Here is a 72,089-nt window from a genome sequence, read left to right on the forward strand (position 1 = left end):
AGTTATACCTTGCATTCTCTCTGACCACAAGGGAATAAAATTAGAACTCAACACCAAAAGCCACCAAAGAAAGTCCGGTATCACATGGAGGCTGAACAACACACTGCTGAATCATGAGTGGGTCATGGAAGAGATTAGAAAGGAAATTCAAATGTTCATGCTATTAAACAAAAATGAACACACAAATTACCAGCTCCTCTGGGACACAGCAAAGGCAGTACTCAGAGGCAAGTTTATAGCTCTGAGCTCCTACATCAACAAATTGGAGAGATCTGAAACTAGCAATTTAATGACACATCTAAACCTCCTTGAAAAAGAGCAGCAAGATAAACCCCAATCCAGTAGACGGAAAGAAATAATCAAAATTAAATCAGAATTAAATGAATTAGAATCCAAAAAAACTATAGAAAGAATCAACAAAACAAAGAGTTGGTTCTTCGAAAAACTTAACAAAATTGACAGACCCTTAGCAAATCTTATCAGAAAAAGAAGAGAACACACCCAAATTAATAAACTCAGAGATGAGAATGGAAACATCACCACGGAAACAACCAAGATTCAGAACATTATAAGGGAATACTTCTCAAAACTGTATGCTAATAAGTTTGAGAACTTGACAGAAATGGACCTCTTCCTAGCAAATATTGACATGCCAAAACTAAACCAAGATGAGTTAAACTATCTTAACAGGCCCATATCAAGCATTGAATTAGAAACAGCAATAAGAGACCTCCCAGCTAAGAAAAGTCCAGGACCAGATGGTTTTACAGCGGAATTTTACAAGGCCTTCAAAGCAGAGCTCACACCAATTCTCCTCCAACTCTTCAATGAAATTGAAAGAGAAAGCTCACTACCGAACACATTCTATGAAGCCATCATAACCCTCATCCCAAAACCAGGCAGGGACTCATCAAAGAAACAGAACTATAGACCCATTTCTTTGATGAACATTGATGCAAAACTTCTCAACAAAATTTTGGCCAACCGACTTCAACAATTCATCCAAAAAATCATACACCACGATCAAACAGGATTCATTTCAGGGATGCAAAGCTGGTTCAATATACGCAAATCAATTAATATTATTCATCACATCAACAGGAGCAAGAATAAGAACCACATGGTTATCTCATTAGATGCAGAAAAAGCATTTGACAAGATCCAACACCCCTTTATGATGAAGGTTTTGGAAAAATTAGGAATCCATGGAACATTCCTCAGTACAATAAAGGCTGTATATGACAAACCTACAGCCAGCATTATACTCAATGGTGAAAAACTAAAGCCATTTCCTCTTAACTCAGGAACAAGACAAGGATGCCCACTCTCTCCACTTCTCTTCAATCTAGTGTTAGAATGCCTAGCTACAGCAATAAGACAAGATGCAGACATAAAGGGGATCCAAATAGGGAAAGAAGAAATAAAACTCTCCCTCTTTGCAGATGACATGATCTTGTATTTATAGAATCCCATAGACTCCACTCCCAAATTACTTAAGCTGATTCAAAACTTTGGCAAAGTAGCAGGTTATAAAATTAACCCCCAAAAATCCATGGCTTTTCTGTATGCCAACAATGAGAAAAGTGTGGCTGAAATTAGGAAAGCAACTCCATTTGTAATAGCCCCACAAAAAATAAAATACCTAGGAATTAACTTAACTAAAGAAGTGAAGGACCTCTATGATGAAAACTTTAAAATCTTGGAAAAGGAAATCAACACAGAACTTAAAAAATGGCAAAACCTCCCATGCTCCTGGATTGGAAAGATTAACATCGTGAAAATGGCAATACTTCCCAAGGCTATCTACAAATTCAACGCAATACCTATCAAAATTCCACCCTCATTCTTCAAGGAAATAGAAGAGGCAATCCAAAAATTCATATGGAACAATAAAAGACCCCGAATAGCAAAAACGCTCCTCAACGGAAAGAACACTGCGGGAGGAATATCAATACCAAATTTCAAACTCTACTATAAAGCCATAGTAATCAAAACAGCTTGGTATTGGCATAAGAACAGACCTCAGGACCAATGGAATAGAATTGAAAACCCAGAAATGAACCTACAGACCTATAGCCATCTAATCTTCGATAAGGGAGCTAAAACAATAGAATGGAAGACAGACAGCCTCTTCAGTAAATGGTGCTGGCAAAACTGGTTAACTACATGTAGAAAACTAAAGCTAGATCCTTATATATCACCCTGCACCAGAATCAACTCCAAATGGATCAAAGACCTTGAACTCAAAGCAGACACTCTGAAAACATTACAGGATGGAATAGGAGAAACCCTGGGTCTCCTCGGCTCAGGCCGAAATTTTCTGAATAGAGACCCGGAAACACAACAAATCAAAGAAAGGTTGGACAAATGGGATTGTATAAGGTTGCAGAGCTTCTGCAGGGCAAATGACATAGCTAGCAAGATCAATAGAAGCCCACGGATTGGGAGAAGATCTTTACTAGCCATACAACGGACAAGGGTCTCATATCTAAAATATACTTGGAACTCAAAAAATTAAACCACCCAACAACAAATCTTCAAAGAAACAACTGCCCAATAATAAGTGGGCGAAAGACCTAAAGAGAATCTTCTCTGAAGAAGAAAGAAGGATGGCCAATAGACACATGAAGAAATGTTCAACATCCCTAGCCATAAAAGAAATGCAAAGCAAAACAACATTGATATATCACCTCACTCCAGTTAGAACAGCAAAAATCAAGAACTCTAACAACAACAGATGCTGGAGGGGATGTGGACAGAAAGGAACCTTACTTCATTGTTTTTGGGAATGTAAACTTGTTCAACCACTTTGGAAAGCAGTATGGAGGTTCCTCAAAAGACTCCATATAGAGCTCACCAATGACCCAGCAATCCCACTTTTGGGCATTTACCCAAATGACGACAAACAAGGCCACACTAAAGCTACCAGCACAACTATGTTTATTGCAGCATTATTTACCATAGCTAAGATATGGAACCAACCCAGATGCCCCTCAGTAGATGAATGGATCAAGAAGATGTGGTATATATACACAATGGAATTCTATGCCTCCATCAGAAAGAATGACATTGCCCCATTTGTTAGGAAATGGAAAGGCTTGGAAAAAATTATATTAAGTGAAGTAAGCCAGGCCCAAAGAAACATAGGTCCCATGGTTTCCCTTATTTGCAATATCTAGTATAGGTATGAGTCAAGCGGAAAAAGTCAGAGAATGTGATGTTAGGAAAACGAACCCTCAAATATGTATTTTAATGTTTTTGTTTCATTCATGCATGTGTTTCTAACGCATTTATAATATTATTTCTTTGTTGCTTTGTATGTCCCTCCCCCACAGTGTAACCCCCGCTTTCACTATATTTGATGTCAGTATAACATGTGGAGGAGACGGGGACAAACAAGTCGTTTAAGGATTCAGGTGGACCTGTTGCAACAATGAGAAGTACAAAATGTCATGTCAAAACCAGCTTTACAATGTCGGTGGGGGGGAGGGAGGGGGGGTATGATTGGGTGGGGGGGAGGGGGGAGGCTGGGAAGGGAGGTGAAGGGTAAACAAAGGAGGAGGCTGCAATGCTTGGTAAGAAATGTATGCATTTTCCTGCCCATGTAATTGTAACCCCTCTGTACAGTATGTTTTCAAATAAAATAAAAGAAAAAAAAAAAAAAAAAGAAAAGTCCATGAGACTTTATCTCCAATAAACCACCAGAAAACAGGAAGTATGGCAATGGAACAAGTGATAGAGCTCTAGCCTTGAGCTGAAGAGCTGAGGGACAGTGCCCAGGCCCAGAGTTCAAAGACCATGACCACCGCAACCACCACTAACAACAACAAAAAGAATACTGACTCAAAAAACAATAGTATTAAGCGGTCCTAAAGATAGGCTCAAGTCTAACATTTTAGTATTATTTTAGATACCAGCAGCCTTCTATTCCAATGAGCTAAGAGCCCTCAGAATGATGGCCGAATTTCTTAGTTCATTTACACAATCACTATAAGTATGTATTTTCTCATTTATCCTTATTTCACCACAGAATATGTATTTATCCTTTATGTCATACTTGAATACAAAATTCGTTGGAAGATATTTATTAATTGGTGTATATTAATTGTATGAAGAAATTTTTATTTATTTATTATTATTTTTTAATTTTTATTTATTTATTATCTTGAAAATACTGTACAGAGGGGTTACAATTAAATGGCAAGATAATGAGTACATTTCTTATTAAGTATTGTAGCCTCCTCCTTTGTCTGATTGAAATATTTTACACTTTCACATTTCTGTCTTTCTCCATTCTCATTGCCCTTTAATTTTCAACTGTTTACTGTGAATTTCTTTGTGCTATCTTCACACATCATCAAAATGTATTAACGTGATGTTCACCCACCGTAATTTAAAATTATACAATGCTGAATATAAAGCAAACATCTAAATAAATGTAGACATATCACTTTTGTGGAATGGAGGATAAAATTGAGCAAAGATATAAATTCTCTCCTCCCCGTTTTTTTGGTCATTCATGGGGCTTGAAATCTGGTCCTGGGCACGGTCCCTCTGCTCTTCAGTTCAAAGTGAATGCTCTACTCATTGAGCAACTGCACCACTTCTGGGTTTCTGGTGGTTAATAGGGCATAGGAATCTTACGGACATTCCTGTTCCAGCTGGCTTTGAACCGCAGTCCTCAGATCTCAGCCTCCTATGCAGCTAGTATTAAAAGCATGAGACAACAGCACTCAGGTTCACAGGTTTATTTATGTTTATGAGAATTTCTAAAAAGCCCTGAATAGCACTCTTTGAGTCTTTGAGAAAGAAAAATAATCTGGAATATATTTCTCTGTCCAATAGTAAAGCTGTTAGTGTAAAGTTTTTATATTTGTAGAGGAAAGACTACACAACTCAATGGGTTGGTAGGGCACCAGATTAGATCCAATAAATATTATCAAGGAATATTTAATAAGAGGTAAAACAAAACATTTGTGGAATGACATTCTCTTTAATAAGTGATAATAGATTAGACAGTATTTGGGAGAATTAAAAAGTGAACATTGATTTAAATAACAATTTATTCAAATATTACTTTCAAGCAGGATTAAAACGTGGCATACAAAAAAAAAAGAGTGATGTAAATGTAAAGCAAAGGAAGATGTCTTGACAATTTTGGAGGTGAAGCATTCTTAAATTTGGCAATAAAATTATAGGAAAGGAAAACGATATAGTTGATCTCAATAAAAGAGTAAAACAATTTAGTCTGTGAAAGCTCATATACAAGTAGTGAATAGAAGTTGGTCGCAGGTGGCTCATGTATTTCATCCTAGCTACTTGGGAGGCTATGATTTGAGTATTGCTATTTGAAGGCACCCCACAAAATAAAGTCCCTGAGAATCTTATTTCTGATTAATCAGTAAAAAAAGGCAGAAGTGAGGCATGACTGAAATGGTAAATTGTAAACAAATTGCAACAAATCTCAGGCTCCCTGAGTTCAAGCCCCAGGACCATAGATAAGTGTACAAAAGTAATAGTAGTAATACTAATATGATGATGATGATGATGATAATGATGATGATGATGATGATGAAGAAGAAGAAGAAGAAGAAGAAGGGTATACATAGTCAAGGATAAAATATTTGCAAATCATATTCCTGAATAATGCCTCAAATCTAGATTCTACATAGAACTCCCAATGTTAAAAAGAACATCAATTAGAACCCAGCAAAATACATCTTGTGAAAAATAAGCACAAGAAAAGCGTCATTGCTTACCAAATAAATGCACATAAAAACTAAAATTACATCATACAACATGTATCAGAATTGCTTCACATAATACAATAATGACCATACTAAATGCTATTAAGAAACAGAGAAACTGGATGCTGGCAGGAATGCCAAATGGGAAAGCCACTCCTGAAAACATTTTGACAGGTTCCTAGAACATGAAATAGGCAGCCACCCACAGTATAGCCCAGGAATTGTGCTGTTCAGGCTTTGTGTTATAGAAATAAAATGTAACATTCACACAAAGGCCAAAACACAGAGGATTATACCAGCATTATTTCCTCTACTCAAAGAAATGGAAATCAATTCAGGCTTTCTTCAGTTGAATGGCAAAGGAATTGTGCTACATTCTCTAATGACAGAACCAAAAGGCAATTAGAGTGAGCACAATACAATATTAAGCCATACAATAACTGGGAATAATCTACCATAGATTTGAGGCAATCCAAAAAGCTTATTTATTGCATGATGTAGAAGTTGGAGAAAAAAAAATGTTGTTTTCCAGGACGAAACAGGTTTGGGATGGGACAAAGAGAAGTAGTGGGTTTAATATAAAGGGAAGCATGAGACAGACTTATTTGTGGTGAAGAAACATATCTTTAAATATTTTATATTCACATAGAATTGATAAAATTATATTGGACTTAATATATGCACAAAATAAAGTAACTGAAGTCTGCATAAGGTATTTGTTAAATATTAATGTCCTATTTGTGATGTATACTAGAAATATTTAAATAATTTGGAAAAAGTATTCAAGGCATTTATCTGTGATCTTCCAGCATCATAAAGAGCCATACTAAACTCAGTAGAATTTAATGATATCTAGAAAACAGAAGTAAATATTTAATGTTTACACTGAAAACTAGTCTGGGTCCAAGGTTGAGATGATATATACCTTGCTAATTAGAAGGCAGAGATTTAGAAGACTGATATCAGGGCAGGTTCTGACAAAAAACGCAAGAAACTACAAAAAAAAAAAAAAGAAAGCTAGATATAATATAATTTTCCTGTTATCTCCACATTTGTGGAAGACATAGGTCAGAGATGATTGCTCAAGTGAGGCTTGGCCTGAAAAATAATCTAAATTTGTTAGAACCTTAGCAAATTGAAGCACCAGTAGTGACAAAGGAAAAAAGAAAAGAAGAAAACAGAAAAGGAAATGAAAGTAAAGTAAAGGAAACTATTTCCTCTCATTCTTGTTGTTTTATGTAATTGGGTACAAGAAATGAAACTATTTGGTTTACTGTTTGAGGATTCAGGCCTCTCTAATATGAAAGCATTTATTTCAAATAATTATTGTATTACTAATATTTATTAACTTATAATTAGGCCTTCTTGGAGATTGAACCCATGGCTTTGTATATAAATAGACTAGTTCTACAACTGAGCTGTACCCCAGCTCTCTTGTATAGTTTTGGAAGTTGTTTATGAATTCTTCAATAGTTAGCTATTCTACTTTTCAGCTTACGTTTTCTCTCCCATCTTTTCCCCTATGTATTTTAGTTTATATGTTGAAAACTTCCCACAAATTTATCTTCTAAACTTAGGATTTCACTTTTGAGTTCAGAGAAGTTGTTTATTTTATGACATCTTTTAAAATTGTAAACATATGTGTATTTCATATGTATGATTGATTCTTAGAGTTCCTTGCAATAAGCAACATTTATATGGACATATGCACAATCCATTGAGCCATTGTGATTCTCTCCTAAGAATAGCTTCCCTTGTTCTTGCCATGTGAATGTTTAGAGTGCTGTTAATCATATCCAAGTGCAATTATTTGTCTCTTATTATCTATTGGATTAACTTGTAGATTTATGGACATATGTAGTTATTAGAAATGAGGAAAACCATGCAGCATATATTTAATTGGATCAAGCTTATTTCACTTAATATCATTTTTTTGCAGTCTTTCCATTTCTTCAGGAATGTGAAATGCCATTCTTTCCAATGGAAGCACAGAATTCCATCAATAAACAGAATTGAAGACCCAGAAATGAATCCACTCCTATAGGCACATAATGTTTGATAAGAAAGCCAGAAACAGGTCCACGAAGTACAAGTTGTCATGTCGAAAACGAACTTTACAACTTTGTGGGGGTAGGATTGGGTGGAGGGACGGGGGGAGGCTGGGAAAGGATGTGAAGGGTAAACAAAGGAGGAGGCTGCAATGCTTGATAAGAAATGTACTCATTATCTTGTCCATGTAATTGTACCCCCTCTGTACAGTATGTTCACAATAAAAAGAAAAAAAGAAGAAAGAAAGAAAGCCAGAAACACAGGATGGAAGACAAACAGCCTTTTCAAAAAATTGTGCTGGTAGAATTGGCTGTACACAGAAAACTTAAGTTAGATCCTTATATATCCCCCTGCACCAGAATCAATTCCAAATGGATCGAAAACCTCAATGTAAGTCCAGATACCTTGAGAATGTTATAGGAAGACTTAGGAGACACATGAGGTCCGCTTGGCACAGGTCAAAACTTACAAAGTAAGTCTGGATAAATGAGATTACATCAAACCAAATCAATCATTTGTCAGACTCAAAAGCCATGAAAAAATGACAGTGTAGCACAGAATTATTAGGGAGCAAACATACAGATGAGAGCCTCAGCCAATGCTTAACCCTTTCTTCCTTTTCTTTCTTTTATTTTTTTAATTGTGGAAATGCCATACAGAGGAGTTACAACTACATGGGAAAAATAACGAGTACATTTCTTATCAAGCATTGTTGCATCCTCTTTGTTTCTCCTTCCCCTCCATTCCTATACTCCCTTCACTTCCCCTCACTCCATCCCCTCCACCAAAGTTGTAAAGTTTGTTTTTTGACATAACAACTTGTACATTATCCCTTTTCTAACTAGGTTATTTATACTGGGTTTACATGAATGTAAGGGTTTTCTGATGGGGATTAGTCAGAAAACAACTAATGCTAAGACAGACATAGTATTTGAAATAAGTTGTACCTGGGGAAATGTAAGGATTAAGGTAGGAGGGTCTAGTTCAAAGCCTTGGCTTGGTACCAGTTAAGTAAGGTATATCTGCACCAGGGAAGGGGGATAAAACAGGAATGGTTAAAAACAAAAACACTGGTCTGAAGCCTCAAAATAAGGACCCCAGTCTGTGTCAACCCAACTGTCTCTACCATGAGGTTTTATTTAAAGTAACAAGCACCATTTAAGATTTTTGCAGAGTGGGATGGTGCATAGTCACAGGCAATATCTCCTAAGTCAGGTAATCCAATCTACTCTTTCATGTTACCCAATAGCCAGGTTTCAATACAAATGAATACATTGAGATTGTACAAATGAGACTGATTTTTCCTCCATTGAATCAAAATTCTGTCAAATGATTTCTATTTTCAAGATGTTTACACATTTCTCATGATCTTTTCTATTATTTTGTCTTCATTATTGAGGTTCATAATACTTTTTGTTGTATTGTGTGTATATGTCATTTTTAGGGTTTTATCTCGATGTTTAATGGTCTCCCTTGTATTTTTTGCTCATGGCTGATGACACTATCATTGAGCCACATTCTCACTTTCTGCTTCTTCACATTTATGTCTGTTTAGACTGACATTGAACTAAATTATTCAGGTTTATCCTCCTAGTTCAAGGATTGTACACATGAATAGCTAACACAAACTTTGCTTTACCATTATTTTTTATTTTGTGGTAGAGGAAAGTGGAAGTATATTTGTGTTTAGTGTGCAATTTTCAAATACAAGTTTGAATCAACTTGATATAATGTAACTATTAACAATTTTAACAGTTAAGTCAATGAATATTACATATTCATACAGAAATATAATTGAAAACAAAAGGCATAATGGTTTTCTTAAAACAAGTAATGGAACAATGAATTTCTTTCTCTTTACAAACCATGTTTAATATAACTTTAATTATCAGACTTCTTTGACTAAGAGTAAATATATTAATTTTATACCACAAGATACAAAGTGATTATAGTTAAGAAATAGATATTTCATCACAGTCAGAAGATAAGTTTTCGAGCATTCTCACTAAAAAGAAATGTTGCATGTAGAAATTAATGGATATGATGTAGCTTGATCATTACACAACATATAAATGAATGGGATTACCACTCCATACTTCATAAATGTGTAACAAAATAATTACATAGCTAGGTGCCAGTGGCTCATGCTTATAACCCTAGCTACTAAGGAGCCTGAGAGCTGAGAATCATGGTTCAAAGCCAGACTAGGCAGGAAAGTCTGTGAGACTATTATCTCCAATGTGTCACCAGAAAACTGTCAGTGGCTCAATTGGTAGGAACATTGTCCTGGCCCAGATTTCAAGCCCCACGACTGATAAAAATTAAAAATAAACATTTACAAATTAACAAATATTTTGACATAAATGTTAAAATATATATTCTAAAAAATTTTAAATTCTTATTGATATACTAGTTTATATAAATATAGAGAAGTGTTTTCTGGATTTAGTTGTCATTGAATCAACTTTGTAAATCACACATTTCTTACACAATTCATATTTGTATGTTTATATACTTTAAAATCTTAAATATAATTAACTGATAAGTGATAAGCAGTACTGTTTTAGGAATCTCCCTTGGCTTTCTAACATTAACCCTTCTACCTTAAAATCGATATGCCCTCTAAACTTATCAGAGGTTTCATCTCATTGGAGCAGAAAAGTTTAAACCATAATCTTTGTTTGGAACAACTATATCATTTTACATATGTTTCACTTAGTTTAAGAATCAAAACAGGGGGCTGGGAAGGTGGCTCATTGTTAGAATGCTTGCCTTCCATGCCTAAGGCCCTGGGTTCGATTCCTCAGCACCACATAAGCAAAAAGAAAAAAGCCGGAAGAGGCGCTGTGGCTCAATTGGTAGACCACTAGCTTTGAGCTGAAGAGCTGAGCCCAGGCCCAGAGTTCAGGTCCCAAGACCGGACCCCCCCCTCCAAAAAAAGAACCAAAAAATTCAAGTTATCTTTACAATACCAGTAATGCCAGTAATAGCAAAAAGTCTTTTGAGCTTTTCAGTCTCTTAAGGGATGAAAATCTTTAGTTATACATCTATTTTTTTCTGCCTAATATCTTATCTTAAGAAGATCTTTTTGTGTCACCCTGTGTTCCTGATTAGAAAAGCAAAACAAAGGCAATAGTGAAAATAGCCAAGGAAAATACTTGAAAACATTTAAAAAAGCAATCACAGACACTCTTGTTTTCACTAGGTTCAATGAGAATATACATTAAAGTATCACGTTTTTGTTGCATTTAAAGAGCTATAATTAAACTTTAATTAATTAGTAGTGACGAAGGGAACAGAAAACTTTGTTTGAAGACAGCTTGACTCTGAACAATTGAACATAAGCATAATGCATTTATCTTGTTTTTTTTTTATGTAATTGCCAAAATAATAGAGAACAACACTCAAACGCAGGAAAACACCTAAGCCAAAGCAATAAACTTTTGTATATAAAATAATTGTGTGGGTCTGACTCTTTCAAAGTCAGGCTTGCAAAGAGGGAAGTGTATTTGCTTTGGTGTGAACAATAAAAAATATAATAAATACTTTATTAATGTTTATCATATCTTGACTAGGATTCTCGTGTTGGAGAAGAGGAAAGTTATAAAAAGTGCAAGATTGTTTGACTATTCTCCAAAATCATTCTTATTTATCAGCTATCTGGGTTATAAGCTGCAAACCCTTGAATATTAATAAATGGTCATTTCCTAAGAAAGGAAAGTTGCTGTGTAACCAAACCTAAAATATCAAAGACTTAGCATAGTGGAAACTATTTTCTAGCTATATCACAAACTATAGGTGTAGATTTTGTTTCTCATTGTTCCAGGGGACCGATTTTTGTTATCTTATTTTTCACCATCTAGTGATCCTATAATATCCTATACCATCCTGGTATGGCTATATCTTTACTGGATTCTCTAATTTCTGTTGGAAATTTAGGAGGGATAGAAAATAGAGTTTCTGTTTTACCTCATTTTTTATTTTTTAGAAACTGTAACTCAAAATGACAAGAATTACCTTTATAATATTAGGAGACAGTCTACATTTCCAGATTCTTACCCTAGACTTCTACATAACTTTGGTCCTTAGTGATCCCCAAATGTGAAAATAAAGGGAGCTTCTTATTTAAATATTATTTAGAATTTCAAGACTTGCTTTATGTAAGGAACTTAGTAGTATGTACCTCATACATGCGTACAAAGCCAGTGGCAAAATATTCTTATTCTCAGAAAATAGGGTATGTGATGTTTCTGTAGTTGCATCAAGAAATGCCTGTAGTTTTGAATTAATTTACTAATCCAAATCTGCTGTAAAAAAAATTGTACAAGTTAATTGGCTTGAATAATGGGTATTTATCATTTTACAGTTCTAAAGGACAGAAATCTAAAAGAAGTCTCACTAGGTTAAAATAGAGCCACCTACAGCGCTAATATATTTTTCAAATGATTCTAGTGGAAAAGGCATTTATTCTTGTTCTGTTTTCCAGAAATTCAGCATCTGAGTTGGTGTTTTTTCCTTTATCTTCTGATGTAGCATCTTTACATCTTTCTGATGGTTCTTACCTAATCATGTGCTTACCAACTACACCTGGGACATTTAAGTACCGATTTGAGTATACTTCCCCCATCTGACAATTATTCAAATATGTGTTCCTTGGGTAATGAAAGGTGATTATATATATATATATTATATTTGCTATATATATAGCAAATCTAAATTTGAGGGATTAGATTTTTGGAAGGCATTTTGCTATGTACAATAAGTGCGTAGCATTCTTTCTATTATAAACTGTTATCTTTTCATTAATTTTGAACAACATAATTTTTCAATGAAATATAACTAAAAAAATTTAGTGTCTGAAAGCAATTAATCGTGATTAAAATATTGTCCAGTACTAGAAATCCTAAATGTCAGAGAGCAGCCCTTGAAGAGATCTGGCACTATCACTCTTTACACATTCTGTTTACAATCTTCTCTTTTCAAGAGCATTTGATTGTTATTATTTTGGCATTATGGTTAATATTTATTTGACTGCTATTTTTAAAGGACCCAACACCCAGTAGTGGTTCTCTTTTTCTAACCTTTTTGGGTCTAAACTAATTCTGAAAGAAACACAGCCATTTGAATTACATGAACTGCTTGTTGAAGTTGAATGAGTGTGGAGAGAAAGAGAAGAAAAAAGTCTCTGTGGGATTGTCACGTTAAAAATGTATCTACAAGCTATTTATCTTAAAATCATCTATTTTTCATTATGTTTAGATACTGATAAAATTTTGCCTCTCAACTCACACTATGTTAATGCAGTCTTATTTCATGCCTCACAAAAGCAAACAACAAATTACTATTTATTTTAAAATTATTTAAAAATTTTAAATTATCTTTTATTATAAAATCTATATTTAAAAAAAATTAGCCAAGGCAAATGGTTTATTAGATACTTAGAGTCATGTTCAGACTCTATGTTGAAAGGCAGAAAGGGAAAAAATCATGTTTTAATTCTTCCTTGAGACACTCTGATTTACTTCATCTATTTCTGAAAGAATGAAATTTTTGATTTGAATCCTTTTGCTTGATATCCACAATGTGTCCTTTTTTATTTATTAATAGGACAATTTGGAGAAAGGATGAGAATTCACACTAGAAAAAGGAGAAGAGGAAAAGAGAAGCAGAAATCTAGATATTTTGTTCATCTTCATCTCAATCACAAGGTCTGGATAATGATTGTGAATATTAGATTCAGTGCTCTAGAGTGATTAAACACATCCATAGAAATAGATAACCTCACAAGTGATCACATGGAGAATGCGTATGTATAAAAAATTGCAATAGCTTCCAATAGGAAATATTATCTATTGGTTAGTTCTTGTTTAGGATTTGTTAAAACCTGATGTGTAATAATGAACTTTCATAAAGGTATACAAGAATGGTAAGAAACTAACATCTTAATATTATATTCTAATATTAGTTTAGTTCTGCGTGTGTTATATGTATGGGGCTGTATTTGAGTTTTGTCTCAATTTCATGCTATTTTCCAGAGGGAAGAAGAATCCCTCTGGAAATATGCTATTTTCATAGCTAAGGGAAAACAAGACACAGAAAATGAGATAGAAATTTTCCCTAGAAATTGCCTTTCACCACTTCTGGTTTACTTTTGTATGCTGAGGTAAGTCATATCACCCATCTTGACATTGCAGAGTAGAGGTAAATCTCACCCATAGGAAGCTGATTCACACACAGAGTAATTTGCCAAGATATTCAAAACGAGATAAAGAGGAAAAAAAGAGAACTCTAGTACAATCAATTATACTTGCCATCAAATGTCTCTTCAAGAAGGAAGCTATTATGTACCTTTGTTTCTAAAACTACTGAGATCTTCAAATCATGTCTTTTATGCTTGGATGTTACAGGAATTAGAGAACATTTTGATACTGACACAGAATAAAATCTCAAAGAAAGCTGGAGTAATCATTTCAATACTACCTTTTGTTCTCTGAGGAAAAAACAACATTTTATAGACAATAATTTATACTTTCTTATCTAGTATCTTTTTATTTCCAGAAATGGATTTTGTTAATATATGTGACTATCCACCAGAATAAATGTCTTCATTTATCTTAATCTTGTGAAGACAGCAAGTAAATTCGATGTAAGTGGAAGTTCATCAGTAGCACTTTTTAAAAATGCAAAAAAAAATGTGGACAGAGTATCAATATGCATATTTTTTCACCATCACCTACCACACCTTCTTTCTTCCTTCCTAGGAAACACACCCAATCAATAAAAAGGCTTAGATATTTGGCTCTTGACCTGGAAAGTGTAAGCAGAAGGTTATGGATGTCGGAGATGACGGTTAATAGTGTTTTACATAATAATGTCACATGCAACAGCCCTATGAGTCCTGCAGGTCTTAACACTACTTCCTTAGCGATGTGATAGGAAGGTCAGACTTTCTGGACTTAGTATTATTTTCCACTTCCTTTTCTACCACCTGCCCTAAATTCTAATACATAGTAGCAGAATGCAAAAGTAATGCCATCTTAAGAACGTCCCATTTCAACAAGACATTATGTAAAAAAAATGAACTTTACAACTTTGGCGGGGGCGGGGAGGGGGGGTGGAAGTCGGGCGGGGTGGTAAGGGGAAACAAAGGAGGAGGCAACAATGCTTGACAAGAAGTCTACTCATTACCTAGCTCATGTAATTGTAACCTCTCTGTACTGTATTTTCACAAAAAAAACTTACTAATATAAAAAAGCAAGTGATTTAGGGCTCTGGGAATGTGAGTTCATGGAACAGTGATTGCTTAGCATGCATGAAACTCTTGGTTCAATTCCTCAGTACCACACAACAGAAAAAGAAACACTGGAAGTGGTGCTTTGCCTCAAGTGGTAGAGTGCTAGCCTTGATCAGAAAAATATTTTAAGAAATCTCAGGAATATTCCCTGGCCCTGAGTTCATTCCCCGGGACTGGCAAAAGAGTCATTTATCTAGAAAATGCAAAATAAAGAAACCATACTTGGAATATATAATTGTTCCTTCCTACTGATACAGAAAAATAGTCCTTAAGTCATATACTTTAACTATATTAGAGTAATGTGTTAAACAGAAAAAAACGTTTTGTTAATAGGTCATGGGAATTAATATCAGGAATGTGCTTAGATATCACATGAAGATTAATTCTGGAAATTCAAATATTGCAAGCTTTGAGTGGTCACTGCTAATTGCAATGAGAAGGGTAGTAAAAGAGAGATTTGCAAATCTTTTTGGTAAATAATGGCACCAAAAAGGCACAGGCTAATTAATAGTTTTGACAGAAGAGAAAGAATAACTCCAGATGGAAGGAATAAATGATAATTATAACTTAGTTATAACACAAACTGTTCTAGGGAACCATTTTTGGTTATTGAAGAATGAGTTATGAACTAGGCTTATTCCTCATTGCCTTTAGCGTTCTAATCACTTAGGCTAGTTCTTAATCTCTGTGTGATAAGTTGTATATCTTTCTATGTTGCTCTTTCATACTTGATCTCCTTTGCTTTCTAAAAATCTCAGTCTTTATTTCTCTATGAAAATTTCCGATACTAAGTCCACATATGCAGACAGCAGAGGATGCTAATGTAAGAGTCCCATCGCTCCTGAGTCATTAATGTAACAATATGGAAAAGGAGGACATATTTATTGCTACCTCAATTTTTCTGAAAAGCTACAATGTCACATCATTTGATTCAAATTGCCATTCTTTTTCTACATAGTGTCATTCAGTGCACATAAATGCAAATATGAGCCAGGTGCTGATGTCTCATGCCTGTAATCCTAGCTACTCAGGAGGTTGAGACTGGGGGATTGTGGTTAAAAGCCACCCTGGTCAGGAAAATCCATGAGAATCTTATCTTCAATTACTACCAGAAACCCGGAAGTGGTGCTGCAGCTAAAGTGGTAGAGCGTTCCACTTGAGCTGAAGAGCTGAGGGACAGTGCCCAGGATCAGAGTGCAAGCCCAAGACCAACAGAAAAACTGCAAATATGACTTTAAGTTTCCCCAAAAGGAATGACAAAGTCAATAGTAATCTTCCCAGTAGCCTTGAGCTAAAACAGGCTCAGGGACAGTGCCCAGGCCCAGAGGTAAAGCCCTAATACAAACCAAACAGCAAAAACAAAATAAAAACAAACCTCAAACCTAGCTGTTTTTCTAATTGTATACAGAGGTACGTAATTATGGAAATTTCTTCCTCTGTTATGTATAATAGAAGAAAAAAGATGTCACACAGTTATTCCCTTCATACTATGTTACATCAAAGTCTCAAAAAATTGCTCTTTTTCTAAATTTATAAATTAATAGCATCTATTTGTTGGCAACCCTGTCTAGATTATACACTTCATCATGTTATAAGTGGACTGTTGGAATTATCTATTAACTAAGTTCTAATTATTACTCCCTTGAAAGTATATTCTAGGAAAATAGAATGCCAGTATAATTTGTGAATTTGTCAATTAAACCCTCTACTTAAGAAGTCAGCATTGTATTATTGTTACATCAGAATCCTTCCCTACAAGCAAATGAGTATGAGAAAATGAAAGAAAGGCATTAAAACAACATGTCTTATCTTTTAGGCATTTAATCGTAGTGGTGAAGGTCATGTCTGAACTCTTCAATTCAATAAAAGCTTGATGTTTATAAGAGCACTTGCTACATATAAGAATTTGTGGCAGGTTGATTGACTGGGTTATTTCAGCATGGAGATATCCCTAACAAGAATTGTATTTCAATAGAGTATATGGCAGTTATGCTGTTTCAAAGACTATTGAGGCATTTTCTATTCTAAACAAGAATCACTTCGAGGAGTCTTCAGTCACATCAGTAAAGCTATATGCTTAAACTAATACTTGGTGTTACTCGTCCTACATTTATTATTAATAGGCTGATAAGATAACATAAGATATCTAAACATATCTAAAGATATTTCAATAAAATCCTAAACTGATGTGGATACATGGGCCACTCATTGGAAATGTAGGACAAATTAAGGTTGTCTGTGCTTTAGTCCAATCCATAAACTCCTGCCTAAACAAAGGCTTCAAAAATATTCACAGAATTCCTCTAAGTAAAGTTCAGAATAGTTATATTTGTATAATTCTTCTAAGATTCATATCTATAAATTTTATCAATATAATTTTCTCCCAAACACTGTTCTTATTGAACTTGTCTATGTCCTTTTACTTTTCAAATCCAAGTAGCATATTTCCTTGAATATCATCCTGCAAATTCTTTCCTTCCTTTATTTCCATAAATCTGTGTTTATTACTTTTTTGTTTCCTTATTTATCTCTTCCAATCATGTCCACACTGGTGCTCACATTGCTCACACTTGTATCTGAAATTTCCTTTTCCTCTTCCCTTCAATAATGCCCCTGATTTTATTATTCTTTTTCATATTCCTGGCCGTGGATATTTTGATGATGTCTAAACAGACCTATCTTTCCATCTGTTTAATATAAACTTTAGAACTGTCAGAGTTTTTTCCACTAAATCCATCATTTCCACCTGTGTTCCTTATCACTAAGAATAACACTAACACAGTTGCCAGCCAAACATATGGAAGCACTTTAGATTTCTACTTATCCCTATACTCCGTCACATTAGATAAGATGAATGATCAAGTTTTTCTCAGTTTCTGACACGAATATGATTTCTATGTACTCCTTTTTATGCCCCTGTCACCAGCCTGTTTCATTCACTCATCACTTTCACCTAATCTTAAAACAACCATTTTCAAAATATGCATTTTCCCCATAGTCTTTTCATATTGGTCCTCTCCATCACCAAATTATTCTCCTTGTAAGCACAAAGAGTGAAGAGCTCAGATACAAATTCTAGTATTATTATTTACTCTCTACATCGACTGTTGGCCTTACATTTCTCATCTGTAAATGAATGTAATCTACAAGAAATAATGAAGAATATATTTTTTGACGTCTAGAGGAAGAAAAAATGAAAACTGAAGAGTCCTTACATTTTCCACCTTAGCTTACAAATAAGGAAAGAGTCAAATTCAGTTTGTTGGTATAAAGTCACAAATTGTTTCATGCAGAAATAAAAATAAATTTTACCCCCTGGCTTTAAGGCCTATGCCCTTTTAAGGTAACTACAGATATGTAAGTGGTTTTATGTAAATTGTGTGAAGCGTTTACAGCTGTATTGAAGAACACACTTTTAATATATCATTGGAAAATATTGGTGATTGAATAGTTTCTATAGGAGAAGGTTATTTGAACTAACCACACTAACTCGAAAACTACATCTTAGTCCATCAAATCTAGAAATAAACAACTTTATTTATAAGAAAATAATACCACCAAGAAAAGTGAGTATACATTAGAGAGACTGCAGAAATAACATTAGCGTTTTCACTGTCTCTACATGTTTATGTGATTGTATTTCTTCGTATTGAAACTCTCCTCTTGTTATTCTTATTGTATGTAATCCAATGCTGTATATTACTATGTATTCAATGTGGGAAATCTAGCTTCAAACTGTAAAATTTTTCCTTTTCAATCACAACATTGTCATTATCAGGGTATACTGTGGTCATCATCTTCACCAAAATTATTATTAGCATCATAAGTGCTAACTATTGAAAGTCTGATATGTATGTATGATTTTGCAATTATTTGTATATTGATTAATAATTTTAATGTTACCACTGTGCATGCATCCATATTAGAATTTTGAACAAATAAAGAAACAAAAAAACTAAACCATAACAGGAAAATTGACTATGTGCTTATAACAAATGTGCTTATAATAAATTATGAAATAGATTTTTGAAGGATTGCAAATTCCTAACCATTATGAATTAATTTCCTCTCTACCCACCACTACAAAAAATATTTCAGAGTTTGAAAAGAATTATTTCAAGTAATATACTGTAAATGTCACTAAAATATCATGTGTATATCTAAAATTCCCTTGAAAATAATACACTACATTCTATTGAAATATTTGTTATTTTATTCTAGGGAACTTTTGGAAAACATAGACGGTATATCTTTGAAATGAAAAAGTAAAAAAATATTAGCATAAAAGTTTTAAAGGGAGTCTGTCTTCAGATATAAACATATATATATATATATATATATATATACATACATATATACATATATATATATATTACCTGTAGAAAGTCAGACATTTTTAGAGATATTTTGTCATCAGAAATATATACATATCTCTAAATTTGTTTTTGTTATTGTTTTTGTTATTTTGCTTATGTGGTACTGAGGAATCGAACCCAGGGCCTCAGGCATGCAAGGCAAGTGCTCTACCACTGAGCCACCTTCCCAGCCCCATATCTCCAAATTTATGTGCAGAACGATGTACATTATAATTAAACAAAAATCTTAAAATATTATTACAATTAAAAAAAATACATCAAATCAAGTGCCAGTAACTCACGCCTATAATTCAAGCTGTTATGGGTAATGAGTTCTTAGAACTGTGTTAAAAACTAGCCCAGACATAAAAGTACTTGTTAGATTCTTATCTCCAATTAACCACTAAAAACAAGAATTAGCTCTGTGACTCAAGTTGTAGAGTGCTGGCTTTGGTCATAAAAAGGCTTAGGGACAATGCCCAGGCCTTGCAAACAACAACAATAACAACAGCAAAATATATCACATTAATTTCACAAAAGCATCTTTTAACTGCTGGGAACATTTCTTAGAAACATGAATACATGCCACTGGAAAATGTTAAGTAAAAATTATAGAATATTTACGTTTATGTTAAAGACATGACTATTTTGATTGTTTAAGATATTTAGGTAATGATTAGAAATGAAGAACCATGATTATATATTAGGACTGGTCTTTTATTCTATTTTACGAGAGTAATAAAATAATATTTGTAATGATTATATAAAATTAATCTTCTCTGGTATTGGAATTATAATAAGTGACAAATGTTTTTCAATGATTTCCATAGGAAAGGATCATTTTCATAATGGTATCAATTCTTTTGTAATTTCAAAAAAATTAAGAAAATTATTGCAAGACTGGTTTGCTCTAAGACTATATTTGTTTTCTTTTTAAAATTTTCATATGTGGTAGAAATTAAAATTTCAAAAATTCAATGGATGTTGGCATTCAGGAACTTCTCCATAGATACTAATATTGCAGTCCCTTAAGTGGAATTATTTTGTTTCATTTGTTATTTTCACAAATAAATCAAGACAATTGTGTATTTTGTTTCTTTTCACTGCTATTGGCTCTTACCTTAAGAATACTATTTTTTCCTAGAAAAGTAGAGAAAAGCAATTTGGTTGAACAAGTAACATATGATTTTCATAAACTGCAGATGCATAGATTTGGGTCTACTGTCATTTGCTAAAAGTTTCTTCCAGAAAAGGTTATCAATTACTTATAAGTGATGCATAATTCCTAGATATTCCATTTATCACATACACTTTTTGATTGAGTTATCTCTGCATAAACTCAAAATAGCAGACAAAAAACCCAAAATAGAAATCACATCTTTGTTTCAAAAGCTGTAGTTTACAAAGAATTTTTAGCCAAAACATCTTTTTAGGCATTCTGCAATCTGTGTGAAGTATTTTTAACAATAGTTATTTTTCGCTGACATGAAATTCACATGCATCAATTATCTCCTTTTATTGTATATATTTTAGAGCTTTGGAAATGAATGGTACAATCATAGGTTTTCCAAGCCTAATTTTTACAAACTTGCATTTCTTCAAATAGAAATGCTGTAATTTTAGAACAGACATTAAAATTCATATAAAATTCAGTTACAGGAATTTGTCCAGCATACATTCTCTATAGTATGTCTTTTCAAAATTTGTTTTTGGGGATTATTTCCAGGGTCTCACACATACTATTCAAGTCCACTGTCAATGAACTATATTCCCTGTCCAAAAAAGATTTCACTTCTCTTTAATACATACATGTAAGTGTAATGGCTGGGTGCTATACAATTCTCTTTGACCTTTTGAAGACTTGAAAACTTGCTTCCTATATCAATTTCTCCACAAATGCATTTCTATATTTTGTGTCATCTTTTTATATGATGGTCATATTAGTGAGTTTTATTTTTAATTTTTCTTAGAGGAGCTTAATTCATAGGCTCCTCCAATTGACTATTAATTTACATATGTTCTTTAAAGAAATATCATGTTCAGGAAAATATTTATATAGAATTAGAAGATATAAAAGTACTTAAGACTGAGGATCATTGTGGCATTAATATTGTAGCATTAAAAAATGTGTGCCCTGTATCTGTTGGATATGTTTTCACTTCTTTCATAGAATTATGAAAAGTTATCAGTTGATATAAACCAGTTTATTCTTGCTTTTCTTTAGCCAGTAATGTTTTCCATGTCAAATTTTTAGAAACCTTCACGGATCCAATGTTATGAATTTTTACATTTATGTTTTATAGATTTTTACATTTCACACTTAGTTTGATAATCATTTTTTATTTTGATTTTTTGTATACGGTTTGAGGTAGTAGTCTAAGATCGTTCTTTAAATCTAGAGAGGCCATAGTCCAAATACACCCATTTAAGATTCGATTTTTATTTCATAAAGTCATGGCATCCTTTTCAAAATCTATTGACCATAAAACTATGAATTTATTTTTGATAAATATCTTACATTCTTCTATGTGTCTGTTCTTATAGTAGAGCTCTGATGTCTTCACTACTAAACATGGTAATAAGATTCAAATCTAGTATGAAAGCTCAAGCTACAACATTTTACAAGATTTTCTGACTGACCTGTACTCCTTGAATTTACATACAAGTTTATTGAGCAGGTGGACCAATATTCTACAGAAATATCTAGATGTTTGCTAGTCACTCATATTTTGTACCTTGTGAAACACAAGACCCCAGATATCATATATAGAAAAATGTCTTTAGAGAATGCTTGAAGCAACTAAAATTAATTTAAGGATGAGTTAAGATTTAGATAACACTATAGCATAATAAAGCTGAATGATAACGACTTGAATTGTAATACAGATGAGAGTGAGAGGGGATAGAATGATGAACCACATAGGAGCTGTATGTCATTGTTATTGTTTTTCAAAAGACAGAAAGACTTCAGAGAAGAGAAGGAGGAAAATAAAGTGTTCTGAATCAAGTTTGTTTTTAATCCACCTAGTAGTGTGGAACTGAGAGTCAGAGAAGGTGGAAAAAATAAAGCATTGTATAGACATGTTACAATGTAAAGAAACTATAATAGGAATATGATAATTAATTTCCAAAGAAATAAGAGAAATAATGGGTAAAGTCTACAGACAAAAAGAATGAAGAGAGAAATAAAGGAAAGTAAAACCTTTATCATTAAGAAAGGCAAGAGTTTGGAAATGGAAAGGCAGTGGAAATCTTCAATAAAACAATAAAATAACAATAAAAATTGCTAACGTGGATGGACTATGGATCACATTTTATCATATATAATTTTGAAAAAATATATTAGGAATGAAAATTTAAAAGTCATAGTTTAAAACTCTATTTACATTATAACTAGACTCTATAGTTCAGTGGTAAAATCTTGGCCTAGCATATGTGTAACAATGGTGTGATCTTCCAAGCATTACAAAGTACACAGAAAGCACACACACACACACACACACACAAACACATAAACCCATCCCCCCACATATACTCCACATACACACATTTGGAATATTAATATTATCATATTAAACAGAGGACATTATAACTAATAGAAAAAGTAGGTTAATATATGAAATAATATTGCTCATACTATTTAAAAGTTTAGTAGAAATAAAATAGTCACAAAATACTTGAATTCTTATAGATTAAGTAAATTGAAAATTAAGAAATAGAAGACTGGAGAACCTTTGCAAACCAGTTTCAAATAATAACCATTTTGAAACATGTATCCTTTTATTTTGACAAAAGATTGATGTTATTGGTGTTATAACTGAAGATTTAGAATATGAACACCAGGTGTTCTATATCTCGCTAGGCATTGCTATAACTCTAATCATTTCACTCTGGATATTTTTATAATAAGGTCTCACAGTTTCTCAAGTTCTCGCGAATTACAAACCTATATGAAGTTCCTACCATAGCTAAAAAATGGAAGCCACAAATCACCATGCCCATCTCGCACATTTTTAATTCAAGTACAAATATTTACCAAAAATGACCAGGTAATGAAGCCTTTCTTAATAAAGTATGTGCTTCTTGAAAATAGAGAAAGTATTTGTTACCTGGAAAAATATCTTTAGAAATATAAGAAAATAAATTTATTTAAATTCACCAACCATACAAAAATGGGAGAAAATAGTTTTAAATATTCATGTTAAATACTTAAAAAGCAAAATATACGTGTCTGAATTATTTACATGTGTAAAAATCATTCAAAAGTAAATTAACTAATCCTACAACTCTGAGAAAAGAATTACCCTAAAGAAACAAAAGAAAATAAGTTATTAAGTTCAAATCTTGAAATTTAGAAAATAAAATGAAGTGTACTCTTTAGTTGACTTAAGTAACTGTAAACCCTCTGTATATCAATGTTATAATAAAAATGCATGAATAAAAAAAGCAAATTTACCCACTGATCAATAGCAACAGCAGAAGCATCAGTGGTTGTTTGAGTGTAGAAAAAAACGATGGCGGGGATAACAACGTTCCTTCCATAAGAAATGTACTCATTACCTTACTTATGTAACTGTAACCCCTGTGTACATCACCTTTACAATAAAATTAAATTGAATTTAAAAATAAACAAAATAATATACCAATTAAGAATTCTTAGAAGCAATTGGTTAAAAACTTTGTAAAAATCTACCCCAAGTACCCAAGGAATATACTTTGATGATAATAGTTAAATACTTAAACTCCAACAGAGCTCAAACAGTTTAAAACCTGTTACAAAGTAAAGTAATAAATCAGAATAATATATTACTATAATAATCATTAGATGAATTTTAATGGTAGTCAATTATGTAAGTAATGAGGCAATTTGCCATTTGTTTGCACTTAATAAGTGAAAAAGAATTTTCTAATTCTTTTTAAATATATCACAAGTTTAATGAAGAAACTATTCTGCCACATTATAGCATAATCAGTTACAGATGATATTAGAGCAAAGAACAGATTGTACTATGTTTTTGGATGCTAGTGTATATATTTATTTTGGTTGTGGGAAATTGTGGGGATTTCAACTTGGGGTATTACTCTTGCTAGGCTGGTATCATTATCAGTGATTAATTTTAGGATAGGGATTCCCTTTCGACAAGAACATGCACCTGATCTGTGGTTAGATTTCCATTCATCAATGGCATCAGAGTTGCACACCAACTCATCGAGCTTCTTACCTTGACTGGACTGGATCTACAGTCTTTCCAATCTTAGTTTCTATATAGTGCAGGATGGTGGAAATGATCCAATGCACCCAACTATAGATAGAGATGGAAGTCCACTAAAATTTGACCTGGATTCTGTTCTTAAGTCTCTTAAGTAGTTAAGAGTACAGATGGGAGCCCCTGGTGCCAAGCAGTAACAGTATTTTTAAAGCAATCAGACATACATATTACTTAGGCTTCTGATTACCTCTGGTAAAGAATGAAAGAGTAGTGAAGCACAGAGGACAGGCAGAATTTTAACTACCTACTGAGAGGCTGAATCAGAATAGCTAGCTACTCTGGAGGCTGAGATCTGAAGACCGCTGTTCAAAGCCAGTCCATTCATGAAAATACATGAGATTATCTCCAAAAAACCAGAAGCTCAAGAGGTAGACCACTATCCTTCGGTACAGAAGCTTAGAGCTAGTACCCAGGCACTATCAAGCCTCAGGAATGATGAATTCCAGGAATGAGCACATGAACATGCGCGACTGTGTACAGGCACGTGTGTGCACAAACACACATAAACACACACATGAGTATTTCAATGCAGAGTTCTTTATTATTCACCTTGCTGTACTTTATTTCCCTGTATTTGTTCACCAATTAACAAAATCAGCTAAGCACCTATTTATATAAAACTCATCATGTTTCTCTAAAATCTACTCTCTTTTGGGAGCCTGCTTTTATTTCATCCAAAAGGAAATTATTCAGGAGGTTAGTTCAGCTCCTTCAACTCTGTAATGTTAGATGATTGTTTAGGTTCTTCCTAGCAATATGATTTTTTGAAATCGTAATAAAGCAACATATTTCTTTCACGAGAAGGGAAGCTTCTCTCAAACAATTAATAATAGGTTTTTCTCCTCCTGGCAAGCATCTGTAGTTTTATCATCTTCATATAATTCATGATCAGTCTGTGTATGCCAAAGACTGCTCTGAAAATAAAAAGACCATTCTCAGCTCTTAACATTCATATACCATTCATAGATATGAAGGTGTTTAAATATTATTGAAATTGCTTTGGACTAAATAATGTTCACCTCGAATAGCTTGAGAAAGAAAAATTGGTTTCTCAGCACTTTAGGTAAGAACTTGAGTGAAAGAAACAAAAGGAAAAATGAGGAAGAGCTAAACACATGCATTCAAATTAAACAAAACAACCCAAAAAAACACAAATTAATTCAGTACTCAAGAACCTGCAGGAAATGCAAAGATTTTTTAAAAATCAACTATGATAGGCTTATGAAAATCCTGACTCTATGGGAGTGTACTGTTGTGAGGATAGTGGTTAAATCTCAGACTGAACAGAAAGATCTGTACACAATGCCAGGCACCTGTTGTTCTAAATTCAAGGAAGAATAACATAAAGTAGACTGAGCCCACGATCATACACAAGTAGGAAGCCAGATTTTATCTGAAAATTAATTTGGATAATTTAGGGCTGGGGCATGACAAAGTGGTAAGAACACCCATTTAGGAGACACAAGACACCCAATTCAAACTCTAATATTATGTGTATTAAAGAAAAAAACATATTACTTTACATAATTGGAATAATAATAAGATTTGAGTATTTGAATGGAGAAAAACCCATGAGAGAGATAGAGTGAACCCATGTTGCAATGCTTTCTACTTAAATGATAATGTTATGTGATACTCCAAACATAACTGAGTTCTTGAACTAAGAGCCTGCGTGATGACCCTGAGCTTTTTCTCTGAAGAGAAACCAACAGAAAATCTCTACTACTTTTAGCCACAGTCCCAATTCTGATTTTCTGTTGGTTGTTAGGAGATAAGAGGCTCATGGACTATCCTGCCCAGCATGGCTTCAAACCATGATCGTCAGATTTTAGCCTCCCGAGTAACCAGGATTCAAGGCATGAGCCATCAATGTTTTTAATAATTTAATAAATTGTACAGTTACAGAAATTTTAAATTATCATTATAGCCTGTATAATATGTGTGTATGTATATATCAATGCAAACCGACAGAGATATTTTAACATATTCTTGTATCTAAAGTAGATTTATGAAATCATCCTTTATTATAAAATAAAATGGTAACAAAAGTTAATGAAGAGCAAAACAAAGGGAATTGTTTCATGTTTCTTGTTGTTGAATGGAATATGAATTGTGAGAATTAGTTTGTGAAAACCATCTTTCCTTTAACAAAATCGATAATGGCTATTAATTCCAATCCATTTATTTACCTGTATTGTGCATCCTCACAGATGAGTGTCAAAATCAAACCACGTATTTTGTCTTTGTATTTAAATCACCTGTTATAATTTAGGGGATAGATGAAGTAATCAAATAAAGATTAATATAATACGAAGTGAGGTTATGAGTTAGAGCTGAAAATTATTTTAAATATGATAATAACTTATAAAATTGCATATTTCTTACATAAAATATATTGTCATGTACCTCATTCCCACATTAGGAAACAATATAGAAGGTTCTCACTAAATTATGTGTACAATCATGAAACAAATGTTTTGAAAGAATAGGGGCACCGTGTGGTTTTAGCTTATTGAAACCAATAGGAAGTAGTGTGTTCTTGAGGACTTCCACAACGTTGTGATGGAGATGAAGGGAGGGATGTGCTTATTCTGTAAAATTGGCTAGAGGATTGCACCCAAAAAATAGCGATGAATTCTTCCAAAAGTTTGCAGTAAAATCACTTTCACAACCATGTTCACTGCTGCACTATTCACCATAGCCAAGTCATGGAAACTGCCCAGATGCCCTTTGCCAGAGGAATAGTTGGAGAAAGTGTGGCACATATACAAAGTTGGATTGCATCTATCCATAGAGAACACTGTTACATCATTTGCAAAGAAATGGATAGATCTATGTATTTAAATGTTTTTTTCCTTATATGCATTTGTTCCTAACGCATTCATAAGATTATTTCTTTTTGGCTTTGTATGTCCCTCCCCCACGGTATAACCCCTGCTTTCACTGTATATGATGTCGGTATAGTTTGTGGAGGGGAACGGGAAAAACAAGTCGTTTAATTAAGGATACAGGTGGACCCTTTGCAACAATGAGAAATACAAGTTGTCATGTTGAAAACGAACTTTACAACATTTGTGGTTGGGGAGAGGATTGGGTGGGGGAGCGGGGGGAGGCTGGGAAGGGATGGGAAGGGTAAACAAAGGAGGAGGCCACAATGCTTGATAAGAAATGTACTCATTATCTTGCCCATGTAATTGTAACCGCTCTGTAAAGTATTTTCACAATTAAAAAAAAGAAATGGACAGACCTACAAATATGTTAAATAAACGACGTCAGAGCCAGACACACAAAGGACCCATGTTCTGTCGAGTCTTTGGAAGCTGGAACTTTATGAAAGTTTACACATCAGTATTAACCAAAGCATGCTATTTGCAGAGGAGGAGTTAAAAGGTGTAATTTCTTATAAAATTGAACTTTTAATCCCACAAAATGAATACAGGAAACTATCATTCGGAAGATGTGAGGGAAAGTCAAAGGGCTTCGTGCTTATTAGGGAAGCACACAACCACTGAGCCCCAGGAGTCAACGAGGTAGAAATAGAGACTGCTGTATATAAATATTATATATACAAAAAGATTTCTGCATATTATTAAATTATAGATAATATTACTACCAATTATTACTACCAATTCGTAATGATGTGTCACAGTTAACAATTAATAAACATTAATTAATTATTACTCAATAGCCTATAATTGTTTATCAAATATGTACATATATCCATACATATAATTAAATATTTCATAGAATGAGACCAATGTCTATATATTATTAAATTATGCATCATGTGTTACTCCCAATTATTAGTTATTTAATTATGTCTCCATATAATTTTTATTCTGTTATGCTTAATAAAATATTAATTAAACTTAGTGTACATCCTAAACTTATTACATCTAATTTTATCCTAGAATGATTCACTACTAATTCAATCTGTTTATCATTTACTGTAGTAGCAATTATTCTACCTATGATGTTTTTTACCTTTATTGGATCCTATTACATAGCATATAGATTTACATCCAAATTATACATCCTACCTGGCACCGAGCACATTCACAGCAAAGGAAAACATGTGTCACGCTCGGCTTCTCACACCAAGATTACATTTTGGAAGTGCTGGGATCTAAACTCAGGACAAAGAAAGCTCAGTTCATGAATGGGTGACTGCCAGCACAGTAGCTACTAGCCAATTCAGCTGCCAGGCCCTGAGATTTAGCCCTGTATGTTGACTACAAATTGTGCTTAATGAAGTAATTCATTTTATTTTTTTATTCATTTGCCATTTATTTTACTGACTGCTATAACACATGGAATATTTACTACACTTATTACATAGGATATAGAACTGCCTATATATGAAACTTCACACCTGACACCCAGGACTTTCACAGAAAAAGAAAACATGTGTCACCCTGTGTCTTACTGCATGATTCAATTTTTGTGAGTGCTGGCATCTGAACTCACAACCTACAAGGCCCAATTCATGAATGGGTGAGTGTCAGCACACCAGCCTGGGGCATATTGAGCCGACAAGCAATTCCCAGAACATGAGATTGAGCCCCAGGGGTTGACAAAACAAGAACAGTTGGACATGCAGATGCTAGTACACAATTAAATATTTTTCTTTATGAAGTGCCAGAGATGTCTATTTATTATTCAGTTATATAGGCTATATTCCTACTAATTCTTGGTTATTTATTATGCCTCCATGTAATTAATATTACTGTTTTCATCCTTAATCAATTATTAATTAAATCGACCACTGTCCCGAAACTATTGTGTCCATGTAATTAATAGTATTCTTTTAATGTGTCAAAAAATATTCATTAAAATCCATCGGCCTCCTAAAATCACTCTATAATTTTATACTAGTAACATTCAGGAACAACTAATTCAACCTTGAGATTCATAACTTTCCATCGGTATTCCTATGAATAGGAATAAGACTGATAGAGGTCAGAACCCGGCTTCGAACACGGGGCTTATGTTGTCGTGTTGGCTCAAGGCTTCCCTGGAAGCCCAACAGCCTTCAGCAACGGCGGGTTACCAACACTTTACAGCCCTGTCATTTAGACCCAGGATGGTCACCTTGAAACAAATGTAAAACCGGCAGCCATCTGCAAGTTACTCAGGTTTTTTCTGTGTCATATTATTTATTTATTTTTCCTGTCAGCCTTTGAGGCCCAGGAACCTAGGTTCAGCTGTGGGTCCAGTGGCTGTAATCCAGCCTAGAGTGATCAAAGCTGAGGCAGAGCTGCCATTGAGCTTGACAAAATAAAAATACATAATACATACATGCATACATATATATATACATAGATACATTAAAATATTTAAATAATTATGAGGCTACTTGTCATATTCACTCCTTTTTTTCTGCCAGGCCTGGGATTTGAACTAAGGTCTGGGTAAATCTGCAGTACTGTGGGTGAAGGGAAAGCTCTTAATGCTGGAAGACAAGAAAGACAAGCCTGTTCCTAGCACTCGCAAAAATAATATTCGTATACATTTTAAATACATGATTTATATTTACATACACGTTTACTGTATATTGCAGTTAGTGTAGTTATTCATTTTATTTTGTTTTTATTTATTTATTATATATTTTAGAGTGTATGATTACATGTATAACATTTTTTACATCCTATTAAATAGAACATAGATTTGCCTGTGTATTACACATCATTCCTGAGACCCAGGACTTTCACTGATAAGGAAAACAAGTGGGGCAATTGGCTTCTTCTACCAGGATTAAATTTTTGACAGTTCTGTGATTTGAACTCTGGGCCTGAAAGGCCCACTTCATGAATGGTCAATGTTAGCACACCAGTCTGACGCAAGTGAAGTTGTCGGTCAAATTTGAGGACCTGAGATGAAGCACTAGGAGTGGCCAATATATAAACAGATAGATATGTAGATTGCAGTGTGTGTATTTACATATGTATATGCATCTATAAATAAAGTTATAGAGACAGACATTTATGTCAATTCTAGTGTATAACTCTATATATAGAATGATGACCTATATCTTATTTTTATATATTCTATTACTATGAATTATTTGGTCTAAAATTATGCTTCCATTAATTACTCACGGTGGGAAACTTAATAAAATATTAATTAAATTAATCAATGACCTATATTTATTGCGTACAATCTTATACTAGAATGACTAGCTAATTAGTAGCTCAATTGGTACATTACAAAGATTCTATTTTTGTTCCTTTAGATAGGAACGAGTAGGTGGAAGTCCCACGATCAAACTCAGGGCCTTGGTTTCTGGGTTGGGCTCAGGCTTCACTGACAGCCCGCCAGCCTTCAGCCATGCAAGGTCATGTACAATTTTCAAGCCAAGTCATTGAGACCCAAGATGGTCACAGTGCAAAGGAAACAAAGGTAAAACTGTTGTCTAAAACTTCCTGGTTTTTCTTCCTCCACCTTGGTTGGTTTATTTTTTTGTCAGTGCTGGGAGTTAAACTCAGGTCATAGGATCCCTGGATCATCTGTGGGTGTAAAAGCTGCACTCCAGCCTAGGATAATCAAGGCTGAGGCAGAGTTGTGGTGACCTGAGTTCAAGCCCCATGCCTGCCACCACAAAAAAGTTAAGGTCCTGGCTAGGAGTTTGGGCCATTTTATCTGCCATACCTGGAATTTGAACTCAGGGACTGGGTAACTCTGGATGAAGTGAAAGCAAACCTCCTAGAAGAAAAAAAAATCTGGAGCATTTCCCAGCGTGTGAATTCCAGCCCTAGAACTGGCAAAAATAATATTTGTATACATGTATAATATATATCACATATATGTATTTGCATAGATATTACATATTGTACCTAGGACACAATATTTCCAAGAAAGGAAATAAGGTCAACATTGGCTTCATACTCCACTTATTGATTTCGACACTGCTGGGATTTGAACTCAGGGCCTGGAATGTCTAATTCATCAAGGGGTCACTTTAACCACAGCAGCCTCAAACAAATTCAATGCCAGGCACTTCCCAAGTCCTGAGTTCTAGCCCCAGGAGTGGCCAATATATAAATAGATAGATGTGTTAATTACCGCAAATACATGTGTATAAATATATAGAGAAAGAGAGAAAGAGAGAGAGATGTATATGTATATTCCAATGCACATTTAAATATAAATATATTTATAGAAAGTGAGATGTCTATATATTATTAAATTACATGTAATATATTACTAATAATTTTTAGGTATTAAATTATGCCTTCATTTAATGAAGTATCATGGATTAAGGCACAATAAAGTACTTCCTTGTGTAAATGGAGCTCAGGGACAATTTCTAGGCTCATAGTTCAAGTCTCAGGACCTGCACTAAAAAGAACGAGGCAGTAATTCCATGTGTTTGTGTATATATGCATGTATTTCTCTCAGTGAACATCCATAGTCATTAGGAAGAATATCACCCAGCTAAGAAATTTGCTTTGAATAGAATGATGTCATAGCACAGAAAGTGCTTTCAAGACAGTGCATGTTCCTGGTCAAACAAAAAATAAGACCGTGGCTTGGAATTTGCACCATTTTTCTGGCAGGCCTGGGATTTCAACTCAGGGTCTGATTAACTCTGTGGCACTGTAGGGGAGGGGAAACTCACCATCATTGAAGACAAGAATTTCAGCTGAGTGTTCTCAGCCTGCTCACGCCATTCTTGCCTTTCTCTTTGAGTATTCTCAAGCTGATCACGCAAATCATGTATCAGAGTTTGAGTAGCTTCCTCACGCTTATGATATTCCTGTATAAACTTTTGGATTGCCTCCTCTCTCTCCCTATCAGGCTCATACAGAGTCCTTTGTATGCTTTCAATCTTTTCATTTATCATGTTTGCCAGTAGTGTTTGTAGAGCTATTTGGGAATTCTCCTCTGGATTATTCATTATCTGTTCTGTCCCCTGATTATCAAGATTGGGAATTGAGATACCAGGATTTGCCATTTTTCTTGTGTTTTTCCGGCTTACTCTGCACATTTGAGATGAAAATAGCACCAGTTTTGTGCTAGTACACTATCTTAAGGCAAGCATCAACCCCATTCTGAATTTGCACAGTCAATAATCTACAGATACAATCTAGTTCAACAGATATTTCTATTCAACATCAAACAACTATACGTTAATGGGCTATGAACCGCAAAGAAGAATTTGGAAGACCAGAAATTATTAGGGTTAAGGAGAGATGTGGGTAAAAAAATAGGAATAGATTGATGTGGAGAGGCCCCAGGAGAGATAACTAAGTCCTAATCTCAAAGCAGGAAATAGGTTGGGTAGGATTAAAGTAGAGAGAGAGAAAAAAAGAAGAAAGGGAGGGGGAAAAGAAAAGAGACCTGAAAAAATAGAAAGTTAACAATTAATAAAAATATGTAGATCGATAACAATCTATTTAGACAAGAACGTGAATTTATTGAGAGTAGGGGAAGGATATAAAGGAGATGTGAAAAACTTAAAAATAAAAATGCTTAAAATATTATTTAGGTATAAAGAGGTAGTACTGCTATTAAGGAATTTAAGTTTTAGAGGTTTTGACTTGAGTAATAAATTTGTGGATTAAGTGTGTACACAATGGGGGATGGGTCTAATAGTCAACTACGGGTTTATCTGAGGATGTGCAGGACAAGAATTAAGTCACATAAAGAAAAACGAAAGACCCTCCCATTAAACTAATCTGGGAGGGGGATCTCAAAATCTTGGGTAAAGCAGAGCATTTTTCTGCCTGTTTGAACAAACTGACTTAAGAGACCAATCAAGCCACAGGACCTCAGGCTGACCAGAGAATCCAACAAGAGGCTGGTTACAGACAAAAGGGAGATACAGGATTCTTCCCACCCCTCCCAAAAAAATCAAAAAAAAAAAATCAAAGAACTTTTTTTGTGTTCTTCTTCTTCTTTTCTTTTTTTTTTTTCCTTTCTTTTTTTTTGGTACCTTATATATATAAAAATTTTTTTTTCCTTTTCTAAAAATTTTATTAATCTTTAATTTTTGTCTTTTTTGAAAAAATAATTGTTTTCCAGTAACTTTTTTTTCCTCTTATAATTTTTATTTTAGGAATACGTGAATGTGCATTTTCCTTTCTTTTCTTGTCTTCTTTCTCTTTTTCTTTCTTTTTAAACTATCTTTTTGTTTTTTGTCTAGCTCTACTGAACTTCTGATCTTTTTTTCTCCCTTTCTTATCCTTTTCACCTTTTCCTCTCTTTTGATCTTCTTTATTTGACTTAACTCTTGTCCTGCACATCCTCAGATAAACCCGTAGTTAACTAGTAGACCCTATCCCCCATTGTGTACATACTTAATCCACAAATTTATTACTCAATTCATAACCTCTGAGACTTAAATTCCTTAATAGCAGTACTACCTCGTTATACCTATATAATATTTTAAGCATTTTTTTAAGTTTTTCACTTCCCCTCTATGTCCCTTCCCTTCTCTTAATATACTCACATTCCTCTCTAAATAGATGGTCTTTTAATCTACATAATAATATTAATTTTTGCGTTTCTATTTTTTTCTGGTCTCTTTTCATTTCCCTTTCCCTTTCTTCTTTTTCTCTCTCTCTCTACTTGCATTCTACCCAACCTGTTTCCTGCATTGGGATTAGGACATAGTTAAGTCTCCCTGTGCCTCCCCACACCAATCTATTCCTATTTTGTACCCAAATCTCTTCGTAACCCTAATAATTTCTGGTTTTCCAAATTCTTCTCTGCGGTTCGAAGCCCATTAACATATAGTTGTTGGATATTGAATAGATGTATCTGTTGAACTAGATTGTATCTGTAGACTATCGACCGTACAAATGCAAACTTTGATTGATGGTTGCCTTAAGATAGTGTTCTAACACACAACTGGTGCTATTTTCATCTCAAATGGGCAGAGTAAGCCAGAAAAACACAAGAAAAATGGCAAATCCGGATATCTCAATTCCCAATCTCGATAATCAGGGGTCAGAACAAAGAGTGAATAATCCAGAGGAGAGTTCTCTAATAGCTCTCCAACACTACTGGCAAACATGATAAATGAGAAGTTTGACAAATTACAAAGGACTCTGTATGAGCGTGAAAGGGAGAGAGAGGAGGCATCCCAAAAGCTTATATAGGAATATCATAAGCGTGAGGAAGCTACTCAAAAACTGATACAGGATTTGCGTGAACAACTTGAGAATACTCAAAGAGAAAGGGAGGATGGCATGAGAAGGCTGAGAACATTCAAAGAGAACTAAAGGAATCCCATGAACGGGAGGAAAGAGAACTACAGGAATCCCACGAATGGAAGGAAGCTAATCAAAGAGTAATACAGGAATTGAGAGACCAGGTAGAGAATACACAAAGATCACTAAAGGCATTCATGGAATCCATTAACAAAGAACTGAAGGAAGTCAGGGAGACCACAAAGGGAATGCTGAATGGAAGCCAACAGAAGGAATGGGAGTCCAAAGAAACCATAACCAATCAACTAAGTGATTTGAGAACAAACACTGAACACCAAATTAAGGAAGTAAAGAAATTCATACAAGACCTAAAACAGAGCTACAACAAAGAACTTGAACACATCAAAGCTAACTAATTAGAAGGAAAAGAGATAAAAATCAAAATAGAGGGTCTAGACAGCAGGTTAGACCATGCAGAAGATCAAATCTCAGGGATTGAAGACAGCCTAGATATTATAGAGAAAGAACATACAACCATCCAAGACAAGTCCAAGAAATATGATAGATCTATCCAACACCTGGAAGACACCATCAGAAGGCCTAATCAAAGGATAATGGGTGTAGAGGAGCACCTAGAAACAGACGTTAATGGTCTAGGAAATTTGTTTAACAGGATCCTAGCAGAGAACTTCCCAAAGATACAAAAAGATAGGCCTATTCAGATACAAGAAGCTTTTAGAACCCCAAATAGACAAGACCAGAATAGGACATCCCACTCTCACATGATAATCCACACAGGATCAACTCAGAACAAGGAAAAGATCCTTAAAGCTGTCAAGGAGAAAAGGTTAATCACCTATAAAGGGAAACCAATTAGAATCACCTCAGATTTCTCAGCAGAGACAATCAAAGGAAGAAGAGCCTGGAATGATGTATGCCATGCCCTAAAAACAAACAACTATCAACCAAGAATACTGTACCCAGCTAAACTCTCCTTCATAACTGAAGGCCAAATAAAAACCTTCCATAGCAAAGAAAAATTGAAACAATACATCTCCACCAAACTAGCCCTACAAAAGATTCTTAAAGATGTCCTACACATAGAAAACCAAAAAGACTGCAATAAATGCCAAGAAACTGCACCCAAACTGAGAATCCAAGAACCATAGGAAGAACGTAGTTTTTACAGCCCCCAAGAAGGTGGATAACATGGCAGGAACTCCCAAATACCTCTCAGTCCTGTCTCTTAACGTTAACGGTCTGAACTTTCCAATTAAGCGACATAGACTGTCTAGATGGATTAAAAAAGAAGACCCTTCTCTCTGCTGCCTGCAGAGTCACATCTTGCTCGTACAAACAAAAACATTTTCAATGTTAAAGGCTGCAGCCATATATACCAAGCAAACGGCCCCCATAAACAGGCGGGAGTTGAAATACTAATATCAAATAAAATAGACTTCAAATTAAAATTCATGAGTCGAGATAAAGAAGGTCATTAAATACTAATTAAAGGATCTCTCCTTCAGGAGGATATTACAATTCTAAATATCTATTCACCGAACAATGGAGCACCCAAATTTATCAAAGAAACATTACTTTACCTCAAATCCCATATAGATCCAAAGACATTAATTGTTGGGGATTTTAACACACCACTCTCCCCACTAGATAGATCAACTCAATGGAGAAACCGCAGATCTAAACAGCTGCATAGATCAACTAGACTTAACAGACATCTACGGAACATTTCACCTAGCAGCATCAGAATACACGTTTTTCTCAGCAGCACATGGAACATTTTCTAAATTAGACCACATTTTAGGCCACAAAGCAAACTTGTCTAAATTCAGAAATATTGAAGTTATACCTTGCATCCTCTCGACCACAAGGGAATAAAATTAGAACTCAACACCAAAAGCCACCAAAGAAAGTCCGGTATCACATGGAGGCTGAACAAGACACTGCTGAACTATGAGTGAGTCATGGAAGAGATTAGAAAGGAAATTAAAATGTTCATGCTATTCAACAAAATTGAACACACAAATTAACAGCTCCTCTGGGAAAAAGCAAAGGCAGTTCTCAGCGGTAAGTTCATAGCTCTGAGCTACTACATCAACAAATTGGAGATCTGAAACTAACAATTTCATGACACATCTAAACCTCCTTGAAAAAGAGCAGCAAGATAAACCCCAATTCAGTAGACGGAAAGAAATAATCAAAATTAAACCAGAATTAAATGAATTAGAATCCAAAAAAACTATAGAAAGAATCAACAAAACAAAGAGTTGGTTCTTCGAAAAACTTAACAAAATTGACAGACCCTTAGCAAATCTTATCAGAAAAAGAAGAAAACACACCCAAATTAATAAACTCATAGATGAGAATGGAAAAATCGCCATGGAAACAACCAAGATTCAGAACATTATAAGGGAATACTTCTCAAAACTTTATGCTAATAAGTTTGAGAACTTGACAGAAAGGGACCTTTTCCTAGCAAATATTGACATGCCAAACTAAACCAAGATGAGTTAAACTATCTTAACAGGCCCATATTAAGCACTGAAATAGAAACAGCAATAAGAGACCTCCCAGCAAAGAAAAGTCCAGGACCAGATGGTTTTTGCAGCGGAATTTTACAAGGCCTTCAAATCAGAGCTCACACCAATTCTCCTCCAACTCTTCAATGAAATTGAAAGAGAAAGCTCACTACCGATCACATTCTATGAATCTATCATAACCCTCATCCCAAAACCAGGCAGGGACTCATCAAAGAAAGAGAACTATAGACTCATTTCTTTGATGAATGTTGATGCAAAACTTCTCAACAAAATTTTGGCCAACCAACTTCAACAATTCATCCAAAAAATCATACACCACGATCAAGCAGGATTCATTTCAGGGATGCAAAGCTGGTTCAATATACGCAAATCAATTAACATTATTCATCACATCAACAGGAGCAAGAATAAGAACCACATGGTTATCTCAGTAGATGCAGAAAAAGCATTCGACAAGATCCAACACCCCTTAATGATGAAGGTTTTGGAAAAATTAGGAATCCATGTAACATTCCTCAATACAATAAAGGCTGTATATGACAAACCTACAGCCAGCATTATACTTAATGGTGAAAAACTAAAGCCATTTCCTCTTAACTCAGGAACAATACAAGGATGTCCACTCTCTGCACTTCTCTTCAATGTAGTATTAGAATGCCTAGCTACAGCAATAAGACCAGACACAGACATAAAGGGGATCCAAATAGGGAAAGAAGAAATAGAACTCTCCCTCTTTGCAGATGACATGATCTTGAATTTAAAGTATCCCATAGACTCCACTCCCAAATTTCTCAATTTGATTCAAAACTTTGGCAAAGTAGCAGGTTATAAAATTAACCCCCAAAAATCAATGGCTTTTCTGTATGCCAACAATGAGAAAAGTGTGGCTGAAATTAGGAAACAACTCCATTTGTAATAGCCCCACAAAAAAATAAAATACCGAGGAATTAACTTAACTAAAGAAGTGAATAACCTGTATGATGAAAATTTTAAAATCTTGAAAAATGAAATCAACACAAAACTAAAAAATGGCAAAACCTCCCATGCTCCTGGATTGGAAAGATTAACATCGTGAAAATGGCAATACTTCCCAAGGCTATCTACAAATTCAACGCAATACCTATCAAAATACCAAAGTCATTCTTCAAGGAAATAGAAGAGGCAATCCAAAAATTCATATGGAACAATAAAAGAACCCGAATTGCAAAAACGCTCCTCAACGGAAACAACACTGCTGGAGGAATATCAATACCAAATTTCAAACTCTAATATAAAGCCGTAGTAATAAAACAGCTTGGTATTGGCGTAAGAACAGACCTCAGGACCAATGGAATAGAATTGAAAACCCAGAAATGAACCTACAGACCTATAGCCATCTAATCTTTGATAAGGGAGCTAAAACAATAAAATGGAAGAAAGACAGCCTCTTCAATAAATGGTGATGGCAAAATTGGTTAACCACATTTAGAAAACTTAAGCTAGATCCTTATATATCACCCTGCAACACAATCAACTCCAAATGGATCAAAGACCTTGAAGTCAAAGCAGACACACTGAAAACATTACAGGATGGAATAGGAGAAACTTTAGGTCTCCTTGGCTCAGGCCGAAATTTTCTGAATAGAGACCCTGAAACACAACAAATTAAAGAAAGGTTGGACAAATGGTATTGCATAAAGTTGTAGAGCTTCTGCAGGGCAAAGGACATAGCTAGCAAGATCAATAGAAAGCCCACGGATTGGGAGAAGATCTTTACTAGCCATTCAACGGACAAGGGTCTCATATCTAAAGTATACTTGGAACTCAAAAAATTAAACCCCCCAACAACAAATCCTCAAAGAAACAACTGCCCAATAAATAAGTGGGTGAAAGACTCAAAGAGAAACTTCTCTGAAGAAGAAAGAAGGATGGCCAATAGACACATGAAGAAATGCTCAACCTCCCTAGCCATAAAAGAAATGCAAATCAAAACAACATTGAGATACCACCTCACTCCATTTAGAATGGCAAAAATCAAGAACTCTAACAGGAACAGATGCTGGAGGGGATGTGGACAGAAAGGAACCTTACTTCATTGTTGGTGGGAATGTAAACTTGTTCAACCACTTTGGAAAGCAGTATGGGGGTCCTCGAAAGACTTCACATAGAACTCCCCTATGATCCAGCAATCCCACTTTTGGGCATTTACCCAAATGTTTACAAACAAGACCACACTAAACCACCAGCACAACTATGTTAATTGCAGCATTATTCGCCATAGCTAAGATATGGAACCAACCCAGATGCCCCTCAGTAGATGAATGGATCAAGAAAGTGTGGTATATATACCCAATGGAATTCTATGCCTCCATCAGAAAGAATGACATTGCCCCATTTGTTAGGAAATGGAAAAACTTGGAGAAAATTATATTAAGTGAAGTAAGCCAGTCCCAAAGAAACATAGGTCCCAATGTTTCCCTTATTTGCAATATCTAGTATATGTATGAGTCAAGTGGAAAAGTTCAGATAATGTGATGTCAGGAAAATGAACCCTTAGATATGTATTTTGATGTTTTTTTCTTTCATGCATGTGTTTCTAACGCATTTATAAGATTATCTCTTTGTTGCTTTGTATGTCCCTCCCCCACAGTATAACCCCTGCTTTCACTATAAAAAAAAAGAAGAAGAAGAACGAAAGAGAGGAGAAGGTGAAAAGGAAAAGAAAGGAAGAAGAAAAAGATGAGAAGTTCAGTAGAGCTAAACGAAAAACAAAAAGATAATTAAAAAAGAAAAAAAAAGAGAAAGAAAACCAAAAAAGGAAGAAAAACACCCACTCACGTATCCCTAAAATAAAAATTATAAGAGGGAAAAAAAGTTTCTGGAAAACAATTTTTTTCAAAAAAGGCAAAAGTTAAAGATTAAAAAATGTTTTAGAAAAGAAAAAAAAAATTTATATAAGGTACCAAAAATAAAAAATAAAAAAGAAGAAGAAGAAGAAGAGAAAAAAAAAAAAACTTCTTTGATTTTTTTGGGAGGAGTGTGAAAAGTCCTGTATCTCTCTTGTGTCCGTAACCAGCCTCTTGTTGGAGTCTCTGGTCTGCTTGTGGTCCTGTGGCTTGGTTGGTTTCTTAAGTCAGTTTGTTCGAACAGGCAGAAAAATGCTCTGCTTTACCCAGGACTTGGCGATCCTCCTCCCAGGCTAGTTCATTGGGAGGCAGATCGGCTTTGAGTATCACAAAAGAGGGGGATGCAGTGATGAGGCTATGTTCTGGGTAGAGTTGAGGCCTTTCAACAGCCAGTAGTTTTTCCGGGGCTAGGTTTTGAAAGCTTCACAGAGCCCAGCCTGGAGCCATTCTCAGGGTTTCTATTTACTGATTTTCAATTGATTGTCAAGACTGCTAGAGGGAGGGGCAGCCTCTGGCTCTGATTACCCAGTGAAGAAAACCACTCCTAGAGCTGGCACCCGAGCTGGGTGACTTTTCCCTGGGTGGAGCTGAGTCTGGCAGGTCACACCGCCGTTAAGTTTTTGTGACCTGCTAAATGACTCGTTTTATTCCAAGGTCTGAGTTGGAACTCGCAGCTCCTTAGCTTTGTCGGTATCCAAGATGGAGATCTCCGGTGCGGATGGGGGGGAGGGGTGGCCTTCCCTCCTCTGCTCCCTGAGAATGAGTGCGGACATCAGGCTTCTACTCACGCCGAGTATTGGTTCCTGGGTCATCTCTGGTCTGCGAACTGCAGGATGCAGATGTCTGCTCCTTGTCAGTTCTTGCTGGTGTTGAGTAGAATCCGCTCGCCTGCTGCTTCTGGCTCCTTCGTCCCGGACTCTCTGTGTCTCAGGTACAGCTCCTGCACTCACCCGCCACTGCCACAGCTATCCTTGTACAGGAGAAACTCAGGTACAGTGTTCAGGTCCTGAGTTGAAGCTCCAGGACAAGTGTATGAACACATACATGCACACGTACATGCACACACACACACATACACACACAACAGAAGTGAAATTGTGACACGAAATGATAAAGCACTGAACTTCTGCTCTGAGCTCATGGTCAGTATCCAGGTCCTGTGTTCAACCCTGAAACACAGCCACCCAGGGCCCAACTAGGCAAGGTCAAAGTTTCAAAACCTGATGAGTTTCACCAGACAAAGATGACAGGAAGCATAGTGATATTACACATGTGCTTTGATTTAGCAAGCTTCTGGAAACCCAGGGAGGAATCATTGACAATAATGAATCATTTCATTAGGTTCAGCTCCCTAGTTCTCTGCCAGAAGGACACTTGAATTAATTGTAGCAGGTTATTTCAACACTGGAACATAGTCTAAGAAAGACAGGATAATTGCAGGGAACTTGGCCTGCCACGGGAGGTGGAACAAATGAAGTCTTCCTGTCACAACAGAGCTCTCAGCAGAGAGATAGCTTGAGGTACAAAGAGGCCTTTTTCTCCTGGCCTTCAGAGCCCACCCACACTCCTCACTAATTGGCCTAGAAGGAGTTTGTTTTAATCACTCAGCTGTACAGGAGTGAGGCCTTTTGTCTGCCTGTTCCAACAATGAGGAAGACTTGTTCCATCAGTCCCCGATCTGGAGAAAACCTCAGGCTACAATGGGAACAGTGAGAGGAGCCCCGGAAGATGCACTGTTTTGCAAACTCTCTGTGCTATGAAATCATTCTATTTAAAGCAAATTTCCTACCTGGATGCCTTTCATTATAGGTATTCTGAACCTTCACCAATAGAAATACATGCATACATACATGGGGAGACATGTTGTTACTGGCTTTTTTTTTTTTATTGCCAGGTACGGGGGTATTACTATGAGCCTAGGCACTGGCCCTGAGTTCTTGTGCTTAAGGTTAGCGCACTGCCCTTGAGCCATATCCCCATTCATGGGGATTTCTTATTCCTGTAATCCCTCAGAAATAAGAGTGTGATGGATTTTCCTGTCCTGGCTGAATTCAAACTGGCATTCTCTACCTCTCAGCCTCCTGAAGAGCTAGGATTACACGCAGGATACACTGACACTTGGCTTTCTTTTCTTCTCATTCTTTTCTTTCATCCTGACAATCTGAAATCTTCACAGTGTAATTCCAATGGTTTGCATTTCGAAGTAAAATACCCAGGCCTGGAGTTGAAGTGCCAGTACTGCCACCTACAAATGGAGGGAGATCTTGAGAAAATCATTCCTATATTTGGGAATGCCTAATGAAATGTTATAAAAGTAACAATTAAATTTGCAGTTAGGTCATGATTCTGTTATAGAATGCCACACAAAAAGTATTGGATAATGTCTTCCATTCTAGCACCATGGTATGATTCTCCCAATTAAGGAACACTGACTACTTTTACATTAACGCTTTAATAAGTATTCAACCATGATACTTCATTTCATTAAAAGGAGGCATAATTTAATAACTAATAATTCATAATACATATAATTTAATATTCTCACATTCTGTCTCATATACATAGCAAACTACACATCTGTCTATCTATCTATCTATCTATCTATCTATCTATCTATCTATCTATCTATCTATCTATCTATCTATCTATTTACCTATCTATCTATCTCCCTGTCTGCCTGTCTATCTATCTATCTATCCATCTATCTATCTATCTATCTATATTTCTGCCACTGCCATTGCTTGATCACAGGTCCTCAGAACAGGCTGGCAGTAAAGTTTGCCAAGGCGTTTTGTTTTACAACTGACCCATTCATGATTTGTGCATTGTGGGCTGTGAGTTCAAATCACAGCATGGCCAAAAGTTTATATGTGGAGTCAGAAGCCAACTTTGACCCATTTTTTTCCTTCTCTGTGAAAGTTGTGGGTCTCAGTATGATTTATAATCCATATGCAAATAAATCCATGTGATAAGTTGTAATAAACGAAATAAATGTTACATATGTAATAATACTAAATAAAATAAATAAAAATAAATACGGGTAATAACTCTCATAGGGAATAAACACATGTATGTAAATAGACCTCATGTATGAATATTATTTTTTCCAGTGCTGGGGCTGAAGGAAGTGAGGGAGACCACAAAGGGAATGCTGAATGGAACTCAATAGAAGGAATGGAAGTCCAAAGAAACCATAACCAATCAACTAAGTGATTTGAGAATAAACAATTAACATCAAATTAAGAAAGTAAAAAGTTCATACAAGATCTAAAACAAAGCTTCAACAAAGAATTTAAAGCCATCAAAGTTGACCAATTAGAAGGAAGAGAGATAAAAAACAAAGTAGAAAATCTTGAAAGCAGGTTAGACCATGGAGAAGATAGAATCTCAGGGATTGAAGACAGCCTAGATATTATAGAGAAAGAACATACAACCATCCAAGACAAGTCCAAGAAATATGATAGATCTATCCAACACCTGGAAGACACCATCAGAAGGCCTAATCTAATGGGTGTAGAGGAACACCTAGAAACAGAAGTTAATGATCTAGGAAATTTGTTTAACAGGGCCCTAGCAGAGAATTTCCCAAACATGCAAAAAGATAGGCCTATTCAGATGCAAGAAGTTTTTAGAACTCCATACACACCAGACCAGAATAGGACATCCCACCATCACATTATAATCCATACAGGATCAACTCAGACCAAGGAAAAGATCCTTAAAGCTATCAAGGAGAAAATATTAATCACCTATAAAGGGAAACCAATTAGAATCACCTCAGATTTCTCAGCAGACACAACCAAAGCAAGAAGAGCCTGGAATGATGTATGCCATGCCCTAAAAGCAAACAATTATCAACCAAGAATACTGTACCCAGCTAAACTCTCCTTCATAACTGAAGACCAAATAAAAAACTTCCATAGGAAAGAAAAATTGAAACAATACATCTCCACCAAACCAGCCCTACAAAAGATTCTTAAAGAAGTCCTAAACATAGAAAACCAACAAGACCACAATAAAGGCCAAGAAACAGTACCCAAACTAAGAATCCAAGAACCATAGGAAGAACCCAGTTTTCGCAGTCCCCAAGAAGGTGGATAACATGGCAGGAACTCCCAAATACCTCTCAGTCCTATCTCTTAACGTTAACAGACTTAACTCTCCAATTAAGCGACATAGACTGTCTAGTTGGATTAAAAAACAAGAACTTTCTATCTGCTGCCTTCAGGAGACACATCTTGCCCATAAAAACAAACTCATTTTCAATGTTAAAGGTTGGAACAAAATCTACCAAGCAAACGGCCCCCATAAACAGGCGGGAGTTGCAATCCTAATATCAGATAAAATAGACTTCAAATTAAAATTCGTGAGAAGAGATAAAGAAAGTCGCTACATACAAATTAAAGGATCTCTCTTTCAGGAGGATATTACAATTCTAAATATCTACTCGCCAAACAATGGAGCACCCAAATTTACCCAAGAAAGACTACTTTACCTCAAATCCCATATAAATCCAAAGACATTAATTGTTGGGGATTTTAACACACCACTCCCCCCGCTAGATAGATCAACTCGGCCAAAACTCAACAGAGAAACGGCAGATCTAAACAGCTGCATAGATCAAATCCATTTAACAGATATCTACTGAACATTTCATCCAGCAGCTCCAGAATACACCTTTTTCTCAGCAGCACATGGAACATTTTCTAAAATAGATCCCATTTTAGGCCACAAAGCAAACTTGTCTAAATACAGAAACATTGAAGTTATACCTGACCAGAAGGGTATAAAATTAGAACTCAACAACAAAAGCCACCAAAGAAAGTCCAGTATCTCATGGAGGCTGAACAACACACTGCTGAATCACGAGTGGGTCATGGAAGAGAATAGAAAGGAAAATCAAATGTTCATGCTATTCAACAAAAATGAACACACAAATACCAGCTCCTCTGGGACACAGCAAAAGCAGTACTCAGAGGCAAGTTTATAGCTCTGAGTTCCTACATCAACAAATTGGAGAGATCTGAATCCAACAATTCAATGACACATTTAAACGTCCTTGAAAAAGAGCAGCAAGATAAACCCCAATACAGTCGATGGAAAGAAATAATTAAAATTAAATCAGAATTAAATGAATTGGAATCCAAAAAAACTGTAGAAAGAATCAACAAGAGTTGGTTCTATGAAAAACTTAACAAAATTCACAGACCCTTAGCAAATCTTATCAAAAAAAGAAGAGAACACACCGAAATAAATAAACTCAGAGATGAGAATGGAAACATCACCACGGAAAAAACCAAGATTCAGAACATTATAAGGGAATACTTCTCAAAACTTTATGCTAATAATTTTGAGAACTTGACAGAAATGGACCTTTTCCTAGCAAATATTGACATGCCAAACTAAACCAAGATGAGTTAAACAATCTTAACAGGCCCATATCAAGCATTGAAATAGAAACAGCAATAAGAGACCTCCAAGCTAAAAAAAAGTCCAGGACCAGATAGTTTTACAGCAGAATTCTACAAGGCCTTCAAAGCAGAGCTCACACCAATACTCCTCCAACTCTTCAATGAAATTGAAAGAGAAAGTTCACTACTGAACACATTCTATTAACCCATCATAACCCTCATCCCAAAACCAGGCAGGGACTCATCAAAGAAACAGAACTATAGAACCATTTCTTTGATGAACATTGATGCAAAACTTCTCAACAAAATTTTGGCCAACCAACTTCAACATTTCATCCAAAAAATCATACACCACGATCAAACAGGATTCATTTCAGGGATGCAAAGCTGGTTCAATATACGCAAATCAATTAAAATTATTCATCACATGAACAGGAGCAAGAATAAGAACCACATGGTTATCTCAATAGATGCAGAAAAAGCATTCGACAAGATCCAACACCCCTATATGATGAAGGTTTTGGAAAAATTAGGAATCCATGTAACATTCCTCAATACAATAAAGGCTGTATATGACAAACCTACAGCCAGAATTATACTTAATGGTGGAAAACTAAAGCCATTTCCTCTTTACTCAGGAACAAGACAAGGATGTCCACTCTCTCCACTTCTCTTCAATGTAGTATTAGAATGCCTAGCTACAGCAATAAGACCAGACACAGACATAAAGGGGATCCAAATAGGGAAAGAAGAAATAGAACTCTCCCTCTTTGCAGATGACATGATCTTGTATTTAAAGAATCCCATAGACTCCATTCCCAAATTACTCAAGCTGATTCAAAACTTTGGCAAAGTAGCAGATTATAAAATTAACCCCCCAAAATCAACGGCTTTTCTGTATGCCAGCAATGAGAAAAGTGTGGTTGAAATTAGGAAAGCAACTCCATTTGTAATAGCCCCACAAAAAGTAAAATACCTAGGAATTAACTTAACCAAAGAAGTTAAGGACCTCCATGATGAAAACTTTAAAATCTTGAGAAAGGAAATCAACACAGATCTTAAAAAATGGCAAAACCTCCCATGCCCCTGGATTGCAAAGATTAACAATCTGAAAATGGCAATACTTCCCAAGGCTATCTACAAATTCAACGTGATACCTATCAAAATTCCAAATTCTTCAAGGAAATAGAAGAGGCAATCCAAAAATAGCAAAAACACTCCTCAACGGAAAAAACACTGCTGGAGGAATATCAATACCAAATTTCAAACTCTACTATAAAGCCATAGTAATCAAAACAGCTTGGAATTGGCATAAGAACAGACCTCAGGACCAATGGAATAGAATTGAAAACCCAGAAATGAACCTACAGACCTATAGCCATCTAAACTTCGATAAGGGAGCTAAAACAATAGAATGGAAGAAAGACACCCTCTTCAGTACTTGGTGCTGTCAAAATTGGTTAACTAGTTGTAGAAAACTAAAGCTAGATCCTTATATATCACCCTGCAACACAATCAACTCCAAATTGATCAAAGTCCTTGAAGTCAAAGCAGACAATCTGAAAACATTACAGGATGGAATAGGATAAACCCTAGGTCTCCTTGGCTCAGGCCGAAATTTTCTGAATAGAGACCGGGAAACACAACAAATCAAAGAAAGTTTGGACACATGGTATTGCATAAAGTTGCAGAGCTTCTGCATGGCAAAGGACATAGCTAGCAAGATCAATAGAAAGCCCACGGGTTGGGAGAAGATCTTTACTAGCCATACAATGGACAAGGGTCTCATGTCTGAAATATTCTTAGAACTCAAAAAATTAAATCCCCCAACAACAAATCCTCAAAGAAACAACTGCCCAATAAATAAGTGGGCGAAAGAATTAAAGAGAAACTTCTCTGAAGAAGAAAGAAGGATGGCCAATAGACACATGAAGAAATGTTCAACATCCCTAGCCATAAAAGAAATGCAAATAAAAACAACATTGAGATACCACCTCACTCCAGTTAGAATGGCAAAAATCAAGAACTCTAACAACAACAGATGCTGGAGGGGATGTGGACTGAAGGGAACCTTACTTCATGGTGGGTGGGAATGTAAACTTGTTCAACAACTTTGGAAAGCAGTATGGAGGTTCCTCAAAAAACTTCACATAGAGCTCCCCTATGACCCAGCAGTCCCACTTTTGGGTATTTACCCAAATGATCACAAAAAAGACCATTCTAAAGCTACCAGCACAACTATGTTTATTGCAGCATTATTTACCATAGCTAAGATATGGAAGCAATCCAGATGCCCCTCAGTAGATGAATGGATCAAGAAAATGTGGTATATATACACAATGGAATTCTATGCCTCCATCAGAAAGAATGACATTGCCCCATTTGTTAGGAAATGGAAAAACTTGGAAAAAATTATATTAAGTTAAGTAAGCCAGGCCCAAAAAAACACAGGTCCCAATGTTTCCCTTATTTGCAATATCTAGTATATGTATGAGTCAAGCAGAAAAGGTCAGATAATGTGATGTTGGAAATGAACCCTTAGATATGTATTTTAATGTTTTTTTTCTTTCATGCATGTGTTTCTAACGCATTTATAAGATTATTTCTTTGTTGCTTTGTATGTCCCTCCCCCACAGTATAACCCGTGCTTTCACTATATTTGATGTCAGTATAACTTGTGGAGGAGAGGGGGAAAAGCAAGTCGTTTAAGGATACAGGTGGACCTGTTGCAACAATGAGAAGTACAAGTTGTAATGTCCAAAACGAGCTTGACAACGTCGGTACGGGGGGGGGGGGGGGGGAGGAGGCGAAGGATTGGATTTGGGGGGGAGGGGAGAGGCTGGGTAGGGATGTGAAGGGTAAAAAAAGGAGGAGGCTGCAATCCTTGGTAAGAAATATACGCATTATCCTGCCCATGTAATTGTAACCCCTCTGTACAGTATGTTCACAAATAAAATAAAATTAAATTAAAAATAAATAAATAAATAAAAAAGAATAGCAGTCTACCACGTGAGGCACACAGCCACTTCAAGTTTTTTCTAGTGATTTAGTACTAAGGAATCAAACCCAGGGATTCAGACATGCAAAGCACTCTACTCCTAAGACACATTCCCAGCACTCTACTTCAGGTTTCTTTCTTTCTTTTGTTGGAAGTTGGAGGAATTTAAACATAAGCCTGGGTGGCATCCTTGAGCTCTTTATCTAAAGCCAATTGCACTACCACTTGAGCAATAGCACCCTTTGAGGTTTTGGGTGGGTCACTGGAGAGAAGAGTCTCAAGGAATTTCCTGCACAGGCTGGCTTTGGACCGTGATCCTCAGCTCTCAGCATCCCGAGTACCTAGGATGACAGGCGCAGGTCAGCAGCAACTTGCTTCCACTTCAAGTTTCTAAGTAGTGGATAGGAGATAAAAGTCTCATGGGACCTTTTGTGTCTGGGATAGTTTTGAACCCACACCATCAGATCTCAGCTTCCTGAGTAGACAGGGTGTCAGACCTCAGCTACTACAAGCCTAGACTGTAAAACTCTGTTGCAAGGGGGTCCTTGGCTCCATGTGGTAGTGCGCTATCCATGATCCCAACAGGTAAGTGTCAGTAGCTAGGCCCTGAGTTCAAGGTTCATGATCAAGAAACATAAACTAAAAAAATTGTCTGCAGGAGACAACTCACTAGAATAAGTTACATACATAATTTTGGACATGAAATGGGGCCACAAGATTCTCATCTACACAATCATCTTACTTGTGGAGCTCTTACAAGAACCAGATGAAAAAATGTACCCCATGAAGGACTCAGCACACAACAACTCATGAAAGACTCATCACATAGCTGTAACACACATAATGTCATTAGAATTAGGGTGCTTTCATCAGTATCACCATTCTTTCAGAAACACGTCACAAACAGTCCAAATTTAGATTTTAGAGGTGTGAGGTTTTTTTTGCGGGGGGAGTCAGCCACGGGGATTGCACTGAAAGGTTGGGGGTACTGTACTAAGGTCTTTTGCTCAGGCTAGAACTCTACCACTTTGAGCTACAGCTCAGAGTTTCATAGACTTCCTGCTAGGGCTGGGTTTTAAACCCACCACTGTCAGATCTCAGCCTCTGAGTATCTTGGATGACAGGGGTGAGCAAGCCAGCAGCATCTAGTCTATAGAACTGGGTTGCAGCGGTTTACCTCTGGCTAATTCAGGTTAGATGGAAAATGTCAGCGCTAGACTCCCAGCTTTCTCTGTGAAGAGGTATTTGCAGCCCTATCCTTATATAGTTGCAGCCAGAACATTCTTTATTTTCCTTTTTTTTTGTTTTGGTGCCAGTCCTGGGTCTTGAGTATGGGTCTAGACACAGTCCCTAAGCCTTGATGCTCAAAGATAGTGCTCAAGTGTTTGAGCTAAAACCCAACTTCTGGATTTTTCTATGCACATGGTTGTGAGGAATCGAACCCAGGGCTTCATACTTACTAGGCGAGCACTCTACCACCAAGACCCAGTAGTGACAAGTGTATAAACAGATAAATGTGTAGATTGGTAGGTAGATAGATAGATAGAAAGATAGATAGATAGATAGATGGATGGATAGATAGATGTAGATATATTTAATGAGAGATGTCTGTAAATTATGAAATTGCATATATGATATTTGTATCAAATATTGCCAATTAAATTATTCCTTCCTTTTTTAGTATCATGACTGAATACATAATAAAGTATTAATTGAAAATTAGTCAATGTAGTATAACCGTTGTGTATAATTTTATAATATAATCGTAAACTAACTTCTAATGCAATTGTTACTTTTACAACATTCCATTTGTACAGATGTCTATTGGAAAACGTTTCTTAGAATCTCCTGCCAGCCATTCATTAGTGGGAGTCCCGGGATTCAACCTTCAGGGCTAAGTTGCCAATTTCGGCTTGGCTTCCCTAATAGGCTGCCAAAAATCATCAATGTAAGGTCATGTACATTGTCTGGGGAGTGTTATTTAGACCCAGGATGGTACAATACAAAGGGAAAAAAAAGTGAAATCACCTGATTGAACTTCTCACTTTTATCCTTTTCCTTTTTTTTTTTTTTGCCCAGCCCTGAGATTTGAACTCCGGAGCTAGGATCCCAGGATTGGCTTTGGCAGAGACGCCAAGACTTGAGTTCAAGCTCGGTGCTTGGCCTAAAACCAAATAATAAAAATAATGATAACAACAACAACAATAACAATAACAATATGGCCCTGGACAATGGTGTTTGCACCATTATACTGGCAGGCCTGGCATTTAAACTCAGAGTCTGGGTAACTCTGTGGCACTGTGGGTGAAGGGGAAGATCACCGTCCTTGAAGACAAGAAATCCAGAAAAGTTCCAAGGGCCTGAATTGAAGCCCCAGTACTGGAAAAAATAATACTCATATATGAGATCTATTTACATACATGGGTTTACTCCATATGACATTTATTACCCTTATTTATTTAGTATTATTACACATAAATTATTTATATTATTACATCATATCACATATACAGAGACCTGGACTTTCACAGAGAAGGAAAAAAATGTGTCAAAATTGGTTTCTTACTCCATGAATACATTATTGGCCATGCTGGGATTTCAACTCATGGCCTACAATGCCCAATCCATAAATGGGGTCACAGTCTTAGCACACCAGCCTCCAGAAAACTGAGCTGCCAGGAAGTTCTGAGGACCTGTCATCAAGCCACAGTAGCGCCAAATATATATATAGATATATAGTTATATAGATATATATCAAAATATATATATTTATATATATATTTAATAATATCCTCACATTCCCTCTGTCAGTATATTTATATATATTTTATATGATATATTACATATTATATATTATATATATTATAAATATATATATAATATATTATATTATACATATAATATATATTATGTATATAATGTGTTATATATATAATATATAATATATATTTTAGATAATATATTCTATAAAGTATATATATAATATATATAAAAATATATATAATATATATAAATATATCTATATAATATATATTATATATTTTATAGAGTATATTATATATTATATATTTTATATATATATATATATATATACTGGCAGAGGGAATGTGAGGATATTTTTAAATTATATATTATTACAAATTATGAGTTATTGAATTATGCTTCTATCTAATGAAATATTGCAGAGTTGAAGTAACTCCATTTTGAGGCAGCAGCCATTCTGTCATTTATGTTAAATTGTGTGTGACCCAGAGCAAACATATATTCCTGGAACTGACCTTTCCATGTTGAAGTTAACCAGAGCTCACATAAATCCCAAGGACAGAGTTATCTGTGGCCACAAACTTTCTTTCACAGATAACCCCCTGCCCTTCATTGACTTAGTCCAAATGATCTGATCACACCCTATCATCCCTTATCACCCTAGGATGTCCTGGTATCACATCTGGTTAATGTAACTTTTTAGTTTTTGCCTTTATAAGCCCTATGAAATTCCAGCTCGGGGCTTCCTCCTAAACTCTGCTGTGTCGGTGTGTAGGACAAGGCCCGAGCTGCTGCCCAACTGAATAAAGCCTTGCTTTTGCATTTCAGAACATCTGACTCTCGGTGGTCTTCTTGGTGGGGGTCCTGCGAAGGGGGCACTTCAGTATCATCTTCTAATACTTATAAAATCATTAATAAAAAAATCAGTCAATATCCTTAATCATACCATGGTGCTAGAATAAAAGATATAAATTCAATAATTTTTGTGTGGCATTCTAAAGTAGAATCATGAATTAACTGCATATTTAGTTATTACTTTCATAACATTCCATTAGCATTCACATTAATAGGAATGAGTTTGTAAGGATCTCCCTCCATTTGTGGATGGTAGTCCTAGCATTTGAATTCCAGGCCTGGGAAGTTTACTTCAAATGCAAACCATTGGAATGACACCTTGAATATTTCAGATTGAGATGGAAAAAAGAACAAGAAGAAGCAAAGGAAGCCAAGTGTCAGTGTCTCTTGCCTGTAACCCTAGCTCCTTAGGAGGCTGAGATGCCAATTTGAATTCAGCCTGGGTAGGAAAGACCGCAACATTCATATTTCTGAAGAGATCACAGGAAATCAAAACAAAATAACAACAAATAAAACCCTGAATGGCCCTGTGGCTCAAGTTGCAGAATTCTACCCTTGAGCATAAGCGCTCAGGAACAGGGCCTGGATGATGGGCATTCAGCAGGTTGCCCAGCCCCCTATCCTGGACAAGCTGGAACAAGCCCTCAGAGAATACTAAGTATGAGCAGGCAGCTTGAACAAACATCCTTCACTGCAATTTCAGAACTTAAGCCAAGAAGACTTTCCCTGGCCTGGTGTGGGAACTGGTGAGCACAAAAGGTGCATTATGTCCTGGCACTTCTCAAGGGAAACCACAATTCTTAGGCTGTAGGAGTTGTTGAAGGTTGTGGCTCCATATCCTCTATCCCTCTGTAAGATGTGAGCCTAGACCTCTGGGGCCTGGTGGCCATCACTCATTCATCATTCCTTATTGCTGAGTCTCAGGCTGGTCCCAAATCCTAGAAAGATAGGAAATAGCCAGAAATTTCTGTGCCAAAATTGGTAATCCAATAAATCCCACCTTCATAACTCCCGTTAGAAGTAAGTCTTGGGCTTCAAATGTGGCTTAATGGTAGAGTGCTTACTTAGCACACATGAAGCCCTGAGTTTGATTCCTCCCTACCACAGAAACAGAAAAAGCCAAAAGTGACACTGTGGCTTAAGCAATAAAAGTGCTAACCTTGAGCAAAAGGAGCTCAGTAACATGCCCAGGCCCTGAGTTCAAGCCCCAAGATTGGCAAAATAAATAAATATATAAGTAAATAAACGGAAAAAAAAACAGCAACAAAAAAACGTGAGCATAGTGAGACATATTCTTCTGGGACTTAGAGGAAAGCCAAGGTTATGGGTAATAGGTAGAGGGCAGATGCTGTTTGCTCACCCCTGTAACCTTAACTACTCAGGAGGCTGAGATCTGAGGATCCCAAATGCAAGCAGGAAAGTCAATATGAGAGTCTTTTCTCCAATTAAACACCCAGAAAGTCAGAAGTAGAGCTGTGGTTGAAGTAGTAGAGTGCTAGTCTTGAGCACAAAAGATCAGGGATAGCATCCAGGCCCTGAATTCAAACCCCAGTAGTGGCATACACACACGCACACGCACACACAAACATACACACACCCAGACAGAGAAGTTGACAGACAGCCTGCACAAATTTCACCTCTAGAAAATCAGGATTTTTTTTTAAAAAGAGGGAGAAAGGAAGGAAAGACTTGCTCCAGGAGTGATATTATCAGTGTCAAAATTCCACAGGATTTCTAAAATATGGAACAGGACAGAGAGCCTCAGGCACAAGGTACAGCATGGGCAAAGGTCCTGAGGTGTGGTGTAGACCAGCTGGTGTGGATGGAATGAAGGTTCTGTGGCTTCAGACAAGTCTGGCAGAACATTGAAGTTTGACTCAAGGTTTGTACTTGAGTCACAGGTAGGGCAGAGGGTGGGGTCCCAGAATGAAGCCCATGGAAAGATTAGCTTGACATTTCACCAAAGACCCCAGCTAATTTCTGTGGCTGGAAGTCTATTTTCACAGCTCCTGACCCTCAGGCCCTCTTTGAATGGAGGAGTCAGGGCAAATGCAGGGAAGAACTCTTGCTTAAGAAAAGCTTCTAGCTCAATCCCACCAGTGGCTCAAACCCTGTAAAGCCTAAATACTCAGGAGAGTGAGATCAGATATCGTGGGTCAAAGCCATCTCAAGGGAGGAGAGTTAGTGAGACTTTCTTGCCCAAAAGCCTGAGCTGTGGCTCAAGTGGTAGCATGTCCACATTGAGAGAAAATGTTAAGAGACTACAGGCCAGACCCTGAGTTCAGGCCCCAGTACTGACACCTAAAAAATAAAGAAAAGCTTTCAGGAGCTCCCAGTCCACTGTGGTGAAAGGCCAGATCAGCCAGGCATGGGTGGCTTATGCTGGTTCTCCTAGCTCCTCAGCAGGCTGAGATGTGAGGATTGTCATTCAAAAACAGCCTGGGCTGGAATGTCTGGGAGACTCTGATCTCCAAGGATCCACCAGAAAACCAGAAGCGGTGATGTGGCTGAAGTGCTAAGCTGAAGAGCTCAGAGATGGTGCCCAGGCCCAGACTTAGAGCTCCATGACCAATACCTGGCCTGTTTGACCTCATGTTGTGGCTCTAGGCAGAGTACTTTCCAGTGGGCTCCTGATGGTCTTCCAATGTCTATGTGTCCTACAGGTCTTGAGAGCAGCCTCCTTGAAGGCCTTTGCCTACAGAGCAGGACACAGTACCAGATAAGGATCAAGCCTTGTGGCATGCAGGTAATCGGCTGTTCATCAGAAGGACATCTTTCATTAGTGCAGTGTGGATCTGAGCACTAAATTGACATCTCAGAACACGGTTCTGATCCAGAAGGGGTAGACCAGTTAACGCCGGCTCACAAGGGAATCACAAGAATGTGAATTTTTCAGACACACCTTGCGCAGCTTTTGAGTTGGGCTCATGAAAGGCTTGTAGGCTGAGGAATCCAAAGCAGGCTGGCTGCTGCTTGTAGCAGTCACTATATCCCAGGAGTCCCGGGGCTCGGAGCCCTGCTTAACTCACCAGTGTTCAGGGGCAGATGAAGTTCTGCAATCATGGGACAACTACAAAGGAGCATCCATAGTGTCCTTCCCTTGGTTCTATGTCCTCATCCTGGGATGAAGGGGAAGGTTCCATGGAACTTACTGCCATAGCCCAGACCCCTCTGCCCAAGAAGGACTTAAGGAGAAACAACTGATGTGGCTCGAGAGCTTACTATGATTATGCCTCAGGAGTGACCCTAGTTCTAGCTCAGCTTATCATTACTACCTTCCTCTGTGTGTGTATGTGTGTGTGTGTGTGTGTGTGTGTGTGTGTGTGTGTGTGTGCGTGTGTGTGCACGTGCACATGAGTGAATCTCGGTAGTAGGGCTTGAATCCAGGGCCCGTGCTCTGTCCCTCAGTTTTTTCATTCAAGGATACCACTATACAACTTAAGCCACACCTTTTCTCTCAGCTTTCATGTGGTTCTTAGGAGAGGAGTTTCTCACAGACAATTCTTGCTGGGCTGCATCTGAATGCTAATCCTCCAATCTCAGCATGCTGAGAGAGCTAGGAATATGAGAGCATGAGCCATTAGCATCTGGACACGCTTTCTTTCTTCGATAAAACAGAGTACCTATTTCCTATCTGAGCACCCATCTACAGCTATCCCTCATACCCCTTCCCCTACCCCTCCGGGCTTCAGAGGAAGCATACCCTCCCCTGAGGACAAACAAATAGGATGCAATGAAAAGTTTGAGCATTATGGTCTCCACACAATCAGGGACTTCTCAGAGCTGATGTAGAGGTTAGCGATCTAGGCCAGGGAAAGTAGACAGCTGTTAGAACAGAAAGAATGAAAAGACATCCATGAAGCTGGATGTCAGGGGCTCATGCCTATAATCCTACCTAGTCAAGGCTGAAACTGGAGGATCAATCAAGATTCAAACCTAGCCTGGACATACTCTTATCTCCAATGAATCATCAAAAAGCTGGGAAGTAGAAATACTGTAGTTCAATTGTTAGAGCACCAAACTTGTGCAAACAAGCTAAAGGTTACCATCTAGACTCTTCAACCCTTGTTAAGCACACACACACACACACACACACACACACACACACACACACACACACACACACACACACATCATATGCATGCAAAATCAGAGATTTCTACACTGTAACCTTTGGATATTCTCCACCTTTTCCCCACTAAGTCTGGTGGTTGTTGGCCTAGGAGTTCGATGCATCTAACACCACCTGACATCTATAATTTTGGGGAACAGAATGGATAGAATGTCAGCCTTCCCCAATCCCAGCTCCTTGATTGGGTCGTGGTCTATCCAGGCCCTTTGGGGTTCCTTTTACAGACTCACCAAGATCCTTTAAAAAGGCATCACATGCTGGGCACTAGTGGCTCACGCCTGTCATCCTAGCTACTCAGGAAGGTGATATCTGGCTTCCAAGCCAGCTTGGGAAGGAAAGAGTATGAGACTCTTATCCTCGATGAACCATCAGAAAACAAGAAGTGTCCCTGTGGCTCAAGTGGTAGAGTGCAAGCCTTGAGAAAAAGAGCTCAGCGACAACCTCATGGACAACAACAAGGAGAGGCATTGCATTTTGGCTTTGGGATTGGCATGGGCCAAATATTGGAAATTTCAAGGGCACCAAGATAAAGCAGTACCTCTTCTACTCCCATGCTCCTCTATCTTTTCCACTCCCTGGCCTTGGCCGTGCTTTGGGTCAGGATGGCTCTGGCTTGAGAGGAGGGCTCCAAGGAGGAAGATCCCAGACCAACTGCCCCGGTTCCTTCCTCCTTGCTCACACTGCTGCTTCTGCTCTTTGCCATAGACCTTCCTGAAATCCATCCATGAGATCATTGACACCAACACAGTGGTGAGTGGTGGGACTAACCTAACTCGGGGAAGACAGAGGTGGAAGTCAGCCTGGAACTAGGAGCTTCTACTCTGGGTGTGGCCTGAGGCCAAGGCTGACATTTATTTCATTCTGAGCCTTGCAGGGGTAGGGAGACAGTGTAGACAAAACATTGAGTCAGGTAAGACGGGAATCTGTAGGACCACTTGTGTGGTGGAGGCTGTGGGGCTCAGGGGGCCACTGTTCTTGGTACTCCTCTCTCAGATATCCCTCTCCCTCTCTCATCCCTCAATAGTAAAAGAGAAACTTTAAATAAGGGTGTCGAAGAGGGGCAGGGGAGTATTTCCGTGTGAACCAGACTTGTGCTTCATATTCATCCTAGCCCCTACTTCTTATTTATCTGAGGAATGGCCTTATGGGTTTGTGGGCGGGGGATCATCCTAGCTGAGAATGTGGGTCAGTGATAGAGTGGTCGCCTAGCAAGCCTGATGCCCTGGGTTAGATTCCACAAAGAAAAAGCTGGAAGGAGAGATGGGGCTCAACTTGTAGACCACCAGTCTGGATCAAATAGAGCTCAAGGGCAGTGGACAGGCCCTGAGTTCAAGCCCTATTACTGGAAGAACAAATCTTTGTGGAGGCTTTATTTTCCCTTTGGAAACAATTTATTCTTTTTGATAAGCATGGGCCTCTTCCCTGGACACCAATGGGCCATCAGATGTGCCTGGAATTTGGGCCCACTCCCAGCAGCCTCTGCTCTTACAGGCCCATAGTTTACCCTTCCTATCACCAGGCAGATGGAGGCCTAGAGAAGCCCACCTGGCCACCTAGTTCTGGTGGCTGCTGAGGATTTTGGGACTCAGTGTCACATAGGGAGTTATCATCCCCATCTGTCTACAGAAAAAAGGGACCGAGAACTGCATGCCTGAGCGCACCAGCTTCGGGCAGTTCTGAAAGTGAGGATCTGCAGCAGGACATGCTCTGTGGGGGAGTCCTGTATGGGGCAGGGACCCCTGACCTCTCCTCTTGCAGTTTCCACACTATCCTGAAGTTGCAATTCTTCAAAACCTTTCTGCTTCTCCCTCATTTTGACCACCCAGGAGCCTGAGGCCTCTGAAGCAGCTGCATTGGTGGGGAGTTCAGCCTGTGTCAGCATCTGGAGCCCCGTGTAGGAGCGACAGCAGCTCCTGCAGCTATCTACTCTTCATCTTCTCCTGTGACAGCCGGCACATGCACTCGGCTTTCTCCTGACACAGCTGATCCAGAATGAACATCTGTCCTTTACATGCCAGGAGGGAATCCTGGATGGTGCAGATATGTGACAACAGCTGGCTGCATCGATGGTGGAGCTCATCTGCAGGACTCTGGCAGTCCACCTCATCAGGCGGGTTTGGATGAAGCAGATTTTCTTCTTGGACGCCCACGTGCCCCACTTACCATCCTCACACATGCTGTGGTGGCAGTTCACGGGGCGTAGGACCTGTGGCTCCAACTCTATCTGGCACTGAGCTGTCTGGGGTAGGAGGGAGTGCCTGCAGCAGTTCCGCTGCTCCTATGTCAGGAGTTTCCCCCTGTGGATCTCAGCCTCCAGAGTGCGACCAGAGCCACATCCCTCCCAGTTTGGGGGACATATCCATCCTCTGCCATGGGCACATCGAGGAGAGTCGCTTCCTCAGCTTTTGCTTCTCCAGGGTTCACAGCTTCTCCTTCCCCAGAGAAAGGCAGTAAGCTCAGCGGGGCCAGCAGGTGCTCCTCCTTTGGACTGGTCACTTCCAGGCACTGGAAACTGTCCTGCAACTTTGGGGGCACCACCTAGTTTGTCTGAACCTGCACTTGTTTCAGCTGTTCCAACAGCTGGGTCTGCCTCTGCAGGTGCTACTTCAGGACCTACTACTTGGGCACACTGCTCATTGGAGGCAATGTGCTGCTCACAGTTGACTCTGAGCTCCTGAAGCTGTGCAAGGGACTGCTGCTGCTGCTGCTCCTGCAGCTCCCGAGTCGCTTTGCTCTCTTTCTCAGCCACCTCTTTCCCTTCCTCTATCTTCTCTTCTTAGCAGTTCAGCTGTTCCCGCAGATGTTTCTTCACCTGCTGCTCTGAGTCCACCATGCTGGTAAGCTCCTCCTTCTCACTGCTCACCCTGTGGAGAGCATCCTGCAGCAAGGCCAGCTGTTCCTCCAGCTGTGGGTTGCACAGATATGCACATTTTGTTGTCTTGGGGATCTCATGCTGATCCTTGGTTTTCTCCCCCAATCTTCCCAGTTGCTCCCGCTGCTCCCCATTCTGGAGACGGATCCTCTAGTTTTCCTGGACCTGGATGTCAAGTTGTTTCTCCAGGTTTTTACACCCCATCTGCATGCGGTAGGCGTGGGATTGCAGGTGCTGCTCCTCCTGAGATGGACCCGTGGAGGGCAATGGCTTTGCAAGCTTCCTTCTCAGTTCCCCCAGCTCATTCTCTAGTGCAGCACCTACCTCCATCCTCACTCCTTCTCCTCTGTCAGTTGGTTCACCTGCTTGGTCAGCCACCAAGGTTCCTCCTTCTGCGTGGACCTCTCACTGCTCAGGTTCTGCAAGAAGGAGTCTGTCTCCAGATTCGCTGCGGTCACCATTCAGCTCAGGTTGTCCTGAAGTCTCTTTAGTACCACACACCCCTCCAGCACTTGTTGGAACTTGTAGATTCTGTTCTTCCTGTTGCTCCTCTATGTCCAGAATTCTTCCAGCTTGTCCTAAAACTATGTGTTGACTTTCTGCATGTCTTAGAAGCTTCTGTTCTTTTTCTTGAGCTGAAGTATTACATCATTCAGCTGTTCAAACAACATTTCAGTCTCCTTCTGTAAGTAGTAAGCACAGAAGCCACCATCTCCAGCTCTGCCATGTGCTACTCTGCGGCATGTAGACAGCTGATGAGAGCTTCGTGCTCCATTTCTCTGTCATTGGCTGTGAGCTGCATGTGGGCTGGTGCCAATTGTAAATCACTTTCTGCCTAAACCAGCCTCTCTATGGGTGGCTTGTGGATGTCTAGCTCTGTTTTTGGTGCTTTGTGTACTAGGGCTACCTTTTCTTTCTCTTGTCAATCCTGCAGGACTCTTTTTTCCTGCTTCAGTGGTTGTATCTTGGCATAGAGCACCTGGTTTCTTCTTTTACTGTGTTCCAAGGCAGGCACCACATGTCTGTAGCACCTCTGCATATTCTTGGTGGTATTGGAACCCTTGACACTTTGGACCCTGGTGGCTGTGACTGTGTCCAAAGGCAGGGGAGGCCCGTGGTCAGCCTCACCTTTGGCCAGACCCATGGTTGAATCACCCTCTCCAGTGGTATTTGTGTTTGGGATCCTTCCCTTTTAGGTATTCTTTGTTTTCATGAATGCTAAAGGTCTGATGGGAGGATTCTTCTGCTGGTGTTCTGGCAGTAGTTTGTTGCCCGCAGCTCTCTCACGGAGTCTTGTTGTTTCAGACATCTGGGCTGGAAAAGATGGGCTGGCCACATTCCCAGACTCTGGGAAATCCTCTATTCTCCCACTCTCTGAGTAGGTTATCAATTTCCTGCTGTACTCCAAATTCACCTCAAGACTCTTGCTTACCACTCAGTTACCTCTACCTGCCTCAACTGCTTGTAGTGATGTCAACCAACAGAGGAAATCTTGGTGCTACAGGGCAGCATGGAATGTGGGTGTGGCCATAATTATTGTATCCCATTACTAAGAAAGAACCATGAAATAATGGGGGTGTGGCTGGTATCCTGAGATGCAGGCAGAATAGGCGCAGTCAAGATGACAGCAGCCCCTTTTCCAAGGAACTCTGTCCAATCCAGTTGGGAGCAAGACAGTGACCTACTTTAGACAGATAGCTATACAGATTGTTGTGTATGCCTGTTTGTTCCCTGTCCCAGACATTGACCTCAGGATCTAGGCACAGTTCGTGAGCTGTTTTTGCTCAAGGCAACCCGTCTACCACTGGAGCCACATGGCTCTACTTCTAGCTTTGTTGATACGGAAGTTGGACAGGGTACTCAAGTACTTTCCAGCCTAGGGTGACTTTGACCATGAATCTCCTTTCACAGCCTTGTAAGTATCATGGAGGACTGCTGAGAGCCATGGTGCCTGCTTAATCATTGGTCTTGCTGATGTTTTGGACAGACTGCTGAGTTTCCTATCTTTGGGTTTAAGTGGTGGGAGCTGGAGCCCACAATTCGAATCCTTGTCCTGCCACCTTCAAAGGGCCGAAGGTCCTAAAAAACTCATTTCTATCCATATGAATACCAATGAAATGTGATGTATATCATGATTGAATGGGTAGTTCTTGAATGATTCTAGGATAAAATTATACACAATTATATTCTAGGACACTGATTGATTTTAATCAGTACTTTATGAAGCATTTAAAAATTACATTCATTAAAAGTAGAAATAATGAAATAACTAAGAATTGTGCGTCACATAGCATAGAGATGCCATATTTTTCTGCCAGGACTGAGATTGGAACTCATGGTCTGGGTAAATCTGTTGCACTGTGTAGCAAGGGGAAGCTTGCTTTCTAGAAGTCAAAAAATTCAAGTCTGTTCTTTAGGTCTGAAATCAATCCCCACCCCTAGAAAACATCCTACTTGTGTACATTTTAAATATATGATTTATATTTACATACATACATTGACTCCATATTGCATTTACTGTAGTTATTCATTTTATTTTTTGTTTTGTTCATGTAGTGCCCATTTATTTTATTGACTATTATGGCACATAGAATATTGATTACATAGGATATAGGTCTGCATATGTATTCAACTTCATACCTGACATACAGGACTTTCACAGAAAAGGAAAACATATGTCACCATCTGCTTCTTACTCCACGATTCATTGTTTGGGAGTGCTGGCATCTGAACTCATGGCCTACAGGGCCAAATTCAGGAATGATTGAGTGTCAGCATGCCATCCTGGGGCAAACTGAGCTGACAGGCATTTCCCAGGACCTGAGATTGAGCCCCAGGAGATGACAAAATAAGAACAGATTGACACGCAGATGGTAGTATGCTAATAATTATATAACTTTATAGTGTGCCAGACATGTCTATCCATTATTCAGTTGTATAGACTACATTCCTAACAATTCTTGGGTAATTATTATGCCTCCATATAAATAATGCTATTGTTTTCATCCTTAATAAACTATTAAGTAAATCAGTATCATAGAATTAATACGTCCCTGTAAGAAATAGTAGTCTTTTTAGAAACAGAAACCTTTTATCTTTTTTTTTTGTCGGTGGTGGGGATTGAACTCTGGGCTTGGGGGCTGTCCCTGCCATCTTCAGCTCAAAGCAAGCGCTCCAGCACTTGAGCCACAAGCACCACTTCCAGAAATAGTGTCTTTTTATGCTTCATATTAAATAAAATCAATCAGCCTACTGAAATCATAATGTCTAATTTTATACGAGTATCATTCATGAGCAACTCATTCAACCGTGGCACTTACAACATTCAATCATCATTCCTATAAATGGGAATGAGTCTATTAGGATCTCCCACCACCTGGAAGTGACATGACTGGGATTCGAGTCTAGGCTTATATTGCCCTGCAGGACTATGTCTTCCCCAGTACCCTGCCAGCTTTCAGCAATACAAGGTGAAGAACCCTTTGGAGCCGTGTCATTCAGACCCAAATGGTCATGGTGCAAAATGTTAAAACTTCATCCCACCACTTCTTTGTGCGCTCCCCCCCCCCCCAAGGACTGGAGGTCTAGGATCCCAGGATAGCCTGTGGTTCCAGTGGCTGCACCCCAGACTAGGGTGATGGAAGCTGAGGCAGAGTTGCCATGACCTGAGTTCAAGACCTTGCTTCGCAATAAATAAATAAATAATAAATAAATAAATAAACTCCCTGGCTTGCAATTGGTGCCGTTTTTTCTGCCAGGCTTTGGATTAGAACTCAGGGTCTGGGTAACTTTACAGCACTGTGGACAAATGGGAAGCTCACCTTGCTTGAAGTCAAGAAAGTCAGACTTACTGAATTCTTGCCCCAGCCTTGGGAAACATATTATTTATATACATGGTAATGATAGGATTTGTACTTACTTATAGATGTTCAGTACATATCCTGTTTGTTGTGGTTATTTATTGTATTTCTGTTTTATTCATTTATTTACCATTTATTTTATTGACTGTGATAACACGCATTCCATTTATTATTTTGATGATATCCTATCACATAGTATCTAGATTTGAGAGGTGTTCTTCATCATGTCTGACACCCAGAACGCTCAGAGCAAAGGAAAACAGGGGTCACACTTTGCTTCTTACTCCACGATTCAATTGTTGGCAGTGCTGGGATCTGAACTCAGGGCCTAGCAGACCCAATTCATGAATGGGTGTGTCAAAACGGCAACCTCTAGCCCAGGATACTGCCAGGCAGTTCCCAGACCCTGACATTGAGCCACAAGGGTGACAAAATAGCCATACATGGATAGGCAGGTGGCAATATACCAATAAATATATATTTGTGTAGAGTGCCAGAGACATCGACCTAGGATTCAATGACATCAACTAAGTTCCTACCAACTCTTAGGTAGTTATTATGCGCCATTGAAGGAATAGGATTCTTTTCATGCTTAATAAACTGTTCAATAATATCAATGCATATAATTTTAGACTAGACGATGCATGCAGAAACTTCTCAATCATGGTTTGCTAATATTCCATCAGTATTCAGATGCATAGGAATGAGTCTCTTGGGAAATCCCCCGATTGGTAGGTGTCAGCACCAGCACTTGAACTCAGGGCCTACATTGCTGCATGGGCCTATAGCTTCCCCGATAGCCCACTAGCCTTCGCCAATGCAAGGTGAAGTACCCTTAGTAGGCATGTCATTCAGACCCAGGATGGTCACCATGGAAAGGAAAAAAATGTAAAAAATCCATCCCGCGGCTTTTTTTCTGTGTGTGTGTGTGTGTGTGTGTGTGTGTGTGTGTGTGTGTGTGTGTGTGTGTTTTCCTGCAGGACTTCAAGGCCTAGGATCCCAGGATTGGCTAGGGGCCCATGGCAGCCTGTCACCCCGAGGTGATTGAAGCTGAGGCAGAGTTACCACGAACTGAGTTCAAATCCATTCCCTGGCAAATAATAATAATAATAATGATAATAATAATAAAGCACCCTGGTTCAGAACTCGGACCATATTTCTGCCACAGCTGGGTTTTCAACTCAGGTCTGGGTAAATCTATAGCACTGTGGAGGAAAGGGAAGCTCACAATCCTTGAAGACTACAATATCAGGCTAGGTCACAGGGCCTGAATTGAAGCACCAGTATTGGCAAAAATAATATACTCACCTATTTTACATATAGTATCTCTATGTACATACATGTGTGGAATGCCTCATGCGTTCAGTGTAGTTACTCTTTTTATTGTGTGTCTTAGTCATGTATGCATTTTGTGTTTTATTGAGCATGATGACAGACATAACTGGGCCGAAACTGATGACAACCTATTCCCATGGCTATAGAGTTACCTATATAGCATTCTCCATCCTCCCTGAGAACCTGGACTTTCATAGGAAAACAGGTGGATCGATGGGCTCCTCACAGGAGGGTTCATCTATTGGGGGTATTGGGATTTTAACTCAGAGCTTATCAGGCCCAATTGGCTAAAGGGTCTAGGTGAGGATACCAGCCTGTGAGCAACTAAGAAGCTAGACCATTCTCAGGACCTGACATCGAACCCCAGGGAGGGCAAGGAGAGTCCTAAATTCATAATTTAAACATAGGATCTATATTGACATACATGTGCGGACAACATTTTGCATTCAGTATACTTCTCCTTAATTTGTGTCTAATTCATGGAGGTATTGTGTATTTTACTGAGTATGGTGACAGTTATAACTGTGCTGACATGGATGACAACCTGTTCCCATGGTTATAGGGTTGCCTATGCATTCATTATCCAGCCTAACTGAGACCCAGGACTTGCACAAGAGAGGAAAACAGGTGCAACGACTGGCTTCTGACATCAGGATGAATCTTTTGTCAGTGCTGGGATTTGAACTCAGGTCTGGGTAACTCTGTTACACTGTGGGGGAGGGGAGGCTCACTATCATTGAAAACTAGAATGTCAGTCCTGGTTCGGGGCCTGATTTGAAGCCCCAGCACTGGACAAAATAAGAAGCCCAGCTCCTTTAAACATAGGATCTCCATTTACATACAGGTGTGGTAGGCTTCTTGCATTCAGTGTAGTTATTATTTTTATTTTGTGTCTTTTTCAAGGATGTATTGTGCATTTTATTGAGCATACAATGACATATAAAACTGTGCTGACATGGATGACAACCTATTCTCATGGGTGTAGAGTTGCCAATGCTTTCTTAATTCTTGCTGAGAACCCGCACTTGCACAGTACAGGAAAACAGGTGCAAGGATTGGCTTCTCACATCAGGATAAACCCTTTGATAGTGCTGGGATTTGAACTTGGGGTCTAGGAAGCTAAACAGCCAAATGGGTCCACATGAGCCTATTAGCTTGTGAGCCACTAAGGAGCTAGGCCATACCCAGGACCTGAGATCTGGCCCCAGGGTGGGGATGGGGCACAATATTCATCCATTCATAAGCTGAAGCTAGTATGCTAATTATCTATTTGGATAGAGTAGGAGATGTAGCGAAGTGTTCGAATCCTATCTACCATTTGAGTACTGATTCTCGGATCTTTCCCAATGCCTCCAATTCCTGAATGTGATTCTTATTGTCACACTTCATGAAACTCTTAATTAAAAATAATTGTTGTGCCATACATCTCGCCTATCATTTCCTATGAGAATCATGCATGAACTAAACTCTTCCTAGGCCTGAATTCAAGCACCTCATAACATTTATAGAGATGTTAAATATGTGATTTATACTTACATCAATATATTCAGTCTATATCATGTTTTTTGGAGTGATACATTGTATTTTATCATTTATTTATTAATTTAGCATTTATTTTATGGACCATAAGTGCACCTATAACATTTATTACATTTATTCCCATCTATCTATTCCATAGCATGTAGCTTTCCAGACATATTATGAACTTGTACAGAATAGGAAAACAGGTGTCACCCTTGAAATCTTACACCAGGAAGGCAATTTTGGCAATGATAGGACCTGATTTGAAGGCCTGAGTGGCGCAATTCATGAATGGATGAGTGTCAGCACCACAGCCTCTAGCTCATTCAGCTGCCAAGTGGATCTCAGGACCTGGGATCAAGCCCCAGGTTTGGCCAAAATAGCAGTAACTTTCTATGACGATGCTGATAGATACATAAATAAATAAAATTTATGTATTTATTTTGGTGTCCTGTTGTGGGTCGTGAACTCTGGGTCTGGGCGTTGTCCCTCAGCTCAAGGCTAGCACTCCACCACTTGAGCCACAGCGCCACTTCCGGCTTCTTCCTTTTTGCTTATGTGGTGCTGAATAATCAAACCCAAGGCCTCAGGAATGCAAGTTAAGAGCTCTACAACTGAGCCACTTTTCCAGCCCAAATATAAATTTAGATATTTAGGTACTGCCAGAGGTGTCTATCTAGTATTCAATGACATATACTACCTTCCTACCGATTCTCATGTATATAGTGAGAACTCAATTTAATCAATAGTATTCTTTTAATGAATAATAAACTATGAATTAAAGTCCATCCCTTTCCAGTGATTATTGGGTCTAATTTTATGCAAGACTGATTGACGGAGTACTCATCCAACCATGACATTAATCACATTCCTCTGGTGTTCCTATGGACAAGCAATAGTTTCTTAGGCACTTCAGCCCCTTGTAAGTGGCATGACTGGGAATCAAACTCAGGCCCTAGTGTCCACATTGGCCTATGGCTTCGCTGATAGAGCCAGCCTTCAGAAATGCTAGATGACCTACAGGTTGCAGCCATGTCATTCACATCCAGTATGGTCAACGTGCAAGGAAGGAAAACAGAAACTGCTGACCATCTGCGATTTGTAGCTATTTTTCAGTGCTGTTTTCATTTTCTTTTCCTGTGAGCCCCTGAGGCCTAGGACCATAAGATTGGCTGTGGGTCCAGAGGCTGCACCATCCCAGGCTAGGGTGATGGAAACTGAGGAGAAGTTGCCACAAACTGAGTTCAAACCCCGTGCTTGGCAAAAATTAATAAATTAATAAATAAATTAATTAACAACGCTATTAAAGCTCCCTGTCGTGGATTTTGTGCCATTTTGTTGTCTACCGGGCCAGGAATGTCACCTTGGGATCTGGGTAACTCTGATGCACTTGGAGCAGGGGATGGGAGAAAAGGGAAGCTCTCCTCCCTTGAAGACAAGGAATTCAGGCATGTTCCCTAAGCCTGAATTCAAGCCCAAGCCTTGGAGAACATAAAATTTATACACATTTTCATTATATCATTTATACTTACATCCATACATTCAGTCTATATCTTGTTTGTTGGAATGATTCATTATATTTTATTGTATATTTATTTATTTACCATTTATTTTATGGACTGTGAGTGAACCTATAACATTTATTGCATTCATTCAAATCTATTCCATAGCATGTAGCTTTGCAGACATATAATAAACATCATACCTGACACCCAGCACTTGCAGAGAAAAGGAAAACAGGTATCACAATTGCAATATTACTCCAGAAAGACATTTTTAGCAATGCTGGAAACTGAACTGAGGGCCTAGAGGCCCAATTCACCAATGGGTGAGTGTCAGCACGGCAACCTCTAGCACATTCAGGTTCCAGGTGGATCCCAGGACCTAGGATGGAGACACAGGTTTGGCCAAAATAGCAATACCTTTATATGCAGGCGGTGGAATACAAATAAATATATATTTAGATATTTAGATACTGCCAGTGATGTCTATCTAGTATTCAATGACATATACTACCTTCTTAGTGATTCTCAGGCATTTAGTGAGGACTCCATTTAATCAATAGTATTCTTTTAGGGGATGGGTAGGTGGCTCATTTGGAGAGTGCTTATCTTGCATGCAAGTGTCCCAGATTCGATTCCTCAGCAACACATGGTCAAAAATAGCAGGGAATGGCACTGTGTCTCCCATGGTACTGCCCTAACCCTGAGCTGAAAAGCTGAGGGACAACGCCCAGGCCCAGAGTTCAGTCCCCACTACTGAAAACACACACACACACACACACACAAACACACACACACACACACAAACACACACACACAATGTATCCTTTTAATGCATAATAAACTATAAATTAAAATCAATCCACATCTTGTGAATACTGGATTTAATTTTTGTTAGACTAATTGACAAACTACTCATCCAACCATGACATTGACCACATTCCTCTGGTGTTACTATGGACAGACAATAGATTCTTAGGCTCTCCAACCCTTTGTAAATGTCATGACCCGGATTCAAACTCTCTGCCTAGGTGCACAGAAGCCTATGGCTTCGCTGACAGCCAGCTGACAGCAATGCCAGGTGACCTACAGGTTGCAGTTGTGTCATTTGGATTCGGGATGGTCACCATGCAAGAAAGGAAAACCAAGAAACCTCTAACTGTTCGCAATTCATGGCTATTTTTCCTTGCCATTTTCCCTTTTTTTCCTGTCAGCCACTGAAGCCTAGGATCCCAGGATGGGCTGTGGGTCCAGAGGCTGCACCAACCCAGGCTAGGGTGATGGAAGCTGAGGCAGAGTTGCCACGACCTAACTTCAAGCTCCGTGCTTGGCTAAATAAATAAATAAATAAATAATATAGAAAATAAAATCAAATTAATTTAAAAAATTAAAAATATTAAAAATACTAATAGAGCTCCCTGGCTTGGAATGTGTGCTCATTTGTTTTTTTTGCCAGGCCTGGGATTTGAACTTGGAGTCTGGAAAACTAATACACTGTGGGGAATGGGGAAACGCACCCTCTTTGAATACAAGCAATTCAGGCCTGTTCCCTAGGCCTGAATTTAATCCCCAGCCCTGTAAATTAATTTTCATCCACATTTGAAATGATTAATATCTACATACTTATGTTTACTGCATATTGATTTTTGTATTATTTATTCATTATATTTATTGACTTCTATTACACTTATAACACATATTAAATTCACTACATTTTATGAAAATTATACAGATTTGCATATGTATTATATCTTACTTCAGACCTAGGACATTCACAGAAATACTAAAGCAGATGATCCTATGCTTAGAAAAACAGAAAGAATACACCAACCAAAGTCTAATTTATCCCAAGGCTCCAGAGTGGCTCACATCTGTAAGCTACTCAGGAGGCTGAGAACTGGAAGATGAAATTTCAAAGCCAATGAATGCAGAAAAGCCTGAGAGATATCATCTCCCATTAACTGGCAAATGCCAGGCTACAGGCATAGCTGAAGTAGTTGAAAATCAGCTATGAACAACGAAGTCAAGAAAGAGCAAGCTGACTTCAAATGTGAGCCGAGGAGGTAGGGGGACAAAAAGGAGAGATATCCTCCAAAAACAGAGACCAAAACGACAATACACAAATCCCACCTAATTTAAGGTGCCAACCAAACTGAAAAAAAATGAAGCTTGTGCAGTTGTATAACTTTACATGAGCACATAAGCTCTTAGGTGCACTTCTAAGCTATGTTTTTAAATATATATATATATATATATATTAATAATGCTTATATATGTATATGTATATATATATATATATATATATCTTTAAATAAAATAAGAAACCAGCCAATGAATAAATACTTCTGAATTAGTGCCTTAACCATGGCATTATAAATTATTTATACTAAAAGTGTATTCCAAATTTCTTTTCTCAGAATCAATCTTTAAGAAATTTGTTCATGTGCCTGGCACCGGTGACTCCTACCTATAATCCTAGCTACTCAGGTAGCTGTGATCTGAGGTTGGTGGTTCAAAGTCAGCCCAGGCAGGAAAGTCCTAGAGACTCTTATCTCCAATAAACCACTAGAAAACCGAGGTGGCACTGTGGATCAAGTAGCAGATCACTTGCCTTGAGCTGAAGAGCACAGGGATAACCCCTGAGTTCAAGCCCCAGGACCAAAAAATAAATGAAAAAAGAAGTTTGTTCATGCAGAGCATAAAATTCTAACATTCTGAGCTTTAGGAAACTTTTCTGCCTGGGTCTTATGCTCTTTAGGAAAGTACTCCAATACTGAGATACATCACAGTCCCATTGTTTTTGTTTTTCATTTTTCAATCCAGTTTATTCCCAAAATGCTAAGAAATACCTACTGTCTTCACAGAAGTGAGGTTTTATTCAGAAACCCAACTTTTTGTGCTATGAGGACTCCCCTAGTGTATTTCGTGGTAGGCACTGAGGAAAACTCATATGACACAAATGAATAGAGTTTATAATTGCAGAAATAACTCTAAATAGAAATAAATTCAACTGTCCGACATTCTAGGGAGAAATGATGTCCTTATTTTCATTCTCACTCTTCAGGGCAGATGGTCAAAATAGAAATACCAATGTGCTATGCTGAAATGTAAAAGTTTAAACCCCTATTTTGAAAAACTCTCATGTTATAAAATTAATATTTATCAAATAAAGGCAACGTGAACTTAAAAAAATATTAAAAATGCTAATGAAGCTCCCTGGCTTAAAATGTGTGCCATTTTTTTGTCTGCAAGTCCTGGAATTTGAACCCGGGGTCTAGGTAACTCTGTTGTACTGTGGGGAAACGGGAAGCTCACTGTGCTTGAAGACCAGTAAGTCAGGCCTGTTCCCTAGGCCTGAATTCAAGCCCCAGACCTGGAAAACGTACTGCTTATATACATTTTAAAGATAGGATTAAACTTCCATACAAATGTTCAGTCTGTATTATGTGTGGTGTGGTTATTCATGGTACTTTTTTATATTTTTCATTAATTTACCGTTTATTTTATTGAGAGTGATGAATCCTAACTATGTATTACATTGTTTACATCCTCTCAGATACCATCTAGATTTGTAAATGTGTTCTCCATTATGCATGACACCCAGGACTCTCCCAGAAAAGAAAAACAGGTGTCACTCTTGGCTTCATACTCCAAGATTAAATGTTTAGCAGTGCTAGGATCTGAACTCAGGGCCTACCAGATCCAATTCATGAATGGGTGACTGTGAGCACAGCAGCCTCTAGCCAATGAAGCTGTGAGGTTGTTCCCAGGTGCTGAGATCATGATCCAGAATTGGTCATAACAGAGATACAAGGATAGGCACACAGTAGTATACAAATAAATATATATTGCTAAAAAGCGCCACAGCCACCTATCTATGACTGAATGACATATACTACATTTCTACCAACTCTTAGGTATTAATTATACCACAATTAAAGTAATACTATTCTTTTCATGCTTAATAAAACATGATATTAAGATCAATCAGTGTCCTAGGATTATTGCATCCAATTTTAGGCTCAACTGATACACAAACTTCTTTATCAATTGGTTTTCCTATGCATAGGAATGAGTCTTTTGTGATCTCCTGCCATTGGGAGTCGTTAGGACCTGGATTTGAACCCAGGGCCTCTGCTGACAGGTTGTTGTATGGCTTCCCTGCTAGCCTGCCAGCCTTCAGCAATGGCAGGTCAGGTCCACTCCGTGGCATTCAAAACCAGGAGGGTCACCATGCAAAGAAAAAAAAATTAAACCCCCATCCCTGTGCATCTTGCCAGTTTTTGTGCTAGCTCACTTTATTTTTTCTTTCTGCAAGCCCTCTGGGACTAGGATTCCAGGATTGGGTATGGGTACCGAGGCTGCACCCAACCTAGGGTGATCGAAGCTGAGGCAGAGTTGCCACAACATGAGGTCAAGCTCCACATTGGCCAAAAAAAGACAAATGATAAAAATTAATTGATTATTTAACTTAATTTAAAAATAATAGAGCTCCCTGGTTTTGAATTTCTGACAGTTTTCTTTCCTA

The sequence above is a fragment of the Dipodomys spectabilis genome, unplaced genomic scaffold, assembly GCF_019054845.1.
Source record: "Dipodomys spectabilis isolate Male_0828 unplaced genomic scaffold, ASM1905484v1 ptg000276l, whole genome shotgun sequence".
Lineage (NCBI taxonomy): Eukaryota > Metazoa > Chordata > Mammalia > Rodentia > Heteromyidae > Dipodomys > Dipodomys spectabilis.